The sequence below is a fragment of the Aristolochia californica genome, unplaced genomic scaffold, assembly GCF_029961685.1.
Source record: "Aristolochia californica isolate CCGP_79_NKW_82.1479 unplaced genomic scaffold, dmAriCali1.0.hap1 SCAF_6, whole genome shotgun sequence".
NCBI lineage: Eukaryota > Viridiplantae > Streptophyta > Magnoliopsida > Piperales > Aristolochiaceae > Aristolochia > Aristolochia californica.
The window spans coordinates 38,591,576-38,662,555 of NW_027182257.1; the positions used below are offsets into that span (position 1 = coordinate 38,591,576).

The 70,980-nt window shown below is 38.6% G+C and overlaps 5 protein-coding genes across 7 annotated transcripts; 4 read left to right on the plus strand and 1 right to left on the minus strand.

Moving 5' to 3' along the window:
* Positions 1–627: 627 nt before the first annotated feature.
* Positions 628–29,690, plus strand: LOC137934445 (DNA repair protein RAD51 homolog 3). Of its 2 annotated transcripts, none has more exons than XM_068778777.1 (9): positions 628–789; positions 2,162–2,260; positions 3,505–3,627; positions 3,803–3,836; positions 3,962–4,032; positions 4,120–4,346; positions 13,458–13,589; positions 28,649–28,739; positions 29,183–29,690. In XM_068778777.1, exons 1-9 carry the CDS (start codon positions 678–680, stop codon positions 29,356–29,358), a joined length of 1,065 nt encoding a protein of 354 aa, XP_068634878.1. In that variant the 5' UTR covers positions 628–677; the 3' UTR covers positions 29,359–29,690. The 2 variants fall into 2 exon arrangements, with proteins under 2 accessions (XP_068634878.1, XP_068634879.1); XM_068778778.1 differs by having other exon boundaries at positions 28,673–28,739.
* A 437-nt stretch (positions 29,691–30,127) lies between these two features.
* On the plus strand, positions 30,128–33,566 carry LOC137934067 (transketolase, chloroplastic). Its single transcript, XM_068778274.1, has 7 exons — positions 30,128–30,788; positions 31,189–31,279; positions 31,383–31,488; positions 31,588–31,870; positions 31,959–32,107; positions 32,203–32,356; positions 32,444–33,566. Exons 1-7 carry the CDS (start codon positions 30,291–30,293, stop codon positions 33,401–33,403), a joined length of 2,241 nt encoding a protein of 746 aa, XP_068634375.1. The 5' UTR covers positions 30,128–30,290; the 3' UTR covers positions 33,404–33,566.
* Positions 33,567–41,018: 7,452 nt separating this feature from the next.
* LOC137933916 (3-phosphoshikimate 1-carboxyvinyltransferase 2-like) lies at positions 41,019–52,123 on the plus strand. 2 transcript variants are annotated; one of them, XM_068778026.1, is made up of 9 exons: positions 41,019–41,060; positions 41,174–41,542; positions 46,481–46,725; positions 50,271–50,424; positions 50,577–50,791; positions 50,921–51,038; positions 51,109–51,319; positions 51,438–51,499; positions 51,613–52,123. In XM_068778026.1, the coding sequence occupies exons 2-9, from the start codon at positions 41,213–41,215 to the stop codon at positions 51,829–51,831; spliced, it is 1,554 nt and encodes a 517-aa protein (XP_068634127.1). In that variant the 5' UTR covers positions 41,019–41,060; positions 41,174–41,212; the 3' UTR covers positions 51,832–52,123. The 2 variants fall into 2 exon arrangements, with proteins under 2 accessions (XP_068634127.1, XP_068634126.1); XM_068778025.1 differs by lacking the exon at positions 41,019–41,060 and having other exon boundaries at positions 41,071–41,542.
* A 7,496-nt stretch (positions 52,124–59,619) lies between these two features.
* On the plus strand, positions 59,620–61,538 carry LOC137934712 (UDP-glucuronate 4-epimerase 3-like). The gene has a single exon (XM_068779214.1). The coding sequence runs from the start codon at positions 60,014–60,016 to the stop codon at positions 61,328–61,330; it is 1,317 nt and encodes a 438-aa protein (XP_068635315.1). The 5' UTR covers positions 59,620–60,013; the 3' UTR covers positions 61,331–61,538.
* A 5,433-nt stretch (positions 61,539–66,971) lies between these two features.
* LOC137934368 (small ribosomal subunit protein uS10y) lies at positions 66,972–69,745 on the minus strand. The gene is made up of 4 exons (XM_068778653.1): positions 69,637–69,745; positions 69,395–69,513; positions 69,133–69,246; positions 66,972–67,401 (listed from the first exon to the last, which is right to left on the minus strand). The coding sequence occupies exons 2-4, from the start codon at positions 69,504–69,506 to the stop codon at positions 67,259–67,261; spliced, it is 369 nt and encodes a 122-aa protein (XP_068634754.1). The 5' UTR covers positions 69,507–69,513; positions 69,637–69,745; the 3' UTR covers positions 66,972–67,258.
* Positions 69,746–70,980: the final 1,235 nt, after the last annotated feature.

Below are 70,980 nucleotides of genomic sequence, written 5' to 3' on the forward strand. Positions count from 1 at the left end.
CATTGGCTTAATCTCACAAAACTTGTTAAAATCATTTTGGTCTTCATATGATTGTCAAATAATTACTCGCATTGAGCATACTTCTCAACTTCAATAGCTTGTTAATGAATCTAGTTTATCATATATAGCCCAGTTTTTTATAGGTAAATTCCACACCTAAATTGGGATGTCATTTGACCCATGGCTTTTCCTTTCCACACACATGCATGTATTTGTAAATATTGATTGTTGGAGTTCCATGTATAAGTGCAAATTTTATGAATCTTTGTTAGACTCTAAACTAGGGAAAAATTTTATGGGGGGGGGGGGGGTTAGTCCGAAATGAGCTTGAATTGAGGTGAAGAATGAATTGAATTGAAGTAAAATAAATTAATTCAACTATTCAACTTCAACTCATGTTTGGGTGTTAGTGTAGATATGTCTAACTCATGTTTGGGTGTTAGTCTATATGCGTTCAAGTGGCTGAAAAATAAATTACAGTGTTAGCCGAAGTGGAAGATTTGTTGGTGGATTTATGCTACGTGGACTCGTGAGTCAGAGACAATTATTTTCTGTTCTTAGTTTTGAGTTTTAACGGGAACGCTGGAGTGACTTGTTAGTGTGCGGAGTGGCTCGTTTGGTCCATTTTAGACGGGAAACGTGCAGGACAGCAGGGCAGGGTATCGGAGTAGGAAGAGATGGAAATCACGAGCCTCCCTCTTTCGCCTACTCTGAGGGCGAAGCTCCTTTCTGCAGGCTACACCAGTTTCGCTTCACTTGCTTCTGTTTCTCATTCACAACTCGCGAGAGGTACGACTCTGTGACGTACTCTAGTCAACTCTGTTTCCTTGTCTGCTTATTATTATGCATTACTAGTCAATTGAAGTTTTTCTTACTGGGTTTCCTGTTATCCACATCTGCTGGTGGAAATACTGATGACTCAAGAATTTTAAGATGATGGCCTTCTTTCATCTCATCCTTCATCAATCTGTAACATTCATGGCTATTTCCAAAATCCGGGAAATTCCTTGCGAAAGCAGCAATTGCTGCAGTATTATGGGGTTCGTAGAAGGAGTGAAATAGCAGAACTTTTAATGAAATCTAATGATCACTGGAAGGGCTTACTGAGTCCTTTATTAACTCTATAATCGCCTCTCTCCATTACCGAGCTCCTTTATAAGCAGAAGCTGGCTACTCTTTGCTAATTATAAAGACCATCCCTTGGGAACCACCGCCAGTTGGGAGACTAAAGCTAAATTTTGGTGGAAGTTCAAATGGCAAAACCGAGACAAACAGAGATTGGTGGAGGCATCAAGGACTTCAATGGCTCAGTCCTTGTGCTCTAATCTGGCCCAGCAGGAATTTGTGACCTAGGAGTAGAAGCGACAACATTCCTTCAAGGCATGAGGTTCTATTCCAAAGATTGTCATGCCCACTGGTGATTGAAGGTGACCTTGCCTTAGTCATTAGCTTGCTCTAGCAGAATCCTCTCCTCCCTGTAGGCTTATGCATCTATTTGATGAAATTTTAGAAATTTGCTCCAGGTTAGAAGTATCCAGAAACCCCACTCCAAGAGCTGCAACTTTCCTTGCTGATTCCCTTGCAATATAAGATTTATCTTGTGAAGTTGTAATTGTTGGAAGATCCATTCTTTTGCTTACCATGGGTTAATGGATTTCCTTCCCTCTTCTATTGTTATTCACTATTCTTTAATGCAAAAACTTCATCAATTTTTAAAAAATGCTAGATTTGTAATTCAAGACTAACCTACTGCAAACGTTAGAGATCACTGCTATGAACATTTCACAAAAGATGAACCACTGGATAAGCTCTGGCAAATATATACTTGGGGACAGGGGAATTACAACACATGTAATCAAACCCTTTGGTAGCTTGCTGTATTACCTTCAACTTTGAGCTGCTATTTGATTCCTGTTAGCACTTGAAGCAGTCTGTGAACTGAGACATTTCCCTGACGTAGGCCTTGGTTGACTGTGCAAAAGCAACAGGAACTTCTTCAGATTTTTTTTGTGCAATAGTGAAGTGATTGATTAGTTTTGATACATTTCTAAAAAAAACTTTATCTTGTCATGTTCTCATTGCCCAAGGTGGGTCATCTGTTTCACTTAGATAAAAATTTCAGATTGTTGTGGAAGTAATGGATCCATGTTTCTCATTACAGATTTGAACATTTCTGATCATGATGCTGTTGAGATTTTTAAGGTCACATCACAGTATACCATGTTGGACAGGCTTGATGGAAGCCATTCTATTCTTCCCGGTACATAGCAAGTCTTTTATACAATTGAAGTATCCAATTTGCCACTGCCTGACTTCTAGAAGCATTATGAGACAAATCCTTGTAAAGGACATTTCAATTTCCTTAAGCTGAGATATTTTTTTTTTGTTCTCTTGATAAGAGCAAGATTATTGGATGTTGTAGGAATGCTAGAATCATTTAGGCATGATTATGGCGGTCAAAATAGAGTATCCAGATGTCATATTTTTCTTGCTGACATTTTAATGCTATGCAACCTTTTTTCCTGCAACTGAATTCAATAATGTGTCTATGTTGATTTTTGTATGCCAAAGGTTTTGCTTTTTTATACATGACAATTATCCTGCATTTTGCAGGCTCTTTGATACCATGTAGATTACATTTTATTTTCTTACATTAGAGGAACATGGAAATTTATGGTTTTGATGAAATGATTTGAGTGAAGGTATTATGTTGAACTTGATTTGGCTCTTTTGTCATGTTAAAGTTGAGTCTAAGTCCATTTTAAAATGACTAGGTGAAGTTAAAAAGGGCCTTTTTTCCCAACTAATAACCACAAGATTTTTCCTAACATTTACCTCTATGGAATTATGCCACTAACACTTCCCACCACGTCTAGGCTTAAAGAAATGGACAATGGGCCTCAGACATAGACAACACAACGAGGCTACAAAGTAAATGGGGCACAAAATAGGATCATATGAGCAACATACACCCTACTATATTACCATGTTAAAGTTCCAGGTCAATCCTAAAATGACTTGCAGGACCTATGTAGGATTATTTCCACTTACATGTTATAATTCTTCCATTTTAAAAAATGGTATAATTCTTAGTTCAATGGTAAAATTGTTACTTCACCATTTCTAAATATATACTGTGAGTCTATTTAAAGTATGTTGAGTTTCTGAAACTTCTCAAATTTTCTTTTCGGGGATCAGCCTCCAAGGTGTCCAGAACATGCTGCATTCAATTTTTGCACAAGGATAAGTTGCAGAAACAAAAAAATAAATTGCTTAAGGGCTTTGGTTCATTTATCTAATTTCTATTGTCTTATATTTCATTTTCATGACAGAGAAAAATTATTGAATTAATTGAATGATCTGAATCTAGCCCTTAAAAGAGTTATATATGTCAATAGTATGAATCTTTTCCACTACTGTTTTGAGGAACACCTAGCAATCCAACTATTGTTTGATGTTTTCGACTTGAGTAAAAACGGAGTTTTAAGGATTCTTTTGATGTAGGAGCACGGACTGCTTGGGATAAGCTCCATGAGGAGCAGAACCTGACACACATCACAACATCATGTGAAGATCTGGATGTCGTATTGGGTGGGGGAATAAACTGCAAAGAGATCACTGAAATTGGTTGGTTGTTTCGTTTTATGTGATACACTTTGATCAAACTATGGTGGCTTGTGGACTTATTATAGTGACTTGATGTTTTGTCTTTACTTCATTTGCAAAAGAATATATAGAGCCTTATAACTGTAATAAGTCAAATATCATCTCCTTTACTTGTGTTTGACGTGTAGTTTTTCAGGTGGAGTTCCAGGAATAGGTAAAACACAGCTGGGGTATGAATTGCTTGCTCAAGCTTTCATCCATCCTTTTCAAAAGGAATGAGAGAAACTCTCTTCATTTCTAAAGTAATGATTTTTGTTTTGGTACAAAATCTTACTTCTAACATCCTGTTGTGCAGGATTCAACTTGCGGTTAATGTGCAGATTCCAAATGATTTTGGTGGACTAGGAGGAAAAGCAATTTATATAGGTTCTTGTCTGGGCACTTGGGTTGTTATATCATACATCTTTTGTTCCTAATAACCTTTTGCTTAGATTTCATGTTTCTGTATGGCAGATACAGAAGGCAGCTTCATGGTAGAGCGTGCTTTTCAAATTGCAGAAGCATGTGTACAGGATACTCTTGACAATTTTGTCTTTCACAAAAAAGATTTTGAAGCTTATCAGGAAAAAATGCAGCCTAAAGCTTTTCTGGAAAACATATTTTATTTTCGTATCTGTAGCCATACAGAACAAGTTGCAGTGATCAACTACTTGGACAAATTCATCGAAGAGCACAAAGATGTGAGCAGAAATTTATATAAGCGATGAATACATTTTTTATGTTTTTTCTTTCTAGTTTAAAATTTTAATGTCAGGAAATCATTTTACTGACAAATTTTATCATGTAAACTAGGTTGTTGACAGTATTTTAGAGTGAGCTGGAGACAGCTCCATCTCTCCTTTTACATTATGATCTAATCCAATTTTTTTGATGTTATAGTTGTTAAAGTAAGGCCGGTTCCTCCTCTTCAAAAAAATAAGTACCGTAAGGCTGGTCCTTCCCAAATGACTAGTCAAAATTGTGAGGTCTCATAAAAACTAATAACCATAGATCTTTTTAAACACACTTCAGTCAGGGGTATTTCCCATGCACAACAATTCTCACTTTTAGGCAATTAGCTTGCAACATGGAGGACATGTACAACAATAGACTGGTGGGCTTTTTTCAGCCACCAACCCTCTTCATTGTGTCCAATTTGAAGCCAACAACCTGGCTTAATGAGCCATAGAAAGCAAATGTAGAGTTAGCAAAAAACACATGCATGGGCTTGGGTTGGCTTAAATACCATATTAAAGTTTAATTCAGACCCATCCCAAAATGACTAGCTGAAGTTAGGAGGCCTCTTCCTAACTAATAAAAATAAGACCTCTTCAAACCCAAATCAATATGAGATTTTTTCCATACACAGCCCTTTCTCTCAGACAACTAGCCTGAGATGTGGAGCATGTGTACAACTATAGGCTATAGACTTTTTTTACCCACCCACAATAATATTGTCTTAGGGGTCTTCCAATGTACTTTTAGGAGTACCAAGGAACTCTGTGTCTCTGTTATATTTGCATTTGTTATGACTTTTATACGATTTATGTTCTATTTTGGGAAAATAAAAATAAACTATCTTTAGACAGTCACTTTTTCCTGTTCCAGTAATGTTAACAGTTTATATTTATCACCTAGAGACTGATCAGATCATCCTCTGTGCTCCTATTTCAAAAGAGTGCTTTCTTGATAGCAGGATTGAATATTTCTTAGCACATGAAGATGATTTTGGTTAGCACTATTGCCGTTTTATGAAATTTGGTGTTCCCTCTGGCGTAGTGGAAATGTTGATGATCTTTCCTAAAGGGAGCTCTCTTATTTACTCTCACTCAACCAATTTTCCTCAGGGGTGCTGGCCAGGACCCCTCAGGTACTTTCACCACTTCTTTGGCTTATAGCAGCTGAAATGCCCTCTCTCTAGCCTGGCGTTTCATTGGGCCTCACAGTGTGAAAGTATTCTTATGGATTGCTCTAAAAGGTAAAATCCTAACCAGCAACCAGCTTATGCGAAGAGGCTTCCATCCAAATTTACATGTTGCGAAGATTATGTAACACTGTTGAAGACTTTTTGAATCACTACTCTCCAGTGCACCTTTGCAGCTGAGATTTGGGAGTCTTTTTATTACAGGTTTGGCATCTCTATTTGCTTGCTAGGCAGTCATGTTGATTGGCTTACTGAAATATTAGCCTTTCCACGAAGTTGGGTAAATCGTTATGGAAGATAGTGGGGTAAGCTGTTGTTTGGAGTATTTGGTTGGAGAGAAATGAAAGAGTGTTCATGGAAATGTCTCTTTGAAAGGGGCAGTTTTTGAAAAGACAACGTGTAGAAAATAATATAGGAAAAAGAAAAAAGAGAAAAGAGAAGAGAGTGGTGCACGAGAGATGGAGAATAATGCCCAAGCTAAAGCATTTTTGAGGGGCTGGAAGTTGACCTTTGGTATTATTTACTCATTTAAGTGAAAAGAACATCAAATTATAATAATGCCCTTCTACACATGAACTCTTATTAACTCCCTAAATACAGCTCATAATAAAATAAAAATTGAAACATAAAACTCTAACATGAAGACCATCTTACTACTATCCAACAAGGGGCATGCAACCATAGAAAATGACCAAAATATCCATATATATGTATGTCAACACTCCCCTCAAGTTAGAGTATATATATAAAAAAGCCCCAACTTAGAAGAATTCACTAACTCTCATTTGCCTAAAGCTTGTTTTAAAGATATTGCCAACTTGATCAAACAAATTTGACAAAGGGAATAACCACAACTCTACTCATTACAACATCACGAACAAAGTGGTTATTAACTTCTGTATGTTTAATCCATTCATGGAACATTGGGTTACTAGCAACCTGACTATTAAAGTGCATTTGCATAGCTACTTTATTCCGAAAGCCTAACTTTTGCAACATTGATCTCACCCATTGAAGCTCATCAATTGTGTGAGCCATTGCTCGATATTCAACTTCTACACTAAATCGAGCATCAACATTTTATTTCTTGCTCTTCGAGTTGAGTAGATTTCCAAAAAAAAAATAAAAAAAAATATAATACCCTAAGATAGACTTCCTATCCAAATTAGACCCTGCATAATCAACATCAGAATATCTACTAATCTAGAAGTGACATGAGGCTCATACAACAATCCCTTCCTTGGCGTACCCTTCAAATGTCGCGATATTCTGTGTGCAGCTTCTAAGTGAGTAGTCCTGGGGTGCTCCATAAACTGGCTGATTATACCCAGAATAGATGATATATCTGGTCGACTTACTGTGGCATAAATGAGTTTGTCTACTAACCTTCTATACATGGTCTTGCTTTAAGCTTGGCACTATCATCTTCATGGGCGTTGTGATTTACTTCCATAGGTGTCTCAGTTGACTTAGCTCCTAGCATACCATATTCATGGAGCATATTTGTCACATACTTTCTTTGTCAGAACAATTCCTGCCTTACTCTTTTGCTACCTCAATCCTAAGAAAATACTTGAGTGAACCCAAATCCTTGGTTTGAAAGTGTTTCGAAAAAAAAAAAACTTTTGCTTCACTTGCTGACAAGCTGATATCATCAACATACAAAATCAACACCACAACTCTAGAGGATCTCTTCAAAACAATCAAAAAGTGGTCACATGACTTCTAGCAAATGCCAATGACATGACTATTTGGTTGAATTTGTCAAACCACTCTCTCGAACACTTGCTTAAGCTATAAATAACTTTGTTTAGTTTCCCAGTCTCCCCTTGAGCAACATACCCTGGAGGTTGCTCTATATAAAACTACTTGGTTAAATCTCCATGTAAAAAAACATTTTTAATATCTAATTGGAATAAGGACCAACCCTTGTTAACTACTATAGAAATGAATATTTGAACAGATGATAGTTGTGTGACAGAAGAAAAAGTCTCAAATACATCCACTCCATAGGGTTGAGTATAACCGTTAGCTAAAAATCTGCCTTTATACTTTTCAATCAATCCATTAACATTGTACTTCATTGTGTACAACCAACGACAACCGACTATTAGTAGCATCTAGTGGTGGGTCACATAAAGTCCAGGTACCCCTATCAAGTAAGGCTTCCATCTTCACATCTATGGCTTGTTTTCAATAAGGACAAGGCTTCCTGTACTGAAGAAGGTATAAAACATGATGATAACGACAATGCAAATTTTTTGAAAGAACTAGATGGAGAATCAAAGGAAACAAACTTAGAAATGGTATGTTAAGTACACAGTTAGTACAAGCACAAACACCTTTATAAAGAGAAACATGAAGATGTAAATCACGTACTTTAGAAGTTGTAGACAAAGAGGACATTGGCATGGGTCGCAGAGTGGGTTCTTGCGTCATTGCCTTGGAAGGTGTTCCTTGTATATAAAATTGTAATGGCTTCAGTGTCGATGGATCAACAACTGACAATATGCTAGAGACATCCTCCATAGCATGAGGTACACAACCATCCACTTCAAGCGAGGGAGAAAGAGCAAACTCAACAGAGTGCAAAAAGTACAGAACAATTTTAAAAAAGGTAACATCTGCGAACACTTGTGATTTTCTTATTGATAGACAATAACATTTTTAGCCTTTATGAGTAGGGGAATAGCCAAGGAAGACACATTTGACTGGTCTAGGAGATGTTTATCAAGTGATGGACTAAGAACATAACACAGTGATCCAAACATTCGAGGACAACGGGGAATAAGTCACTTGTTGGTTTGAGAACTTGTAGTGTAATTAATGACATCTTGTTAATGAGAAAGCAAGCAGTGAGAACAATATTACCCTTGTATGATTTAGGAATCTGCATCCAAAAAAGTGTAGAGCATGCAACATCGAGTATGTGGCGATTCTCCTTTCTACTATTCCATTCTGTTGGAATATACAAACTAGAAAATTAATGAATGATGCCATTGGTCCAACAGAATGAATCAAAACTTGTTGTTCAAGAACTCAAAACTATTATCAGTATGCAAAAGACGAAGTGAAGCACCAAACTGAGTTTTTTTTTTTTACTATAAAAGTTCAAGAATATATTAAATACCTTGAATTTCTCCTATAGGAGATACACCCATGTGGATCGACTAAAATCATCTATAAAGGAAAAAACAAAACTTGTGACAAAGACACTAGAAACCCGCCATAGTTACTACACATCTGTATGAACAATTTCTACCAAACTATGACTATGTCTTTGCTGAGACAAAAAAGATGTCGCATGGTGCTTCTCGAGTTGACATGATTCACATTGAAATGATAGAATAGAATGCAAATCTGGAAATAATTGAAGTAGCTTGGTTAGGGAGGGATGTCCTAGTCGCAAGTGCCATTAGAAAGGTGAAACAATTGCCTGAAATGCTGAAGAGGATTGTTGTAGTGAAACTTTCAAGTGGTCGAGTCCCTCTTTCTCACGCTTAGAACCAATTGTCTTGGTCGTCTGGAGGCCCTAAAATACATATTTGAGTAGGAAAGAAGGTTATTGAGCATTGTAATGATTTTGTAAGCTGACTAACAAATAACATGTTAATAGGAAACTTAGGTACAAAGAGGACAAAATCTAAAGACAAGGATGGAGTGGAATTAACCGTCCCCATTCCATTGACAAGAGATGGAGAATTATCAGCAAGTGTGACATGTTTAAATGAGGAAGACTGATCAAAAGATGAAAATAATGTGGACATACCTGACATATTAGTAGAAGCAAAATCAATAACCCGCAAAGAGACTGGAGTCGCATGGAATGCAGACATAGTTGAACTTGGCATGGTGGTGGTGGCTGTGGAAATATTTTTGTTCATGGATGATGAAGATGCAATCAATTGTACCATGTATTGAACCAATTGGTGAAATTTATTTGGAGCACCATGAACAATGCCTACCATGCTAGTTGAAGATGCTCCACATTTAGGAACACTTGAGTTGGCCCAGGCAGGTTTTTTGAATTTATCCCAGCACTTGTCTAAAAAGTGGTTTGTATGCCCACAATGAGTACACTTCCTCTTATTACGATCATCATTACGAACTCTTCCATGACTAGATGTTCCCTACCTCGTCCTTGTCTACCTCGACCTTGTCTACCTCGACCACGCCCATGGGGTGTCTTTGAATGATTTTGAGCAGGCTGAATATTGAAGGCAGCAGCCTCTATCACCTTGTTTTCCTTGTTGCCAGGTGGAACTATGGTTATTTCTGTTGACATTACTTAGTTAAGACTTTTGTGAGTGATGGCTCATCTTCTACTACAAGCATCTGGGCCCCAATTGCATCGATTTAGAACCTAACCATCAAGAAATTTAGCTACATAAACCTGTCATTGTTGTCTTTGAAGTTCAGTCTTCTTAGTAGTAAAGAGACGATAAATCTCAATTTCCTATCAAATACTTTGTAACTCATTGAACTACTCAAAAAACTGATCTATCCCCTCTTTTGAAGCCAAAAAACCTTGCATACAACTCATAAATCCTAGAAAAATTGTTCTTTGATCATATAAAGCTTCTATGGATGTCCAAATTTGAAAGGTCTCACGATTCATAACTTGTCTTCTGAATCTTGAGTCCATGCTATTGAGTAATCATGTAATGACTTGATTATCTTCTGCTTCATAAGCATCAGTCATTGGGTCAAGAGGATTATCCCTCAAGTATCTTATTTTCCTTTTAACTTTAATAAGATATATATTCACACCTTCTTTAAAAAAAAAAACTTTAATAAGATAGATTAGAACAAATCTTGACTAGCTTAGATAATTCTATCCATTCAACTTCTTTGTGGTAATCACAATAGTATTTTTAAAATTGTGAGCGTTAAGAGAAAGACAAAAATAGAAGAAAATAGAGAAAGAAGGAGAAGACAAGAGTGGTTAAGCTGCACTTGATAGGGCAAAAACTCGAGCCCCATTTCTATTAAATGAAAAGTTTAGCAAAGTTACAAAATACACCTCATATCTTAAACTCTCATAACTTACTGAATACTACTCAGAATATTATCAAACTTGAAACTTATATTTCTTACATGACACCTAGCCTACTACAATCTTATGAGGTGCATTCCAGGTTATTGAAATAACTAAAATACCCTCACACGGATTCTCTTTGAATTACTAGACTTCGTGGCTGGTGTAATAATTTCACCAGAATCAACCCTTGTTCACTGCCAAAAGACACCTGTATTTTCACTCCAAGCACGCTGCAGTAACCTAACACACCAAACCAATGTTGTCAAAAAGAACTAAACTGATTGGTTCAACCTGGTTGAATCCGAATCGGACTGAATGGGCTGCTTGAACCAGAACTGGACCCTCTTTCAGTTTTTATTAGGGCAAAAACTGGATTTACTTCAAAATTGGCTAATGCGGCTGGTTGGTTCTGTTTGACCATAAATAGGACCGATTGAGTTGAATCGGTTAGGTAACCAGTATATGAAGAGGCTTAAAATTTTTTTTATTAGAGGGAGGATTCGAAGAGGAGACCGACACTTTCCTCAAAAATCGTTATCAACTGGTGTGAGTAGTCCTCTGCACCTCCTTGGCGGCAATGAGATCTTTTTTATGATATTTGTAATTTAATTTCTCAATTGCAATGTAATTGGAAGTATATTCCTAGATCCGCTAATTGTTTAGCTGATATTCAGGCTAAATTAGGCGTTTCACTCCAACACCTTGTTATGGAGGAAGGTTATTTTTAGCCAGGTATTGTAATCTTCACTCTTTTAATAAACATTTACACCTTTTCTCAGAAAAATAGCATCACACTTTGGTTCAACATCTCGTTGAACCCAGTCTAACCTGGTTAGATCAAAATCAGCTGTCCTACTGGTTTGATGGCTGGTTCAGTTTTAATAACATTGCACCAAACAACACCTAGAAATTGCCAAAAAACACTGTAAATGCATGTATAGATAAAGTGGGATACACATACGATTGAAAAATAGGGCACCAGAAGCACAATTGAAGGCACTATATTGCAACTATTCCATAATTAAAGAAAACAAGCTGAGGGGAAGGTCAAGTTGAGCTGATGTCAGCCCCAGAGATGATGAAGGCAATCTGCAGGTATGGAAAACCTACACAGGAGTAGAATTAGGAAAAACTCTCTATGGGCAAAAAAATTTCATAAGGCTGTTCAGTTGACAACATACACCATTAATCCTAGGGTTACGGCAAAAGAAAGAAAGGGAAAATCTGACCTTGAACTTCAATCAATATAGAATCTTGAAGTTTCCCTTTTCTAGAGAAGTCATAGACTTAGAGGAGGGGAAAGATGCTTGGATCTTGCAGCAACTAGATCAATGTTTTGATACCATATGGAAAGTAATAATAGGAAAGAGAAAGAAAGAGAAAAAAAGAGAAAGGAGAAGAGAGGTGCACGAGAGAGCTGGAGAAGAGTGCCAAAGACAAAACACCTGTTGTGTCACTTAAGTGCAATGAACATCAAATTCCAATAATGCTCCTCTATACGTAAACACTTATAATTCCTTAAATACAACTCATAATAAAATAAAAATTGAAACAAAAAACTCTAACATGAAGACCGACTTATTACTATCCTATGAGGGAGATACAATCATAGCAAATAACCTAAATACCCTGTACATGTATTTCAACACGAGGCATTTCCTCTCTTGGGCTCAGCTTACTGACGACTTCAAAGACTATACTGGTGTCATTTTAAGGCAGAACTGGAGAAGTTTGGCTGTTTACTTCCCACAGATGTTACACTGTAATATGGAGTGATCTGGCCCTCTAGTGGGGCATCTTAAACATAATTTTAATGGGAGTAGTTGGGGCAACTGGGGCCCTGATGGTATTGGGGGTGTTATTTGACTCAATGAGGGTCACATTCTTCTTTCGTTTTAGCAGCCTATTGGCTTGAATGATTCCACCAAAGCTAAGTGTTGCAGCTCTCAAAGGTAATCATCTTTATTGTGAGCATTTGACCCAGCTATTGATCATTGAGGGTGATCCTAAAGTGGCGGTTTCTTGTGGCCGTGGTCTTTGAGTCCCATTGGAGATTTGGTGGTTTGTTCCTTCACATGGAATGTGCTGCATTCTTCAAATTCTCTTGTCAAGGAAGGCATCAATCATCTGCATCTCTTTATCTCTTTGGGGGCATTCCTGATTAATTCATTGCATCATTTATTGTATTTCCTTTTTCTTTTTCCCTTTCTTTTCTCCTTTTGATTTGCAAGAGTTCCCTCCCTCCTCTCCCCCCTCCTCTGTTGCCTCTTTTGGCTTCTTTAAATAATTTTTTTTGCCATTCAGAAAAAAAGCTTAATTGAAGTGGCTTATAAATGGAGATTATCACCTTATTCTACTTTATTGGTGGATAAAAAGTTCCCACCTTTTTTGTGGGTGTGCTAATGTTCGACATCTTAGACCAGTTGTTTGAGATGAGAGTCACCTTTGGATTATAATCCTACATACTTTGAGCATGGAAATGTCACGTGTTTATTAGTTGGAAGAGTCCTAAATTCAGTTGGTCATTTTAAGAGGACCTACCCTACTTTAACATACTTCTATTGAAAGAATTATTTTTTTGAGAACATGTATGTTTTTAATATAAATATACCATTTCTCTGTTTTTCTTATTTTCATTTTGGATACCAAGCCTGTTTTTTATGGTTATGAACCTAGCCATATTAATTCCTTTGCCACTTTCTTATGTCTTAATATGTGTGTGCTTTTAGTAAAATTAAATGAACGCTTAGCTCCAATGCATCAAAAAGAATTTGTTGGCATTGTTGTTACTGTGAAGCTGCACTTATACTGTGCTTTTAATTCTTTACTTTTTTTTTGTAATGACAGGTAAAAATAGTTGTAATTGACAGTATTACTTTTCATTTTCGCCAAGAGTTTGAAGATTTGGCCCTGAGGACTCGTCTACTTGGTGGGATGGCTTTGAAGTTGATGAAACTTGCCCAAAAGTATTGCTTGGCGGTGAGCACAGAAATTTTTCATGGCTTTCTAGGTTCATGAATCTATATTGAACTTACTCATAAACTGTTTAAGCTGTTGCTGGTTCAAGAGGTAGACTGTTGTTTATAGTAGCCACTTTTCTTGAGTTATTAAAATTCTGGGTTCCAGGGGCATTTTAGTCATATAACTTAATTGGATTTCTCTATATGCCTAAGGACATTTCTAAACTTCTAGTTTTACACTCAAAGCTCTTATTCATTCCTTCTGTCCTTCTATTTTCTTTAATGATATGGGGGGAAATCATTCCTATTTAGATTGAAGCCCAAATGTCTCCATTTCCTTTCTTCTGGTGCTTTGGTTACTGGTTTTGATGATACCCATGTTGTACAAATCTCCTTATTAATGAATCTAAGAATGGAAAAGAGATATTATTAAGTGCTCTTGTAATCTGTCCTATTTTTTGTTCCCAACCTACAAAAGGAGGAGCTTGAGCATAAAGGTTGAAAAGTTTTCATTCAGTATAAATGGGTCATAATGTTTGGTTGGAAAGTGATTGAATGCTGTTTCTGTTATAAATATCAGCTGTTTTAAGCATATTCATGACCTTCAAAAGTTGGGAATTAGGATTTTTTATTGGTCTCAGTAAATTGACAATCTTGAAAATGGAGAAGAAAATGGTGCTCATCGGACTGCTACCCTGCTTGGGAATTATGATTTATTATTGGATCTCAGTAAATTGATAATCTTGAAAATGGAGAGGAAAAGGCTGCTGATCAGACTGCTGCCCAGCTTTATCTTGATCCAGTGAATGTTCAAATTCCTTCACTAAACCTGAATGGCCAGGATTGCCTTCTTTGGGCTTATTCAGCTAAGATGTACATAAGAGCTCAAGGCGAACTTCAGATATATTACCAAATCCCTTCTCTCTTGGACATCTAAAGAACGTGACAAGTGGGTATAAGGGAGCATATTGTTATGGTGTGGTTGTTTAACAGTATGGGACCTTAAATCAGAGAAAATGATGGGAGCTTAGGTATGGCAGGAGTTTGGGATGCAGCTGAAGAGATGTCTTTATTTATCAGCATCTCATGTTGGAAATAACAGTCTGAAGAAACAAAGAGAAGAATTTCTAGTGGCCAATTTCTATCTAGATTGGGGCCTGGATTAAGAAGTCTTATGATGACAACCTATGGGCTTTCATTTCTAAGAAATTTGTCTTTTTCAGTTATAAAGGTTTGAGGTTACCACTCCTGTTCTCCTTCCAGTGTATCAGGAGATACCTTTGGAGTGGTTTCTTCTACTTCCTATGCAATTGAGAAAGTCTCACTCAAGTCCCTCTAAATGCCAAACATAAAAAAAAGAAGTCAAAATCAAAATTGAAATGTAAAAACAGAAAAAAAGACTGAGAAGAAGAAAAGCGAAGACAGAATGAGGGTGGAGAACAAGTTCGGAGCGAATGTTGTCACCTATTGAAGAGAGGAATGAGGGAGGAGGAGATTGGTGAGATTAGAGGTGCTGTTGCTTGTGGAGATGAATGATAGTGGAGAAGGAGATCGAGGTTTGGGTTAAACCGTGAGGGAAGGAGATTGGTGAGATTAGAGATGCTGTTACTTGTGGAGATGAATGGCGGGGGAGAAGGAGATCGAAGTTTGGGTGAAGCTGTGAGGGAAGGAGAAAAATCATTGGTGGGAAAAGAGGAAAGAAAGGAGGAAGAAATGAGAGATTAGGGCAAGTTAGTGACAATTTATAGTTTCTCAAGAAATTGCAAAATTACCCTTATATTAATAGGGTAATTGGATAATCGGATATGGAATGGGAAGTTTGCATTTTTGTTTTAATTAATAATCAGTAATTGGGTAATTTTACTCGATTATCGAATATTGATCAAAAGAAAAAATACATTCCATTTAATAAACGACAGATAGAAAATCGGGTAAATAGGTAAGAGTGACAACTCTACCCATGAGATTGTGACAAGTGGCAAGGCTCAGTCCATCTCTCATGGGATTGTGAGATCGTGACAAGTGGTAGGGCTAAGTCCACTTCTCTTCAGATCGTGACATAAAACAAAACTAAGTTCATCTTTCATTGGGATTGTGACACGTGGTGAAGGTAAGTTCACTTCTCATGAGATTGTAACACATGACAAGGCTAAGTCCCTCTCTCATGTGATTGTGACACGTGGCATGGCTAAGTTCATCTCTTTTGCGATTGTGACACATGGCGAGGCTAAGTCCACTTCTCATGAGGTTGTGATGTAAGGCAAGGGATGGGTGAATTCAGATTATGTGACTCTTAATTATATCATATGTTCGATGACATGAAGCTTCATGGCCGTTGCACATGGCATTCCTTTTGGTGCCATGTGTTGCCTATTGGTATGATTTATGACCCACTTTACACCAAAGATAATCTGGACCACTAATCTTTGATCGAAAAGCTCTAAAGGATGATCCACACGTTCGATTTAACTTTGGTCGTGGTCTCATCTTGATCAATTAATTAAGTTGACCTTTGTATTTGCTACCTCAGACTTGCATTGTTGGTCAAAGTTTCAAATTTTGATTGTTGATTGAGTATGAGTTGACCCGTGATCTTGACTTTAAACTTTTATTACAATTGGCCAAAATGTTTGATCTATGGTTGACCATTGGTCAAAGTGTTGACTTTCATCGTTGTTTGATTATTCGTCAAGGTTTTTAGCTTTGACCAATAGTTGACTAAGTCATTTAGCGAAGTTCTTTGCACAATTGGTCAAAACTTAATTTTTAATTGACTTCCAGTTGACTGTATGTTGACTCCGCCAATTCCTTTACTTCGATCTGCCCTATTGGTCAGAATATTTTGCTTTGGCCTGTTATTTATTGTGGTCAAGGTATGTATTTAACTTTAACTATTAGTTGGACTTCAAGATCTCCATCGTTGATCGATATTTCTGATTTGGATTGTCGATCATAGTCATGACTTTGGTGACTAAATTTTCATGTCTAGAAATGGCCCCCTCAAGACTTTGTTCATCATAGAGATGTGCAAGGCTTGACATACTTGCTTGAATTCACACTGCATTTGATTTACATGGGCCTGCTAAACCCAATTTGTTTCTGATCTATTTAGTAAGCCCTAGATTGCTTCTCTTGTTTGTATGAATAGGGCGCCACCCTCTATCTTTCTTCATGCCACATAGTGAGTCTTATCAAGCAACGATCAGTTTTTGAGGTCAATGAGTTATAAACACGGATCCTGAAAGATTAATGCACTGACCTTTGTATCTCCTACTTGGATCTTAAAGGCGAATGGCTGGTGGATTACTGAATCCCTTATCTGATGACAACATTCAAAGATGGAAGCAAATTGGAAGTGGGTCTGAGGCAGCCTTTTATTATTACCCAACTTGCTAATCAATTTAAAATTGAACTCTGAGCTCCCATTCAAACCAAACTTAATAAGCATATGTGTTGCCTCTTGCTATTTTGCTCCAAGAGCCTTGTAAATTGAAATGTGTGGGAGGACCATTGCTGAATTATGAATGGCCTTTAGAACAAACATAATTCTAATGTTTATTAGCTGCACTGATAGACCTGCTCGGCCTTACACAAATTTTGCTCTATCTTGGTAAGAAGACCTGGCAGAAATCATATTTTGATGTTACCGAAGAATTTCATTTGATCTAAGAGAGTGGGCCCTGTTGAAATCACCTTTATATTCACTGGAAATTTGGAGTATAAACAAATACCCAGATCTGCTGGATATTCTCAAATCTTATCGTGTATTCCGAACAAGTATCAGAGGAGCATGCACTGCTTTTTGAATGAAACTTCATTGTGATAGGAACTAATCTCATCCATAAACTAGTCATTTGAGACGGACACTTGTTGACTCCTAACAAGTGAAAACTTTGACTCAAAATCTCTCTTTATCTCCATTTGTTGCTCTTGATGTACATGGGTGTTCTTTAATGGGCCCTTCTACTTAGTAATTTAAATTTAGAAATCTTATGCTTCAAATAGTCTTTTTGATAAGCCAGTTTGGATTAAAGTGTTTGGATTTAGTGAAATTTCTTAGCTTTCCAATGATGACAATGGAAGAGTTGTTTCAACTATGATCAGCTTAAACAAGAAATCTATCTCACAGTTAAGATTAATAACAACATAAGTAAAGCACCTGGATGTGCAAATCCTCGTTTGATAAGCGTGGAATGCAAGCTCAACCAAAAAATTCAAAAATGAACACATTTGAGCTCCCTATTTTCTCTTCAGGTGATCAAGCATGGAGAAGTCAAATACTTATGTACTCACCCTTGCTTTTTCCCTTGATTCACGTTTCCCATCTGATCAACACCCCCTTCCCATCAACTTATATTCTGCAAGTTTCTGGTTGCCAGAACCTTGTGTGTGTGAGTGTAAGCTGGTGCATGTCACCAACTTCCTTTTGTTTTTCTTCCTACTTAACTGCTGCTGTCTATCTTCTGAATGATATCTCTCTTTTGGTTGTTGTTTAATTCATGCTAGTAGACATGAAAGTTTGGTCATCAAATTTAGGACCAAGATCAATGGTCGAGATCATGAAGTCCAACTAATATTTAAAGAAAAAAATACACCTTAATCGACAACAAATAATTGGTCAAAGTCAAATTTTTTTTACTATTGACACGAGTCAAAATCAAGGAGCAAAGGCAGGGTCACATAGTCAATTGGAGGTCAACTAAATCTCAAGTGTTGACCAATAGTGCAAAGAATGACTAAATCAACTATTGGTCAAAGTCAAAACTTTGACCAATAATCAGGTAACAAAGAAAGTCAACACTTTGATCGATAGTCAACCATGGGTTGAACATTTTGACCTATTGTGATGTGAATTTAAAACTACCATCACAACTCAACCTATATTCAATCGACAGTCAAAGTTTGAGACTTTGTTTGACAATGCAAGTTTGATGTAACACCTATAGAGGTCAACATGAAGTGAAAGGTGTTGATTGATCAAGGTGGGGCGATTACCAGAGTTAAAACAAACACGTGGATCATCCTTTGTCAAAGATTAGTTGTCCAGATCATCTTGGTGTAAGGTGACCCATTAATCAAACTCTTAGGCAATAGTGAAGCACCATGTGGTGCGACCATGAAGTTCCATGCCATCTGACTCTTGGCATAGTCAAAAGTCACATGATTTGAACTCACCCATTCTTTGCTATGTATCTCGATCTTATGAGAGGTGGACTTGGGCTTACCACATGTCATGATCCTATGAGAGGTGGGCTTGACCACAACATGTGTCGTGATATTTTTCAGAGATGGACTTGGTCACTCCATGTGTCACAATGCCATGAGAGGTGGACTTGGGCTTGCCGTGTGTAGTGAACCCATGAGAGGTGGACTTGAGCTTGCCATGTGTAGTGGACCCATGAGAGGTGGATGTGGCCTTGTCTTGTGTCAAGATCCCATGAGAAATGGACTCGGCTTTACCATGTGTCACACTCATGAGGAGTGAAATTAGGCTTCACAATGTGTCACACTCATGAGGAGTGGACTTGGCTTTGCCATGTGTCACACTCTCGTGAGATGTAGGTTTGGCAAAAGCAATTAAAGGAGTTAAAGGTGGGGTGGTTGAACCTCCTCCACTATCATATAAATAAATTGCTACTTTAGCCTTTTGGAAAGAGTCTTATGTTGAGAAGTGAATTGCTAGAGGATTGATGAAGCACTCTTAATAGTATCACCATTTTGCTAGAGTCATGCTGAAGAAATTAAGTTTAGAAGTTTTGCTTCAGAGTTGTAAGAAATAGATCATTCTTGTTTGTCACTTTATTGCATCTCAAATCCGCTACACATAAATGTAAGATTCAAATCTGTTTGTCCAACAAGGTACCGGAATCTGGCATCTAGGGGGGGTCTATATGACCCTACTAGGTACTGGGACAGACCTTTGTTTTGGGACGAGCTCCTAAACCTCGTTCAAAACTTGTCGCTGCCATGCCTTCTGGCAGGAGATTTTAACTCCATCAGATTCTGCAATGATAAGCTGCCTCCAGCAAGCACATCTCCTCGTCGATGAGGAATTTTGCTGATTTTATAGGCAGCTGTGCTGGAATAGATTAGTCTCTCCGGCAAATCTTATACCTGGTCTAATGGTCAGCGCCTCCCATCCTATCAAAGCTGGACAAATTCCTAGTCAAGAGCGACTGGCTAAGACTATGAAAACACAGTTGGTAGAGTGCTGGGCCGTGCCACCTCGGACCACTGGCTAATCCTTCTGGACATCCACTTTGGGCAATGGGGTCCATCTCCTTTCAGTTTGGAAAATTAGTGGCTAAGTGACAAGGGCTTTGACACAACCTTCTTTGATGGGTGGCATAATCTTTTTGTGGGAACATCGCTCTGCAAATTCTGCTGAAAGAATCTCCCTCGCTTAGATTGCTGACCTTGACGCGTCTGAAGAGCACAAGTGCCGGTCTTCCATTGAATTCTTTAACCACATTTATCTTCAAAACAGATTTCAATCCTTAACCCACAATCAAAGGATGCATTGGAAACAACATGCTTGATTAAGTGGCTGTCTGAGGGCAACACAAAAACAAAGTTCTTCCATGTTGTCGCCTCGGTAAGTAGGGCTAACCAAGTTACCTCGCTATGTATCAATAACAAGGTAACATCGGATAGAGCCTCCATAACTAATGCTTTGGTGAGTTTATCAGCTTTTTACACTGAAGATTGTGTGAACTGGCCTAAAGTTCAGAACATCAGATTATCCAAGATCTTCCCCACTATTGCAGCATTCCTTGAGCTCCCCTTTTTGACTATGGAGATTGAGAATGCCACTCTTGGCCTCCCCTACAACTGCGCCCCCGGCCAGGATGGCCACAGTAGAGAGTTCTATAGGAGTTGGCCAACCATTAGAGAAGATGTTATTGCCATGGCTCATGAACTGCACCACAAGGGTATAACATATAAAAACATGGGAGCTTCATTCATTGTGCTGATTCCAAAGAAGACTACTGTTGAGGGGCCAACTGATTTCCATTCTATCAGCCTAGTCACAAGCACCTACAAGTTCATCGACTGCCTGATTGCTCACCGCTTAAAAATGGTCCTACCATTGGTGATTCACCGGGACCAATTTGCTTTCATCAAGGGCAGGAACATTCTCGACTCGGCCATGGCAGCCCACGAAATCATTGACTTCTTCAAGAAATCTGGCTTGCCTAGATTTGCTCTCAAGCTAGACTTTGAGAAGGCATTTGATAGAGTCAATTGGGGACACTACTTGATGACCTCCTTGGGAGGATGGGATTGGGTAGAAATGGAGATTTTGGGTTAACTACATTAAAAAAAAAAAAAAAAAACTGCATATCGTTGGCTTCGTACTCCCTTCTCATAAATAGCACAGTTTGCAGCTACTTCAAGGGCACCTACGACATTTGGCAAGGAGACCCCCCTCTCCCCCATGCTATTCAAATTTATCCTTGAGTACCTATCTTCAATTGTTTACTAAGCAAAGGAAGTCGGCTGGATCCATCCTATTGCTTCCCCGACTGAGTTTGACATCCCAATCCTTCAATTTGACGATGATACAATTTTCTTTGGAGAAGGCACCGTGGGTCAAATTTGGAAAATGAGAGCTCTACTTGGCCTATTTGAGTTATCTTCAAGACAAAGGATCAATTGGCACAAGACTGCTCTTCTCGGATATCACATTGACCTATGGACCTCCACTTAGGCTTCCCCTAGTTGATAGCAGGCCCCAGAAAAATCTATGGAGTCCTCTAGTGAAAGGCTTGAGCAGAGGCTTGCTACTAGGGGTGGTATCAAACTGAGCCGGTTTGCAAAATAGTTCGCGCTCGGCTTGGATCCGGCTCAGTTAAAATTGATTCAAAAGCATCTCGAATCGAATTCGAGGAACGGTTCATGCTTGTTTAAGTAACAAAGCCAAACTCAGTTGAGCCGCGGTTCGGTTCACGAACTCTCGAGCCAGTTCGATTACTTGCTAAAAACCCCTTTCTAGTTTCCGCTCATTCTTCTTGTCTTGTGTCGCGAATTTCCTGATTTCCTCCTTTGCTTCGATTTCGGGAGCCTTCTTTCGAAACTTTAGAGTCCATATGCGAAAATCTGCGATGCAGTCTCCCTCTCCTCCAGTCCTCTCCAATCCTCCATTCTTTCTCCAGTCTTCCGTAACTAATCCGATCGATTGATTCGGCTAAATCGAATTTGGACTCCCTCCCAGGCTGCCCTATTTTAAGACTGCGGTGCCCAAATGCTTGAAGACTCACCCTACTCAACTTTTGCATTGTGGGACTTTCAAATTATTACCTATCCTTCATGTCTTGCCCCTCCTCCATTTGCAATTGTGTTGAAGCCATCAAGAAGAGATTCCTTTGGAGAGGTTCAAACGATACCTTTAGGTAGCACCTCATTAATTGGAAAGAGGTTTGCATGCCACGATCTCTTGGTGGGCTTGGTATCTTTCTTACTAAAGATATGAACGGTGCTCTATTGCTGAAATGGTTTTGAAAGTTTAGCAACTACACAAACAATCTGTGGAGACTGATGGTTGCCTCTAAGCTCCAATGGTAGGGTGAATGGTGGATCCGGGGCGGAAGGCATCACAAGTTGTCTGCGCTGTAAGGGTCTTTCACTTCGCTTCTTCTATTCTTTGTTATCAGCGGTGTGCTTCTTTATCAGAAATGGAAGTAGAATTCAACTTTGGAACGACTGGTGTTGTAGAGAGAGGCCCATCAAGGAAATGTATATCACTCTCCTCCAAATCACCCTTCGCTAGGACATTCCTATCGCTGATGTCTGAGACACACCAATGCCTAGAAGCTCCATCTCCAGCGTGGTCTTAATGACGCCGAAGACACTAATATATGTTGCCTCTTGTCTGATCTGGATTCTATCAAAATGACCACATGCTTGACAAGATGGCCTGACTCCCCACAAATAATGGCCACTTCTCAATCTCTTCGGCTTTCTCTCACATTGTGGGATGAACCTCCAACAACACTGATCATGATGCTGCTATCATGTGGAAGTTATCAGTTTCCCACAAAATCAGATTCTACATTTGAACCGCTCTCCTAACAAGATCCTCACCGTGGACAACCTCCACATGCGTGGTAATCTCAGCTCATGCGGTCTTTGTCCCATCTGCAACGAGGATGATGAGACTGTCTGCCACCACCTCCTCCAATGCTCTTATTCCTGGAGAGTATGGATGGCCATTTTCCAGCACATTGGCGTCCAGGTTTGCCTCCATAGCAATCTCATTGGGACCTACCGGCTCCTCCTGGGGACTTCAATCCTCAAAATTGGTAAACTCATCTCCGCCTGCCTCGCCCACACTCCTTGGTGCATTTGGCTTGAGAGAAATAACTTAAGGTTCAACTGCAAATTTGGGAGCGTGGAGGACACGATCAACAACATTGTTGGTCTTGTTTCCTTTTGGCTTCACACCTGGAAAGAATTCACCTCTCTCGCGGATGTCCCCCTCCGAATCAATTGGCATGTCCGCGCCCAAATGTTTGTCCCCCCTGGGCCTCCTACCATAGTAGAATGGACTCCCCCTCCTCCGGGCATCATCAAGCTTAACTTTGACGATAACGCTCTTGGCTGCCCCGTCATTGCCGGTTTTGGTGGCATTTTATGAGACTCAAATAGCACCACCCTCATCACTTACTCGGGTTCCATGGGAATTGCTGACTCTACCTCGGCTGAAGTCTTTGCCCTTTTCCAAGGGCTTATCTTTTCTAGGGACTGCCTCAATGGCTCCCTCCTTATTGAAGGTGATTCTAAAGAGGTTATTGGCTGGTGTTCCAGCTCAATGTTGTCCCCTTGGAGCACTAGAAAGACTTGTAATCTCTTTTTTATATCACTTATTTAATCACTTGTTTTTGGTCTCATCTTCCTACTAGATCAACAAACTCTTTTATTGATAAGAAAGCAGCCCCTCCCCTCCTCTTGTTGTTTTGTTTTGTTGCTCTGAATAAAATCGCTCACCACTTTTGTCCAATCGTCAAACTAAAGGTATTTTAATTCATTTCATTTCTTATTTCATCTACAAAGGTATTCAGAGCTTGCTAGTGGAGATCAAATTAGAGGACTTACAAGAGAGATGACTTCACATCACTTGTATTTTTTTTATTTCTATACTTAAAGGTTGCGCCTACGTGTAGACCAACCACTTTGTACATCCACAATGACCCTAAACTACCTCCATCATCTATAACTTATTGAACAATTTGGCATCCTTCGCTTCTCGAGATGCGCTGATTTTGTTGTTCACAGAGGAATTGATGGAGCTTAATTTACCACTTTTGCTGATTTTTTATGAATTGAGATACTAAGCAACTAGGGTTCTTAGAAGATTGTTCCTTTGCAGTTGTCGCAAAACCAAAGGCAGGTGAAGTTTTTAGTCTCTCTAGTCTTTGAGCTTCTGCTCTCATCTTTCTTTTTATTTAATAATTTATTATTACCAAAGATGGGTTCTCAGACTCAAATTTGAACCTTGGCTTTTCATCAATTCATTCTCATGGCCGACAACCCAATTTACAATAGCATAGGATTGTGGAGTTGCAATACCATAGGATGGAAAACTATTAATGCCCATGGTTTTTCTGGAGGAATTCTGATAACGTGGAATACAAATTTGATTGATTGCATGGATACTATGAAGACATCTTCAACTGGGCTTAAAATCAGAGATGGAAATAATGGACAGATTTGGGAAATTGTAGAAGTCTATGGGTATCGAGAATGCAATGCCATTTGGAATGAATTATGATTTTTTTTCAATTATGGGCTGTTCCTTGGTTCTTTGCTGGTGACTTCAATGCAGCCCGTTTTTGCAATGACAAAAATCCTCTATATACTCACATTACTTCCATCATGTGAGCTTTTGCTGATTTCATTGGAAGTAATGAGTCAGAGGAAATTAATCTTTCTGGAAAGGCATATACGTGGTCAAATGGTCAACAAAATCCAATTATGTCTAAATTGGATCGGTTTATAGCTAATGGAGAATGGTTACAAATATATCAGTAGACATCTGGAAAAGTTCTGAACGGGGTAGGATCTGACCATTGGCCAATCCTTCTTGATACTAGAATTGGTCAAAGGGGCCCAAAACCATTTCTTTTTGAGAACTCATGGATAATGTACAAAGACTTTGATATTCTCATGAAAGAATGGTGGGAGGATTTCCATGTTCAAGGACCGGGAGGATGTCATTTTCCTCTAAAGCTTAAAAATTAAAGTCTAAGCTTAGAACCTGATCTTCAACGAAAATGGCTGCAGATGTTGCTGAGAAAAATTCTATTTTGGCTCAAACTGGTATCCTGGATGATTATGAAGAGCAGCAGGGTCTCTCTCCCTTGGAATTCAATGATAGAATTATGCTTCAAAGTAAATTTCAGGACATCTCTCACAGTGAAAGAGACCATTGGAAGCAATGAGCCAGATTGAAGTAGTTAAAGGAAAGAGATGGAAATACAAAATTTTTCCATGCCGTTGCATCAAGCAAAAGGAGAGCAAATTGAATTACTTCATTATGTATAAATGATGAAGTAACTTCAGACCGAGCTATGATTTCTAACTCCCTGATTAGTTATTTTGGAGGACTATAGACTGAGGAATGTAACAATCAGCCTATGATCTGGCATTTACATTTTAAAAAGATTACTCCTATAGTAGCTAATCTTATTGAGCTCCTTTTTTCTTCCAAGGGGATTGAGATTGTTGTTCTATGAATTTCCAATGATAGAGCTCCAAGGCCTGATAATGGAGAATTTTACAAAAGAAGCTGGCCAATCATTAAGAATGACATTCACTCAATGTTTCATTCGTTTTATCACATGGGAGTCACTTATAGGAGCATTGGCGTTTCGTTTATTGCTCTCATTCCAAAAAAGAAGCTGCTGAACACCCAAGGGACTTTTGTCCTATCAATTTAATGTCTAGTCCTTATAAGGTTAGTGCCCGCCTCCTTGCAAACATACTTAAAATTATCTTGCCAATGGTGATTCATCAGAATCAATCAACCTTTATCAAAGGAAGGAATATTCTGGATTCAGCAATGGCAGCGCACGAATTAATGGATCACTACTAGAAATCAAGAAATCAAAGTTTTATCCTCAAATTGGATCTCGAAAAGGCGTTTGATAGAGTTGACTGGAATCTTTTTGATAACTTATTGAATAAGATGGGATTTGGTTATAAATGGAGATTTTGGATGAGGAGTTGTATTTCTTTGGCATCATATTCTCTACTTGTCAATGGAACAACATATGGATACTTCAAGAGCACAAGAGGAATAAGATAAGGTGATCCTTGAATTGTTAGTCTCTTTCCCACCTCTCGTGTTTTTCTTGGATCATGTGGTTACCAAGAGGTAAATATATTTGCTACTTGATTCTTGGATGAGAATAGGGAATAATATTTTCTTTAGTCAATATTTTTTGGAACAAAATTATAATCAATTTTAGTATTTGTTACTTTGATTCTTTCATGATAAACTGGAATGCTTGGCTCTGTCACAACAAAGAGGCAACTGGTTTATCTATCTAGGCTATAAAGTTAGCCAACAAACTTTTCGCCCAAATCCACTCACATGTGACTTGTACGAGTGTTTGATGCTTTGCTTCAACACTTGATCTTGCAATAACACTTTGTTTCTTACTCTTCCTTGTGACCAAAGTAACCCCAGCCAAAAACACTAGATGTCCTGTTTGATGGTGATCCATCCTAGTCTTCATTAGAAAATGCGGCCACCCAGAATGCCCATGTGATCTGTATAGCAACCCTTGGAGCATTCCTTGCATACTAGTTTTACATCTAACGAGTAGTTCTAGGAGCACTCATAAATCCATTAGCCACTCCAGCACTCATATATGGAAGCAGATATCAGGATTTTGACACATTCAACTCTTTCAAGCAAAAAAGAAGAAAATTTAAATGCAAGACAGTTGTACAGTTCTGAGACAACTTGACTTCTTAACACCTATCGAAAGTTGCAATAATCAATGAGAAAAGACAAAAATGCTAGGGAAGGATTTCTGGCACATTCTGTAATGAGAAAATAGGATGAAGGGTATCTGATAGGATATCCATCTCAGACACATTCTCATGGCTGATATACAAATCACTGACCATTCTTCAGCTCCTAACAACTTTGAACAGTTACATTAGGGACTCTAGGACCGTCTTGAATAGCATGTTAATATCCTAGATTCTCATAATGATGAGAATTTTAGATTGAGAGATCAAATAGGGAGAAGTTGAATGAGAGAAACGATGAAGTTGAAGAGGGTGATCTCAGATGCTTCATCTCATCCTCTCATAGTTTGTTTTATAGTGTTTCATTAAGTTGATCTTGCTTTCCTTGTTTGAGAGAGACTAAATAAAATCTAAAATTTTTTACACAGCAGCTATCCTTTATGGCTCAAACTGTAAGCCTTCTTTTACTCAAACTCTTACTCAGGGGAAAAGCTACCTCTGGAACAGGTGCTCTTAAGTTTTGGTAGCAGCACATGGGACTCAACAGATCAATCACATACAGATTAGTTGTACGTGTGCAAAAGTAAACAACTGACTCCAGTGGCTGGACTTATATTCATATTCAATATTTTCTATTTAAGTTTATACTTAGTTTTCATTAAGTCGTATGAAGATTGAAGCTTAAATCTTAAAAGACAATTTTAACAGGTAGACATAATAGTTTAGACAGGTCTTTTTTTTTTTTAATTGTAAATCATGAAGCAATTCTTGGAGATATGTGCCTTAAATTTTAAGTTTTGTTCCAGGGTGCTCTCCTTATTGAGAGTGATTTAAAATGTAAGATTAATTAGTGCTCTGGGATGAAAGAGCCTCTTTGGCATCACTGGTCCTGTTACTTTGAAATTATGGAGCTATTTAATTCTATTGTTTGTAATTGGAGCCATGTTCCTAGAGCAGCCAACAACTTTTTTTTTTTTTTTTTGAGGAAGATGTGTAAAAATTTATGTGAAGAGAGGAATACAACCTATCATGCAGGGCTGTCCTCCACAACAAGGTGTTGGAGGGAAGAACCCTGTTTGCCAAGTGATTGGCGGATCTGGGGATATGGACACATGTACCATTTAGATTAGAAGTTATACCCGTTTTGCTTGAATGTTTGCGAAGTGATTGGCGGATATGGGGGTATGGATCCATGTACCATTTAGATTAGAAGTTATATTAAAAATTTCGAAATAAATATCCTAGTGCCGCCAGGGTGGGCGAATTTTCTTAGCGCACCAATTGATGATGACCTTGGAATCTCCGTCGATGATGAGTGGCCCAACGAGATGGTCCTAAAAAACCAAGAGGCCTTGAAGCATCCCAACAAGTTCTGTGGTAGTGAGTCGGAAATATCTAGAGCCCCTGCAAACGAGTATAAGAGAGGGGGTTTCCTTCCAATACCTCATTGTTAGGGACTCCCCCTGTTGTACTTTTTGCCTTTGGGCTTAGTGAGATCAAACTTTCCTCAAAAAAAAGAAAAGGGTTTGGTTCATACTTTCTGGTTGGTCATCTTCCATAACGAATGATATTGTGAAAATATGATGTGGCTTTTCTTATTTTCCATATCCGAAGTAATATTATAGTACTAATACTCCACCTCATTTATGTGGAAGAGAGAGTGAGTCCCATGAGGGAATCCCTTTAATATTAGATAACTTCTATTAAGCGAAAAAGGGTATCTTCATAATTTCAGAAAAAAAGTGAGGATACTTGGTGATTTTTGTGGCTATTGAATGCATCTTCTATAATTGAGATTTTGATCTATCACTTGTTTCAATTATGGGTCGTCAGTGAAAGTTGCTGCCGTTTCTCTCAAATCTCTAATTCCATTTAGTTAAAGTTGGATAGGGCATGCTGTAGTAATTCTTTCTAGGTCATATGCCAGTTGAAGTGCAAACTTTCTGGGTTTTATTCTTCTTCAAATCTGAACTGCAAATTGTGGTTTCTTTTCTCCATCATGCTTGGTTTCAGGTTATTCTCAGTTGTGCTTGGTAACTGGTCTTTCAACTAAATGTAATACCTTGAAAATAACAATATCATTGTTCTTCTATTTAGGTCTCCATCTTTTCCTTTGAGCAGGTTGTGTTGTTGAATCAAGTTACGACAAAGATCACCGAAGTTTCATTCCAGTTAACTCTCGCACTAGGTATATCATCACACTGATCTTGCATGCTGGGTGTTAAAGTCTGCCAAAAAATGTAACTGAGTTATTCATGCGATTAAATTGTGTGTCAATTTGCTTAATTTGATGATCTAAAATCAGTTTTCAACCGTGTATAAAATAGCTTTTCTGTTTTCTTTATTTCATGCATTAAAATGCAGGTGTATATTTGAGTAAATCCTTGCAGCTTGTGGCCTGCTTATGACGTTCCTCTTGTTTAGCAGTAGGACAATGTGCAAAGAGTCCAGTCAAGAAATTCTCCTCACGAGTAAATGTTTGAAGTATCATAATTCTGAAATAATAATTCATCTTCTTAAGTGAAATGTTCTGGGTGAAGCACACAAAGATTGAATGGTTCTTATTTGGTTAAATCTTAATTTATTAGACTAGTCTTTTGAGTTTTTTGTTAATTTATGTACTTTGAACAGGTGGCAGTTGGTCTCATGCTTGCACAAATCGGATTATCTTATACTGGAATGGCAATGAACGATATGCACACATCGACAAATCCCCCACTTTGCCTGCAGCATCGGCGCCCTTTTCTGTGACAGGTAAAGGGATTCGCAGTCCAGTCTCAAACTGTAAAAGAATTAAAATGATGTAAACGTTAACTGGACAAAAAAAAAAAAAAAAAACACTTCTCCTTGCTTTGTGTGAGCTGAGACTGGCTTTTGCTGTAAAGATTTCTGGATGAGCCAAAATGATTAGTGAAAGCTATCCTCAATGGAGGGATGAGATGAGTTCTTCCGACTTTAGTAGACCCTTGGAGAGGCCAAAATACAGGTAAAATCTTTGAGGACACTCAACTGGCTCTTGGCTTTCTGACTACTGATTCTTTTATTAATCTTATTTGACGATTAAAGTAGAAAAGAAAAAGCAAAGAAAGCAGCCATGGTATTGTTAGCAATGTAGTGATGTCACCTACTTTAATCTTTAGACAAATTTCAACGTGATATAGTGTGTAAAATATGCACATCCTGTCGCCCTTGTCTCTCTCGGTTGTCTTCTGCAAAGAAGGCTCCTGGTTTGAAATTGGACTCTGCGCTCGCTTCCCACTAACCTCGTTCTTACCGGCAGGTGAGAGATTCTTCGGGTAAAGTTGTAAGAGTAAAAGCCGGCTTTCTTGACCTCAATTAAGCCTTTTTTAAAAAAAAACCTCTTTTGGTAGAAAGGAAATTCCGTATCGGCAAACGAAGACCAGCACTTGACCGGGGAAACCAATGTTGTTGAATCAAGAGCAAGAGCCACTGGAAAATTATTATTTTTTAATAAATGGAAATGATCTAGAAAAACTGCAGGCAGTCGTTTCCTACCCTCGTTGAAGGGCTAGGATGATTCCACCAAGAGCTGACGGTCATGGAGAATTCCCACCTCGCCTGCCGCAGATGATTAAGATCAGTTGGCTGATGGCTCTCTGCTCGTCAGCCAAAAAACCGACCCTCATCTAAAGCGTCTCCAATCAGCCCGTATTCAAATCTGTAGAAGGGAAGCTGCGCCCCTCCTCTCCTTACCAACTCCTCCGTTATCTCCGCAGCCATGGCGGCTTCCTCCTCCCTCACCGTCTCTCATGCGCTCGTTGCCCGTGCCACGGCCCACCATGGTTCCTCCAACCCCAGCGAGCGCGTTACCCTCCCAGGCTTCAACGTCAGTACCTTCGCCGGAAGGGCCGTCAAGTCCTCCTCCTCTTCCTCTGAGTTCTACCGCAAGGGACGCAAGCTGCCGGCTGGTGGTCGCAAGGCGCCGGTCCGCGCCGCCGCCGTGGAGACGCTGCCCAAGGCCGAGACCGCCCTCGTGGAGAAATCAGTCAACACCATCAGATTTCTTGCCATTGATGCCGTCGAGAAGGCGAATTCCGGTCACCCCGGTTTGCCTATGGGATGTGCGCCAATGGGTCACATACTCTACGATGAGGTGATGAGGTACAACCCCAAGAATCCTTATTGGTTCAATCGCGACAGATTCGTGCTTTCGGCCGGCCACGGTTGCATGCTGCAGTATGCTCTTTTACATCTCGCCGGATACGAAAGTGTCAAGGTAACTATGTGTTTTTGTTTTAATGTGAACTCTTTTGAGTTGATCAATCCAAGTACTGAATAGGTCTTCCCGTCGCTAGGGGAAGTTTTGATAGAAATTCATTCCTGAGCAACTGATCTACTTTGGTCCTGATCTCTCTGAAGTCTTTCATTTTTTTTTTTTTAATTTGATATTGAGAGAAACATAAGCAGCAGATCTACGTTTGTTAAGATCTGCAATTTGTGCCAGTTTTGCACGTTTTTACTTTCTTATAGATTATTCGATTTTTGCTGGTGCGACTTTAGAAAAGGAAAAGTTAATGAAAAGAGAAAGAATGAGGGAACTCAGTCTTCTTTGATTTCTTGTTGTGAATGTATGCTTGCCATCTTGTTCATCCAGTCGTCCCATCTTCAATTTGTAGGAAGAGGATTTGAAATCTTTCCGCCAATGGGGAAGCAGAACTCCTGGTCACCCTGAGAATTTTGAGACTCCTGGTATTGAAGTCACCACAGGTTTGTTCTTTTCGTTGAATTGATCATACCTCTTTCTGCTTAAAAGGGTTAAAAGATAGAAAACTTACGTGTTTCCTCTTTCCTTGTGTTTTCTCTTATTTAGGCCCTCTAGGACAGGGAATTGCTAATGCAGTGGGTTTAGCTCTGGCTGAAAAGCATTTAGCTGCCCGTTTCAACAAACCTGACAACGAGATTATTGATCATTATACGTAAATCCTTCTTGCTCTAGATCTTCTATTTCTGACATTTATCTCGATCATGGTAATTCACTTTCAAATGTATTAAGATTTCCCTTCCCTTTATCTTAGGTATGTTATTCTTGGGGACGGGTGTCAAATGGAGGGAATTTCAAATGAAGTTTCCTCTCTTGCTGGACACTGGGGTCTTGGAAAGCTGATTGCATTCTATGACGACAACCATATATCTATTGATGGAGATACTGAGATTGCTTTCACTGAGAGTGTGGACACCCGCTTTGAAGGTCTTGGCTGGCATGTCATTTGGGTGAAGAATGGTAACACGGGTTATGATGAGATCCGTGCTGCCATAGAAGAAGCCAAGGCTGTGAAGGACAAACCCACATTGATCAAGGTGTGGATTCTTCAAACAAATCTTTCAAGAAGTTTGTCAGTTGTAATAAATAGGACACCAGTAAACTGTTAATGTTATTGTAATACAGGTGACAACCACTATTGGTTATGGATCCCCAAACAAGGCCAACTCATACAGTGTGCATGGTAGTGCATTGGGAGCCAAAGAAGTGGATGCCACAAGACAAAATCTTGGATGGCCTCATGAGCCTTTCCATGTGCCTGAAGATGTGAAGAGGTTTGTGCAGCTTTGGAAGGGTTTCTCTCCATCTTATGTAAAGTAAGTTGTTTTTCGTCGGTTTTACTGATGGGTAGTTCCTGATGCTTATGTAGCCACTGGAGCCGCCATGTTGGAGCAGGTGCAGCTCTAGAAGCTGAGTGGAATGCAAAATTGGCAGAGTATGAAAAGAAGTACAAGGAAGAGGCTGCAGAATTAAAGTTAATCATTAATGGTGAATTTCCGGCTGGCTGGGAAAAGGCTCTTCCGGTGAGTACTTTGTGATCATATGACCCGAATGATATTATGAAGTTGTCTAACGTTATCACTTAATTCTTTATATATATTTTTTTACAGACCTACACTCCGGAGAGCCCTGCAGATGCCACCAGAAATCTGTCCCAGCAGTGCCTAAATGCACTTGCAAAGGTTCTACCAGGTCTTCTTGGAGGAAGTGCTGATCTAGCATCTTCTAACATGACTCTACTAAAAATGTTTGGAGACTTCCAGAAGGACACTCCTGCTGAAAGAAATGTTCGCTTTGGTGTTAGGGAGCATGGGATGGGTGCCATCTGCAATGGCATTGCCCTTCACAGTCCCGGGCTCATCCCTTACTGTGCAACCTTTTTTGTCTTCACAGACTACATGAGAGCTGCCATCAGGATCTCAGCATTGTGTGAGGCTAGAGTCATATATGTGATGACCCATGATTCAATTGGGCTTGGGGAGGATGGTCCTACACATCAGCCGATCGAGCACTTGGCAAGCTTCAGAGCCATGCCAAATATTCTGATGCTCCGCCCAGCTGATGGTAATGAGACTGCTGGAGCCTACAAGGTTGCGGTTCTCAACCGGAAAAGGCCATCTATTCTTGCTCTCTCCCGTCAGAAGCTTCCCCAGCTTGCTGGAACTTCAATTGAAGGAGTTGAGAAAGGAGGGTACATCATTTCCGACAACGCTTCTGGAGGCAAACCAGAAGTCATTTTGATTGGTACTGGTTCTGAATTGGAGATTGCTGTTAAAGCTGCGGATGAACTGAGGAAAGAAGGGAAGAAGGTTCGAGTGGTTTCTTTTGTTTCTTGGGAATTATTTGATGAGCAATCGGATGAGTACAAGGAAAGTGTTCTTCCATCTGATGTCCCTGCGCGGGTAAGTATTGAGGCTGGCTCAACATTTGGCTGGGGGAAGATTGTCGGAAGCAAGGGCAAGTCTATTGGCATCGACCGGTTCGGTGCAAGTGCTCCTGCAGGAAAGATATACAAGGAGTACGGAATAACAGCTGAAAGTGTCATTGCTGCTGCCAAGTCAATACTATAAATTACGCTTGATCGTCTTCTTGGTCTCATTCTGTGTTAAAAGACGATGCATTTGGATTTGGATCCCATCTTCCAGACTCGGCAATGGCATTGGAGAAGAAGCCAGTTTAAAGAGAATTTGTCTTTGGCATTTGAACGATAATAAAGCCCCCTTTTTGCCTTTATTTTTGTGTTTTAATTTCATTGGCAAAGCTTCTTCTTGCTCTTATTGAACCAAACTCCTGAGCACGTACTGTTTGGAATCTGTTTCAGTAACTACTTTTTTTTGCTGGGGAAGTGATGAAATCTTTTCATATTTCTATTCAATATCATTCAGTAAAGCCAAGAAAAAAGTGCCGCTCTTCGTCGGCACATAATCAACAAAAGACGAAAATGCTGGTCAGCTGAGAGATTGTGTCGAAGTGACGCAGTACAAATTCATTGAATGATTCGTGTTGTAATTCACCGGATAGCCTATGAATGGACGACGGAAACGGCCTTCAACGGATCAGGCGGAGAATACGGACCACTCAGTAAGGGTAAGGTGAGCCCTCTGGGACGTCAGCTGGATAAAGTATTGGAGGCGAATAAAGCTCATCTTCCCAATCAACGTCCCTGTCTGCCTCTACGCGAGGCCAGCAAATTCTACTAATTGGATCATCTCATGTTTCATCTCTCTGTGCTTTATTCGAAGAGGCAGAGCATATTCCACGGCCCTCTGGAGAGGTGAAAAGCCGGACGGACTCTGGGGTGACAGTGTTTCGCAATTCCCTCGAGGCATATCACCTGGAGAAATTAACAAACAGTAAGTTTTTAAGTATCTGGACGAAAGATGCTCAAGTACTTTAGATCAGGATTGAAGCACGCGATACAAAATTCGAAGTATTTAAATAAGAAGAGGCTCAATAAAAAATTATTCAAACTTCAAGTTCAGTTTGTCCTTTGATGCCCTGGTATCAGGAAATGACAAGATGCTGCGAAAGTTTTGAAGAGCATCTACGATCATGAACCTGCTGAGCTAAAGCAGGGAATGATACCCAGATATACCCGTGGAAGAAGACGCAGATTTTGAGTTTTGAAGAGCAACTACGATCATGAACCTTCTGAGCTGATGCAGGGAATGATACCCAGATATACCCATGGAAGAAGACGCAGATATTGTTTGGACAAGCTAATAACAGTGACACTGCGAAAATGACCAACTAGAAGCCAGATTATGCACTGGCTAAAGAGGCAAATCGCCAACTTTTCGCTCTCAACGCTCAGATCATAGTTGGTTTTTTGTCTTGAAACTGTTAAATCAAACCATGACTACCTAACCCATGTTACAGTTCATGATTATTTGAAACGGTGGCTCTGATTTGCTATCCTTGTAGCAACGAAGAGCATTGGTGTAATTGCTGTTGATTAAACATAGACAAAACCTTTGATCAATGAACGGTTAATTTCGACAGTCTTTATAAACTAGAGGATCTTCCTTATCCACGTTAAATCGCCCTCAGATTTGTTCATCTATGTTCAAGCTTTGATAGATAATCTTTTAACTAGTTTATCATGGTATTGAAGGGAAAGTAATGCTTAATCTCTACTCACAAACAAGCAAAGCTCCATGAAAATTTATCATGAAGCAAAACCTCTAGGGAAAAGATACACCTTGATCCCATAATTGTGTCACATAATAATCCTTGAAGAAGTTAGCAGTTATGAGGAGGAAAGATAGAAATCCAACGAATGTCTACATTTACAGTTTTAGAAGAAAAAAAAAACCCTAATTTTTGTTGTAGTGCTGAAGGTCTACACAACAATAGTGCCAAATAAACAAGAGTACCAATCCTTTGTTTCCAGCCATATCTTCCTCCACGTTGTCTTTTGTTATTATTTCTACATTGGTGCTATTTAAGCTTTATGAAAAAGAAAAAAACTTTAATGACTTGTTGTAATTGGAGTACATGAACCCCTATTTATAATAGAAGAAAGTAGTAAAGTCCAATTACACCCAAAGTCTAACACTTAAAGATAAGTCTTAGCTTAATTAAATGACTCAACATAAATAAAAGACTAACATAACTAAAATACCTTTAAACTGAAACTCTTCTGTGAAACCTCCTTTCATAATAATTTTGGCTCTTTAAGACTTCTTATTGTGAGAGTCATGTAAGACTCTTCCATATTTGCTTTTCAATACTCACCCTCAAGTTAGAGTTTATAACTTCAACTCGCAATGAAAATGATTCTTGGTCTTCAATCTTTTTTTGCTGAAAAAAATTCTTCAAAAATACAATTATTCATATATGCAAAAATTTCGTCTTTTGTGCTTTCCCTTTCTTGAATAGTTTGGTTACCTAAAAATTACCATAACATATGGAATAAAATACCTCTTTCTTGTACTTTTTCTACTTTTCCTCCTCAAGTTGAGAGGTAATGGCAGTGATCTCAGCTTGAAACAAATAACATAGATATAGTAATAATCTCCTCCATCATGGTGTTCCAAGGATAAGTACAAAACTGGACACAAACTCTCAAAAAGTAAAAATGGGTGATAAAACATAAGTTGAAACTAGCATAAAATGATTTCAAACAAAAATAGTGACAATAATCACTAAAGTGGGTAATGCCTGTCATTCACAAGACAGTAATAAAAAACCCAAGTGTACCAATAAAAAGTCTCAATGGACTTAAAAACACCCATACATATAAAAAGGTAAACCAACTGAAGCAACACACAAGAGGTTGGCCCAAAGGGGTATGTGAGAATCAAAAAATGATGGTAGGAGAAAAGTAACCAAAAAAGGGGCGGTAAGTGAGTTTTTTTCCTAATATTGTTGATCACTAACAACAATGGAAAAAGTGACGCAAAAAAATTGACTTAAATTTGGATTTTTTCAATGCAATAGGATACAGCATGACCTTTAATTCTTCCAATGCGAATATATCCTTAAATATAGATCGGATTGACATAAAATTTTCTCCTTAGAAAACTAAACTTAAATACCTTTCATCCAAATATAACTTATCTTCATAAAATATACTTATTTTGAGAAAAATAATCTGATAGATTTCGGTCTCTTTAATGTGACCGAACTAAGAATTCTTTCTTCTTTTACTAGCATGACCATTGACTCTTCCAAGATCAATATCTCCATATAAAACTCTGATTGAGAATTGGTTGAATAAGAAAATAGACTTACAAATCTTTATTGTGTTATATACTTCTCCATATAAAGTCTTACTATTGATAGCATAATATAGCTCAGAAGTTGAAGTTGCAATTTGACCTTTGGTGCTTAACATATCTATTTATACTTTTTAGAAAAAAACTAATTGCAAAAATTCATTTTGCGTTAGAAAGTAGACTCGAATATCTTTTTGCCAATATATAATATGTAATATGAAAACCTCATTAAAGAGGTGAAATCACAAAACAAAAGACTGAAAAGAGAAAAAAAACATACGAACCTAAACTACTAGAGATAATAGATCAGAAAAGGATCACTATTATCAGAAAAGGATCACATTATCTCTGTGGGTTGACCGAGTCAACTCACAGAACTTGATCTGATAAAGAGGTGAAAACACAAAACAAAGGACTAAAAAGAGAAAAAAAAATATACGAACCTAAACTACTAGAGATAATAGATTAGAAAAGGATCACCTATTTCTGTGGGTTGACCGAGTCAACTCACTGAACTTGCTCTGATACCATGTTGAATTCATGAAAAAGAGAAAAACTTTATTGACTTGATGTAATCAGAGTACATGAACCCCTATTTATAATAGAGGAAAGTAGTAGAGTCCAATTACAATTAAACTATTCTTGTCTCAATTACACCCAAACTCTCACACTTAAAAATTAGTCCTAGATTAATTAAATAACTCAACATAACTAAAACGCCTTTAAACTGAAACTCTTTTGTGAGACATCTTTCCATAATAATTTTGGTTTTGTAAGACTTCTTATTGAGAGAGTTATGTAAGACTCTTCCATATTTGTTCTTCAACAAGATGATGTATGTATACTTATGTTTGTTCTTTTACAAAGCTTGTAGCCCTAAGGGCATTTTAGTTATTGTAAACCTTCTTTCACAACTATTAATAGAAGCTCAAGGCAAAGGATAGATCATTAAGTCTCATCTCCCAAACTTTCTCTCTCCATCTCTTTAGCTGAGTTCTCTCTTTTTTTCTCTCTTTTCCTTTCTTCTCCTCCTTTTCTTTCTCTCCTCTTTCACTACCTTGGTCGACGACCTTTTTATGGGATCCTAAATTCAATATGGTATCAGAACAATGGATATAAGATGCCCATGTCAACGATGGTGTTTTAAAGTTCTTAATGATCCAGCCTCACATGAAAGTTCCCTATGAAGCAAGTTTGAAGCTTCGTTGAGATAAGTTGTTCATCTTCGTTATTGTTGCTCTTTAATGACATGGTTGTCAAATTTTTTTATCTCTGAAAGATGATTTAGTGATAATATTTTTCATTTGATCTGGATAGAAGCCTTTAATGTTACATCTCTCATGTTGGAAGGTTCTATTTCAATGGTTATTTTTCACTCGGTTTGCAAGTTTGACTACACTCGATCAAAATCGATTATGTTATGTTCTTTTGCGTGAAAAATGAGATTCTTTGTACTTGAAATTTATTTTTGATCAAGTTCTATCTTTCCATGATTAATATGATCTAAGGCTGTTAATCCATTAGATTTTGTTAAGTTGATTAAATCGGTTAAGTATTGCTCCTCTCCTTGCCTCTCAAAGAGCTCAGTAATTTTTTTTTGAAGATTGTCGTGCACTTCAGTTTTTCTTGATTAAGAAGATGCTTCTTTGATGCTATTTTATCTTCATTCCCCGTTGAGATTAGTGTTCAGATTTCTTCCCAAATGAATCCATAAAAAAAGGAAGTAAAAGTTTTTTTTTTTAGAGATAGTTAGCGCCAAGGTGTAAAAAAATCTTTCATGATTTGATTGATTAATATTTCTTCTTGTATAAGAAAGATATGTGGTGTATCTTTTTTTTTTGTTAGAGATAGTTAGCGCCAAGGTGTAAAAAATTTGATTGATTAATATTTCTTCTTGTATAAGAAAGATATGTGGTGTATCTAATTGATAATGAACAACATAAGGATGTTTATTTGAAGCATGATTGAATGATTTATGGCAAGAGTATGCTTGAGTTCTTCTCATTCTTGCCAAGATTATGTTCGAGTTGATACTTTGGTTCATCTTGATGATATAAGATTGAATTGATTCATCCTTTGGTTTGGATTGTTGCCTTGACTTAGATTGACTTATTTAGTCAATTGAGAAGTGAATTAATACATGGTTAATGAGCTCCCTACTCTATATTGCATAACTAGGGGTGGGGGGGGACGTTATAGAAAAGTTCAAGTGGTTTCCGACCCTTTTTACCATTCATCCAGATGAAGGAATCGCGGGGGTTCGAACCCGCGACATTTTTTTCCCCTCTCTCTCCTCGCACCCCCCTCTCTCTCGCGTCCTCATTTTCATTTTTTCCTCCCTCTCCCGCACCCCCTCTCTCGTCTCCCTGTGCCCCCGATATCTCTGCTCCCTCTCTTCTCTCGGACTCTCCTCTCCGGCCTCCGTCTCTACTCCCTCTCTTCTCCGGCCTCCGTCTCTACTCCCTCTCTTCTCCGGCCTCCGTCTCTCGGTCTTCTCTCGGGCTCGCCCTCTCTCGGTCTTCCGATTTCATTCAATTTCCCCATTTTGATTTCGATTTTCTTCAATTTTGACATTGGTGCATCAATTGCGTAATTTCTACTTCGATTAGGTATCGATTTCCCTATTCAGCAAAGTGCTTCTGATGCTATTGGCGCCGTTGTTGAAGAAGACGATGGCCGCTTTTCTCTGTGATCTCCTACCGAGTTCTCGTTCAGAGAAGACAACCCTACACTGTTCGAAGATGACGACATCTTGCGGAAAAAAAATTTCTGCTCGAGCAGCCTCAACCTAGTCCGAGTTAGCTCGGAATACTGCTTAGGTGAGGGGGAGAAGAGGAAGTTGTTCTCCCGAACTGTTCTGCGCCAGGAAGAGGAAGACGAAGCATTGTTCATCAATTTTTCCTAAGTTAGGAAAAAATTAATTGAGCACCGAGTTTAATTAACTCATTTTTATAATTAATGAAATCAATGGTTTTAAATTTAATGGAAAAATATTTTTAATTAATAATATGTAAAAAATATATAGTGTGTTAATGTTAGTATTTGATAGATTTTGCCTATTTAATCATGACTTTTTTATGTTAAAGAACACCATATATTATAAATAAATTAATAACTTAAATGTATTATATTCGTTTATGTTATTTTTAACGTTATTTTTTTTTATGATTAATCATGTGTATAGTTAATTGACTCACGTAATTACTGTATTAATGTACAATAAACAGTAATCTTTAACTAATATAATATATAATTAAATTAATTAGTACATTAATATATTTTAGTTATACATTAAATTAGTTATTCGTGTAGTAATAATGTTTATTTTACCTGATTTAATGTTTAAGTATTATATTTTAATTAAGTATACTTTACAAGTTACTAATTCTCTTATTTTCTGTGTTTTCTTCATTTAGGGGGCACTAACACTGGAAATTGTTTTCCAGTGGACACAAACTTGTCTACACTAACACCCATTTCGAAGATGAAGATCAGATAGATGCATGAAATGAAAATGAAGATGAAGATCAAATTTTCGTTTTGTTGACTAACCCCCCTAAGAGTATTTCTAGTTTGATATTTGATGGCTGAAGACAATATGGGAAGTAAAAGTGACTTCCTCATGATTACTACTATACCATACCCTTGAGAGGGTTGTCCAATTACCTGAGTTGGCCATAATCGGTTAAGAGGTTTCTAATCACTCAAGACATTTTACGTCACTCAACCAAACCAACTCCACCTATTGATGAAGAAGATAGTTCTTATGTGAAATGATTCAAGAATGATACATTGGTCATTAGTTGGCTAATTAATAGTAAATGGTTCAATCAGTATAACTCTTCATTACCTTGGGGCAAGCTCTTCTATACATTATATACGTTATGCTTATACTTTGTCTATCATTTAGTTATTTGTGATGTATCCATTGTCCCAATCTGTTATTTTATCTCTCGGGTCCTAAATGTGTTTTTTTATGTAAAACTATGACAATGTTAGTATTGTGTAGAAATTTTATGAGAAAAGTTATTCTACTATGTGTGGTTTAATATAGGACTTGGAATATTTAAGGTTATAGTTTTGTTAAGTATCTAGTCAATACTACCCAAAAGACCGGCCTGTTAGGAGCGGAAAGCATAGGTGCTTAACCCCAGGACCGTAACAAATTTTTAACAAGAAGTAATAGAAATATATATGATCTTAAATATATTGTGTTTTGGTATCTATCTCTTTTATATAAAGATGAAACATGCAATAACTAGGTTTCTTGTAGCTCGCGGGCTTTGCTGGTGGGAGTGTTATTATATAGCAACACTAAAACGTGCTCAAAATGGTGTCAGGCTGCAATAGAAGATGCGTCCCCACCTTGTTTAAACGTCATCCTGACCACTTATTCCTCGAAACCGTTAACTGGATATTGTGGATCGACGCCAATGTTGACCAAAGTCCACTGTCGACTCAAGTGACAAACGAGTCGCCGACGAAGTGAGTCGTGTTTAGTAAGAAGGTAGGTGAGACCAACTCCGGCTACCTTCCCTGGTTTTCCGTTTCGCAGTTTGTTGGTAGGAGCAGAAAATATACTTCTTATCTCTCTGTTAAACCATTCTCCCCGATCTCCAGTTGAGGCGGAGGAAGGAATTGATCGAGGGTGTAGAGGCGATGGCACAAGCTGGTATAGCGAATGGCCGGAGGAGTTGCCGCTTCCCGGCCCATGCGAGCAAAACACAGAGACCCAGGAGGCTGGCCTCTCTATGGATGGGATCCGACTGTCAGTTGTCGGCTTTTGGGGGCTTGAAAAGCCACAGACCCGGTTCTGGTTCTATCGCGCCGGTTTTTCTCAGAGTTTCGGCTGCTGTCGTCGCCGCTGAGAAGCCTTCAGCTTTACCGGAGATCGTCTTGCAACCCATAAAAGAGATCACGGGCACAATTAAGCTGCCTGGGTCGAAATCGCTGTCTAATCGAATTTTACTCCTTGCGGCTCTCTCTGAGGTGAATTCATCTGTTCTGACTCTTGGACTAGTTCTACTTCCAACTGGTTATTAACATTTGTCCTGTCGAATCCAGACTGGCTGTGAGCGAAATTGATTTTTATCAATTTTTTCTTCTTTTCGTCAGTTACTGAGTGCTGATTAAGTGTTCATTACACATACAGTGTTTTCTTGTTGTTGGTAGTAAGTTCTAGTAAATGATTCTGTTGATGTATCCCCTTGATTACTTTAGAAGAGGTTCAATTTTAGTAGAAGACAACAAGCTGAGCTTTATGTCGTAATGTTTAGGAACCAAAATAGTTTGATATTTGTTGAGGCTTGGGGTTGGTGGTTGCTTTACAGTTGACTTATATCTAATATTCAGCTATCTGTTTTAGTCCATAGCTCACGTAGGAAAGGTACCACCCGGCTAAAATATCTATATGATACATTGTTTTCAATAATTATATAGGAAGTGGTCAATGTGAAACACATTTTGTATCGATTAAGTTATGATCACTGATGCTAAGGATATCATCTGCCTGCACCTTATTACGGTAGTTGCATGTCCTTCTGCAAACTATGAGTTCCCAGTTATCGACATTGTACCAATTTGGAAAACCTTGGTGAAGCTCTTAAGTCGCTAGGGTAGGTCAAAATTTGTTCTAGTGAATGTTTTACAAAACAGACATATTGTTAATCATATTTATTTTGATATTTTCCTGTTACAAAACCTTGGTGGAGCTCTTAAGTTGCAGATGACACTCTCTGGTTTGGTAACGACATACTTGATCAAGTCAAAAGAATCAAAGCCCTTCTTGGGTTTTTTGAAATCTCGTTTGGGCAGAAGATTAACTAGCGCAAAACCACCGTTATGGGATTCCACACTATGGAGGCTCTCTAGTCCATGGCTGATTGCCTTGGATGTACCACCGCCACTCAACCCACCACATACCTGGGCCTCTCCCTCTTCAACAGTTGCCTTCCTAAAAATTCGTGGGCTCCACTAGTCGAGAAGATAGAAGGCAGACTTGCAACTTGGCGGGGAAGGCTCCTTACCAAGGCCGGGTTTAGGAGCGCTCCAAAGATCAAATTTTTTATTTGGAGCGCTCTACACAACAAAATTTTGACAATTGACAACCTTGGAAAACGTGGCAATATGAGACCTACTATCCGTTGCCCCCTCTGCGGCCTTTGTGAAGAGAGTGTTTCTCACACACTTCTCCACTGACCTTTTGCTTGGAGAGTATGGACTCAACTGTTTAATCTCATTAGTACTCAAGTTTGCTTTCCTAGCGATTTCACTTCCACTTGCCTCTAGCTTCTTGGGAACCCCTTCCTGCTTCTGGGCAAAACCCTCCTTTCGGCTTGCCTGGGTCACATCCCTTGGGGGTTTTGAAGGGAAAAAACAACCGCCGCTTCAACTTCAAGTTTGCCAGTACCGATGAATTGCAACATGCATCATTAGGTAGAAATCTTCTTGGATCCTCACTAGAAAGAAGTTTGTCCATCTGGGCAGCATCCCTATCCATAACAACTAGCATCTTATTGCCTAGATGTCCGCCTTGTCACCTAGCCCACCTGTTCATGAGTGGACCCTTCCACCACCGAGCGTTCTCAAGCTCAACTTCAACAGCAGTTCACTTGGTAATCTGGGTTCAACAGGCTTTGGTGGTGCCATCTGCTGTTCAAAAGGGAAGCACCCTCCTCACTTATTCAGGGCCTTTGGAGACGTGGGATTCAACTATTGCAGAGCTCATGGCCCTCTGTCAGGGCCTCATGTACTGTGATTGGCCAACTCTTTAGCCGATGCCCTTACTAGGAGTGGGATTCCCCTCCAATCTCTTGTTGTTTCAGGATTCCTTCCCTAATTTCTTATTGCTTGTTCTCTTGTGCTTAATAAAGTTCATTAATTTCAAAAAGAAAAGCCAAAAATACCCTCATTAATTTGGAAGATAAACCTGAAAGGATAGTAATGGTCCATGTTTCCTTCTCAACATGGAAGTTTCTTTAGGTTTGTCTTTTTTGGTGATATGATTTTGTTGAATAAGAAGAGATAATGGTTACTGTCCTTTTCTCGTTCCTCCATTTAGTGCAACTGGACGTTTTGATCTCTTAGCTTATCATCTTGGTTATGATTTTAGTTTTCTGCCCCCTTTTTGGTTTACAAATTTGTAGGTTGCTAGCCATTATTAAATCATACGGCTGAAAAGTAATCAGCTAAACCTGCGAAGAAAATTGTATGGTCCAGACAGAAATATAATAATTTGAAATTAGAAATAGAGTTTGGAATGACTAAAAAACCTTTGTGTTGGTAATGATTACTGTGTACAAATTCGATGCACTTTTTGTACTTCAGCATGGACATGACATTGTGTTTGACCACTATACTACTTCATCATTCGTGCTTCACAAGACATTGAGAAAGATAAACAATATAAAGTTTATTTGAACACAGAATCAGGTGATTGCGTTTAAGACAACATGTGAATCGCCTAAAGCAGTAGCTCTTCAGAAATTTAACTAGATTTATGCTGTGTCATATTTAGTTCTAATCAGTGTTAGGGACACAGGGTCAGTAGGAGAGAATTAGGGTCAGAGGTTGTAGGGGGTGCCTGCCAATGTGGGTCCCTCTTCTGAGATAGCATGAGGGGGGTCCACCAAGCATGTCAGATATCAAAACCCAAGCCCAATGTCAACTTCCTCTTTTCTGCATTTTCTTTGTCCAGCTTAGCTCTTGTCTCAAGCTTTTTGAGATTAGGTTCCTAACAGTATGGTATAAGAGCAGTGATGGTCATAGCGTTGCCACTGTGGGGAATAGAGTTGGGCATAAGTATGGGTTAGTAGAAGACATCCTTTGTGGTTTTGTTTTGGAGATTCATGTTAGGGAACCCTAGTCTTGTCATTCTCTGTCTTTTCCCTTTCTCTTGGACATGAGGTTAGTTAGTCTTGCATTACACTAAGGTGGAGATTCGATTCATATCAAATAGTTCTACTAGTTTGATTGAAGACAAAAGTTTTCTGCATTTATACCACGCAGGTTTGAAGTCTCAAGGCAACTCATGACAGGAACCATTACAAATTTCTACTAAAGACGACTTGACAAATAGAGAGAAAATTTACTACCCGCATAGATTGCATTGAGTCTGATTTGGCTGATCATCAATATGCAATCAATTGCTTGGAGTTGACTCAAATAGAAAGTGAAAGTCGGCTCCAATAAACACTTGCTCAAATTCTACAGTAAAAAGGAGGTGATTGATTAAACGAGACAAATTGAAGGATTTGGTAGAGATATGTGTAGGGAGACTGAACCAAGAAAGTTCAAGCTTTTTGAAGACATACCCACTTGAGTGGCAAGAAATGTGACCAGTAACCAAATGATTCTGCCTACAACCAAGGCACTCACAACTAGACTTCCCCAAGTACAAGCTCAATGAATATTTGACCAATTACACATAGCTAAGAAAATTTTCATAGATTGTGGAAGATCAAAAGGTGTTTCTTGCCTCCTTCAACTTGGAAGGATAGGCACTTCCATGGTGCAAGTGGTACTCTAAATCATGTCCTAGCCTCAACTGGGACTCCATTGTTCAAGTCTGATGTGTCTGTTTTAGGCCAACCTAGTACGAGGACTTCAACATAGCACTTCCTAAGCTAGGTGGAACAAGCTTGGTGAATCACAAGACAAGATTGAACAATTAGCAAACCACTTTTGAGTCATTGGAGAAGCTTAAGTCGGTTGCTTTGTGTGCCGGTTTAAGCCAAAAATAGCCACTGATATATGCATCTTCAAGCCAAAGACAATATTGGAGGTCATTAACCTTGTGCACATGCATGCGCACAACCTGATCTTACGAGCTAAAGACAATGCCAGCTAGTAGATATTGGGGCATTGACAATCGAAAACCCTTCATAAAGTTGATGTTAGAGCAACGCAACAATCTCAAGAGTTATGCTTTAGTTCTGATGAAAAGTTTACTCTTGGACTCCGACATAAGAGACTTGCTCTACTTATTTTAAAACTTTGGGGATACATACATGTATGAGGTGTGCATGTTTGTGGATGAAGTGGGATGACATGACATGTTTAGTCGTAGCTGATGCATGTTTGTGGATCAAGTGGGATGACATGAGCCTCTATCGTAACTGAACCTCGAGGACAAGGTTCATTGTTGGAAGGGTGGATTAGGTATCAATATTAGGTATATCTAGTTATTGTACTAGGCACATAGAGTTATTTTGTAGCTTTCTGTAAACAGTACAAAGAATATAGGGGTCTTTTTGTCATAATGAGAAAATCACCAGCCTGCGTGGTTACCACTGCTGTAGCATCAATGAATACAACATAGCACGAGGAAGGGCAACTAGAATTCTCTAGTTCAATTGATTTCTCTCTATTTGTCTGCCAAGCACATTAAATATCTCAACCCAGTGCCAGTTTTCTCTTTCTCCTGCATTTTCTCTCTAGCTCAGGACCTATCTCAAGCTCTTCGAGTGTAGGTTCCTTACATTATGTGCTTGCTTTTATCAATATTTTGGCTGGAATTTTAAGCATTCTTTTCTCATCATTATATAATGAAAAAACTACCATTCATGTACCCCAGAGAGAACATAACAAGATTGATTAATGAACTATCATCCTGACACATGTTTTGCGTGTGATATATGGACATATTTAAATGCATTTATTAGTTGTGCTTTGCATGTTTCCAGTGTTTACCATATTTCTATAGTGCTTTTGGAGATATCATCCCCCACTTGTTGCTGAAAATTGTAGTCTCACTTTCTTGTTCTGACAATGATCTGAGTGTTTTTTGGTCACAGATTTCTGCAACTAATAGCAAATAATAGTCATCTACCTGATGTACTAACTTCATATCTATATCTATCCTTAGTTTGTCCTATTGTTGCTTTTGATACTCTGACATCATATTGAAGGTCTTCTCATATTTACCAGGGAACAACAATTGTAGATAACTTACTAAGTAGCGATGACATCCACTATATGCTTGGAGCTCTGAGGATTCTTGGACTTTCTGTAGAAGATGACAGAGAATTGAGAAGAGCAACTGTGCAAGGTTGTGGCGGGTTGTTCCCTGTGGGCAAAAAATCAACTGATGAAGTGAAGCTTTTCCTAGGAAATGCAGGAACAGCAATGCGTCCATTGACTGCTGCAGTCACAGCTGCTGGTGGAAAAGCAAGGTCTGTTTTGGGATTTTGTTCTGAGGGTTAGTTTGTTGGGAATTGGTCTGGAGTTATAACTTCTAGAATTTTAATTCTGTTTATTTTCAAATTCCATGTATGTCTGGAATTAATGCTCACAAGAATTCCTATGGCCAAAAAATTCTTTAGCTTGTAGAATTCTATTTCCATTCTCTGGCAATGGAAATAAACTCTTGAAAGACAACTTTCATTAACATGCATCTAAAAAAAAACCTTTCTCTCGAAATACATCTTTATTAAAAAAAATGCTTCTTTAAAACAAAAACACAACAAGAACAATGATGACTTTAACCTTTTTCAAACAGATAACTGATAGGAACCTTCTTAGGAAGGACCTATCTTCTTCAATTAAGTGTAGGGAAGAAGTGAATTTGGAGGCTAGGTGGCCGGAAAAAAATAGGTAAGGATAATTGTATGGAAGAAGAGGAAGTAAGAAGAGAGAAAGGGAGAGATTGAGGAAGAGAGGATAGTTAGTGAGAGGATAAGAAAGAAGAGAGAGAGGCTTAGGAGGGTTGAGAATTTAAAAGATTAAAGAAGAGGGAAGAAGGAAAAGAAGATAAGAGAAAGAATTAGGGTTAGGGGATGAGTGAGGAGAGAAAGGGAAAGAGGAGCACTAATTTTGGAGGAAAGGAGAGAGAAAAAATTTTAATCAGGTTTTAGGCATAATTTTGCCCGTGCCTAGCCTAGCCTAGCCTCTTCTATTTATAGAATTCAATTGTATGCAAAATAAAAACTCATAGTTCAACTATGACTTAAACAATAACTAGACTAGGACTCTAAGACTCTAGAACTTTCTAACTTAAGAAATTACATAAGAAAGGGAACTACGTCTCCTAGTTAGGAAAACCACTATGAAAATAGTGAATTTCTCTTCTCTTATGTGGGTCTCCTTGGCAGCACAAATTCGACTACTGCAGAACTTTCTGGCCTTCTGCACGGTCTCAAGGTCTTCACCAGCCATCTCACAGGCCTCCTCTGTATCGAAGGTGATTCAACAGTAGTCATCAATTGGTGTGCAAACCATGGTCAACCTCTGTGGCGACATTGGGATATGTTTAAAGAAATCTGTTATTTTCTTTCTGGGTTAAATTGTATATGGAAACAAATTCCACGCTCTGCTAATCACTTAGCAGACTCTTAGGCTAAAGCGGGTGTGTCTCTCCAACACTGTGTTGTGGAGTCCGCCCCCCAAAGCTAGGTTTGTATTCCTTTCTCTGTTTATCAATATACACACATTCATCAAAAAAAAAATTAGGAAAACCACTTTTTGACTTTGATTTTTTCAAATAAAAAGACCAAACTACCCCTGGAGCTCGACCCTCGATCATTTTATAAGAAAATTTAGTAAAACTTACAGAAATGCCCCTATAACTTAAAAAATTACTTAAACCCTTATATCTCCCTACATACTTGTTTAAATTACATGAAAATAGAACTAGAGACAAAAATGAACATAGGGGAATAAGATAATGTAGCTGCTGGACATTACAATAAGTGTCAAATGATGATGTTACCCTTCAATGGATTTTCTAACATGCTCCAATAAAACTTCCCAGTTGTATGTGATCCAGCCATTGGACATTGTTGGAAATTCGTTCAAACTCAGCTTAGTAGTCCCTAACTAAGCCACTCTGTTGAAGCTTGGTTAGGAGAGAGTCAAAGACTTGCTACAAAGTTGGCCCAAAGCGAATACATAGGGCTTGGACAAACTTTTACCAGGTGAGGAGAAGGTTGGCGTTGTTGTGCCACTGGAACCATCTTCTGGTATCCCCTTCCAAGTCAAAGGATGCTAGCAACACCTTTTGGTCTTCCCCAGTGGCATGAAAAGCAAAGAACTGTCCAGCCATAAAAGTCCAATCAGTTGGGTCGTCTTCTGCTTTGTAGTTGGGGAAGTCAAATTTAGCTATTCTTGGTTGGAGATAATTTGAACGGTAGGGAGGTTGCTCAATGGATGGTGGTCGGGTTGAGTGAGAAGTTGGGTGGTACATTGTGGAAATCTGAGGGTTAGGGTTGAAGTGATGGGTTGAGTGAAGGCTATTTTGTTGTGGAGGGTTAAGGTTAGTGTTGGTGGAATAAGTGTGGTATGGGCTGATTTGGGGGATAGGGTGGTATTGAGAAAGGAGGTTGTCATGGGGGTGGGTGGTTGGGATTGGGTATGTAGTAGAGTGGGGCATGGGCTAGTGGGGAGTTTCTTGGTGGTAGGGATGGGAAGAATGAGGATTGGGGTGGGCTGAGATGGAAGGACTATAGGATGGGGTTTGTTAAAAGACTGAGGAAGAAGCTTGGATTGGTGGCATGGTGGGTTATGGATGGTGTGGGCAACAAGGGTGTGGGGTAGAAGATGTAGAGGCTTGTGCAAGAACTGGTCTTGTCTGTCTCCAGTGGCTGAGTTGATGGTGATGTGGATCTTGAAGCCTTTTTCTCCTCATATGACTCCATCCAAAGAGTGAGTTCATCTAGTTTGGTCATCATGTTGGATACCTGATGCCCAAGAGTCTGAGCTAAAAATCCTGTAAGTCTTCATCACTAGGGCTTGCAAGGCTGCTGCTTCTTGTTATTTTTTCCATGCTTCTAGTATTGACCATGTCTAGAAAAGGTCCAAAGGGACTGCTCTGATACCACTTTATAGGAACCTTCTTAGGAAGGACCTATCTTCTTCAATTAAGTGTAGGGAAGAAGTGACGAAGGGAGAGATTGTGGGACAGAGAGGATAGTCACGTGGGAGGACAAGAGAGAAGAGATAAGAGGGTTAGGAGGATTGAGAATTTAGAAAATTAAAGAAGAGGGAAGAAGGAGAAGAAGAGAAGAGAGAAGAGAAAGAATTAGGGTTAGGGGATGAGTGAGAAGAGAGACGGGGAGAGGAGCACAAATTTTAGAGGAGAGGGAGAGAGAAAAACATAAATATAAATCAGGCTTTAGGCATAATTTTGCCCTATCCTAGCCTCTTCTATTTATAGAATTCAATTACATGCAACGTAGAAACTCCTAGTTCAACTATGACTTAAACAACTAAACTAGGACTAGAAGACTTTAGGACCTTCTAATTTAAGAAATTACATAAAAAAGGGAACTAAGACTCCTAATTATGAAAATCACTTTTTGACTTTGACTTTTTCAAATAAAAAAGACCAAACTACCCCTAAAGGGGCCCTTGCTTCCTCCAAATTGGCACCCAATTTGCAATAATTTTTCCTATTCTACCACTATTAAATACAAATAATACCCTAGGGATCTCTCTAGCTCCCTTTCTATGACAATATTGTGAATTATATCAATAACCTTTTTGAATTGACCATGACTTTAACCTTTTATAGTAATTTAGAGCCACACTAACTCTGGAGTTCTGTATTTTGAAAATATTTATAATAGAAAATTATATTCCATTAATTGAATTCTAGAAGGTATATCCTAGAAATATAATCCTAAACACACTAAGCCACCTTGATGAACATTACTATGCAGCAGATGGAATACTGATGATTTCTATTCTCTAATTTGAGACAGTTCTGCTTGAATATTTTCAGATACATACTTGATGGGGTTCCACGCATGAGGGAGAGACCTATTGGTGACCTTGTTGATGGTCTGAAGCAGCTTGGAGCAGATGTTGAGTGTACGCTGGGTACAAATTGTCCTCCTGTTTCTGTCAATGCAAATGGAGGGTTGCCCGGGGGAAAGGTAGTTTAGGTTTAGTTGGAAGTCTGAGAATAAAATGAAGAAGCTGCATATCTTACTATGTTTCCTATGGATCGTTTCAGTTTAAATTCATTAGGTCTTGTTTTGCCACCACGTGGTGCATGAAGATATAATCTAGACCTGCCTACTTTCAGGTTAAAATCTCTGGATCCATAAGCAGTCAATACCTTACTGCATTGCTTATGTCTGCCCCGTTGGCCCTCAGAGATGTGGAAATTGAGATTGTGGATAAGCTTATTTCTGTTCCATATGTTGAGATGACTTTGAAATTGATGGAACGTTTTGGTGTAACTGTCGAGCATGATGACAACTGGAGCAGTTTCTTGGTTAGGGGAGGTCAAAAGTACAAGTAAGTTTATTGGATCCCACTTTTGGTGAACCTTGATTGTAACTTATTGATTATTCCTGTTATCCAAAAATAAAATAAAAAGTTATTGACAAGTCTAACTGCCTATGCTGGTCCAAATTTAACCAACAGGTCCCCGGGAAAGGCTTATGTTGAGGGCGATGCATCAAGTGCTAGCTATTTTCTCGCGGGTGCAGCAATCACTGGTGGGACTGTTACTGTGGAAGGCTGTGGCACCGCCAGCCTACAGGTATCATCAGTTAGTGCATATTCTGTAACTCATGAGTCTGAATTTGATTGTACCCTGATATTTTCTACAGGGTGATGTCAAATTTGCAGAAGTCCTTGAGCAAATGGGCGCAAAGGTAAGTTGGACTGATACAAGTGTTACAGTAACAGGTCCACCTCTGGATCCGTCCAAGAAGAAGCGGTTAAGTGCAATTGATGTCAACATGAACAAAATGCCTGACGTCGCGATGACCCTTGCAGTGGTTGCACTTTTTGCTGATGGCCCCACCGCCATTCGGGATGGTAGGTTTTTTCCTGATGTCCCCACTAGTTAAGAGGACTACTTATTTTGGGAGGTTTAAGTTTTATATAGGTAAAAATTTTAGTGAACCTGTCTGATCAAGAATTGTTTTTTTCTCAGTTGCATCTTGGAGAGTTAAGGAGACTGAAAGAATGATTGCAATATGTACAGAACTCAGAAAGGTTGGTGCACTGGTTTCCAGCTTTCGTTACACCAGAGAAGCATTTCTTACCCTTTCCTCTCCTTTCCCTGTCAGCATTTTTCTCAGCAATTATTATGGGGGTTTTTTTTCCAGCTAGGAGCAACCGTGGAGGAAGGTCCAGACTACTGCATCATAACTCCACCAGAGAACTTGGACGTGTCATCAATCGACACCTATGATGATCACAGGATGGCCATGGCGTTTTCTTTGGCTGCGTGCGGAGACGTTCATGTCACCATTAAGGACCCAGGATGCACTCGGAAAACCTTCCCAGACTACTTTGAGGTCCTCCAACATTTCACGAAGTACTGAGAAGTTGGCAATGCTTGCAGCGGGAGGTTTTTGAAAGAGCTCGAATGCAGGTTGCTGCAGCGTGGTAAGAGTGGTGTGTAGCATATAATTTGTGATGCGGGGAGGCTATTTATCTTGAACAGGCATGGAACTGTTCTTCCGTTGCTTCAGTATTATCTTGATGTTCTCTCTTTTTTGTCAATCAGAGTAATATTCATGCAGAGATGTTCAATATGATCTTGAGTTGTTTCTGTTGCTGGCACCTCTCTCCCTCTTTTCTGTGGAAGTAAAATATAGCAATTCTGTCCGGTAATTATTAGATTGGTCGGTTCCAATTTCCAAATGGGTAGACCATGTGTGGCAGAAACTCAACTGAACTATGGAAGAAGCATTTACGCTTGGCAGTGCGAATAAAAAAGAAGACAATGGGGGAGATTCTCTGGCTAGTAGTCTTCACAAGAGGGGAGGTTAGACAGGGTTCTCCTGAGATCTTCAGTCGCATCTTCGCCTTGCTCCATGCTTGCATTTGTTTCTGGCAACTTGTATTTTTATAAATGAATTTGATCAGATGGCATGTGATAAAATTTATTTTCTTAGATTGCCCGTAGCCGGTAAGCACATGTAGAAAACTAACACTCCATTAAATGCTCGTGGACTTGATTTCTAAAAGCATTTGTCTTGGGCATAGCGAGCGGATCGGGAATTGTAAAAAAGAGAAAAAAAAACGTAAATGTTTGAGAGAAGTTTTCCAGGTTTAAATCGAAGATATTATTCGATTAACCAAAGGATGAGAGGAGTTACTTTCTGCGTAATGGGCATTGTTAGATCGTTAAAAGTGACGACATCTGCCAAGATAGATCGGCTGAATTGAGTGTAATCCGACCAGAAAAGGGTAAGACCCAGCAGATAATTGCAGTTAAAAGGAGCGGACCCTCCGTCCTGTAGTGTGCCATGGAGGGAGGGCAATTGTAATAGGTGGAGGAGAGAGAGGAGGGGAGACCTTCCCGGCAGTGAACGATGAAAGAGGCTCATAGAGAAGGAGAGGAATAGCCTCCCTCCATCAACTGAGAAAGGTAATTGATAGAAACCCAAGGGGCGTGGGGCATAAGAGCAAAACAGGAAAAATGCCCAAGGGGTGTGGATCTGAGAGTAAAAAGAGACAATACCCAAGGGACATAGGGGCTGAGGGTAAAAAAAGGAAAATACCCTCTATTCCTGATAAGATAAGATTCTACTTAGATTAGATTTATTTTTCATTAATATAATCTTTTAATTCTTAGAATATCTCCTAGATTGAAGTAATCATTTCCTAGAATCTCTCATTGAGTTATGTAATCCTAGTTGATTAAAGAATTTCACAAATAATATTATAAATTGATGTATTGGTTGCAAGAAGAAATCAGTCAATTTTTTTCAAAATCTCTCTGTCCTTCTAGCTCTCTCTTTATCTCCCTCTCTTCCTCTACTCCACTCTTCTTCCCTTCTCTCTTATTCTAGCCCTTTTAACCTCTATCTTTCAACTTTTCTTTTTAATTGCAGAAAAGATACAGACCTCTCATAATTAGGGTTATTTTCATTTGGTATCAGAACAGTCTTTGGGGAGCTACTACGTCTCAACCATTCACTGAATAAAAGATCAATTCAGCTAGATTCTAGATCCGATGCTTAAGCAGATCATCGCCTTCACAAGAAGTATATTTTATGTGATAGTATTATACTTTAATCAAAGTCATTCAAGTCTAGTTTCAAAATAAACAAGTTTCAAGACAAACAGGTCTCTTTATAAAGAGATATATTTATTAGAGTCGGCAAAGGTTCTACTGCTAAACAAAGCAATTCAAACAACTAGAAATAATTCAAGGTGAGAGTTTTACATATTAAATTATACATCAAATTAAATCTTTTCGAGTATACTTTCTGGATCAAAAATAATTTTTATATTCTAATCTATTTTTGGTGAGATATCTCAATCAGAAGCCCTTGAGGCTTCTAACCAAGAAAACTTGTGTGATTAAATCTCAAGTTTGGAAAGACAAGTATAACAATTGACCACCATGTTTTAAGCTTATTAGGAAGAGGATTACAAGACCCTCTTCCCCTTCTTGACAAGCCATTGACCATGAAGTTTCAAGTAAATCTAATGTCGATATGTTATCTTATCCTCCCCGACTAATCCTACCTACACCTTCTCTTCCCAATATTTCCCCTCATCACAAATTTTCTACTCATTCCCATTACATGAACTTGACCATATCCCTTCCTCTTACCCTCAACTACCGCAACCCACTTCCTATCCTCTTGACCTTTCTCATACTACTCAACCCATGGCCCATCGACATTCCACCCCTTCCCCAACGCACCTTCCTTTGACCACCTCTCTCCCCCATGTGACACTATAAATACAAGAGGAGGAACCCACATGGCTCGGATAGATTTTCCCAAATATAAACCTGAAAAGTGACTCGACATAGTGGGTTTATATGACTAAACAAATTTTTTACTTGTCAACAAACTAATGAAAACCAAATGGTGCTTCTAGCCTCCTTTCATCTAGAATGAGATGTGAGACGATGGTTCCAATGGGACAACCGCACTAGCCCTCTCCTTACTTGACAAGGGTTTGTGCAAGCTCTTTGCATACTATTTCGGTCCACTCAGTATCAAGATTTTGATTCTATTCTTCCAAAGCTCATGAAAACTGGCTTTGCCCAAGAGTACCAAATGAAGTTTGAACGCATAGCTAATTAGGTCCATTGGCCGAAACATATTCAAGTTGATAGCTTCATTGGAGGCCTTAAAACTAGAAATAGCAGTTGAGGTAATGGTATTCTATCTTAGAACCCTTATTGAAATAATTTACCAAACTCGAGTACAAGAAGAAAAATTGCCCCTCCTATAGTTTTGACTCAAGGGACCCTCTCCCATCCAATCAAACGACAATTCCATATGTACAAAAGCAACTTTTTTGGGGGGATGGACAAACTCGAAAGCCATTCAAGAGGCTCACTCTTGAAGAAATGGACAAAAAGAGAAGCAAGTGCCTATGTTGCAATTGTGATGAAAAATTCATTCTAGGTCACAGATGCAAAATATTTAATTGTACTTACTTGAGGATGAAGAAGATGACTTAAGTTATTAGTTCGAGATTATAGAGGAAGAGCTCTCAAACTCTGAAGTATCCTTCCATGCCCTCTCTAGAATTCTACAACCTAGAACCATGCAACTTGGTGGACGAATTAAAGGCTAAAATGTATGCCTCTTGGTTGATAGTAGAAATACACAAAATTTTATATGTGAAAAATCTCAAAACACCTTGGGCTTGCTCTATATCAAATTTTGGTATTTTCAATTATGGTGGGAGAAGGAACCAAGATCCAATATTCATCTAAGGTGATGAATATGTCAATTAAGGTCCAAGGATCTCACATTCATGAGGATTTCTTTGTCCTTCCAATAAAAGGAGCGGATTTGATGCTAGGAATGCAACAGTTGCACACTTTAGGGAAAATTATTTTGGATTTAAAAAATATGACCATAGAATTTTCCACAGAAGATGCTCAAATTAATTGGAAAAGCATACCAAGTGATGAACATGAGTTGGTGCAACTAGAATACCTCCAAAAAGTGGCACCACCTCTTGGGTGAAGAATAAAAAAATTTGACTCAAGCTGGATGTTGGGCACACTCCTATACTTTTTAGGTAGTGAATCTATAGGCATTACTCTAATATGATTTTAACAAAAACAAATTGAAGAAGTACTTTGAGGAATTAAGGGTGTGTGTAAAAAAAGATAATTGCTCTTATACTTCAAAAGGAAGGAGGCACACAATGCAGCTCTTCATGCTTCCATGTAAGAATGAGGGGTTGCTAGACCAATAGAAGGATAAAAAAATGACCAGGTTTGACTCAAGAGGGAGATAAAAAAAATAATTCCTCTATTAACATGAAGATCATGGAAACTTAAAAAAATCAATAAGAAATTTTTGAGATGGAACATAATAAAGAAAATTTTCTAAACATAGATTTCTCAAATAAGGTAATTACTTTTTAACACAACTTGACCAATTAACAAATAAAATATTCAAGAGATAATTCTGTAATGAGGGAGATTTAGGACACTTGTTTGGAATCTAGAAATAGGAAACAAAACTTTCTAAATAAAAAATTTCAGACTTTGTAAAAAAGAACACTAAACTCATAATGGAAAAGACTTCTCTTAAGGAAACTAATGTAATATGAGGTCCAATAAAAGAAATTTTTTAAGGAAAAAAAGATTCTCAAATTGGAAAAATCATAACTAGATTTTGAAAACAAATAGGAAACTCAACCAACATTACCAAGTCAAAAAGTGAAGCAAAAAAATTGGCTTAAATTCGGATCTTTACGTGTAAAAGGATACCAACTTGGTATTTAATTCTTCCAATGTAGATATCTTTCTCAAGAAATATCAAATTGAGAAACAGTTTATTGGTATAGAAAGTAGACGCATAGCTTTCTTTTGAGATATAATTCTCAATATAAATCCTCAGTAATATTGATACAAATCTTTTAGGAATTTGAGGCTTTCTGCTACTACTTGAAACTTTTCTGCTGCTTGACCTTTGCTTCTTCAGATGTCAATTTCTTTTTCTATAAAAATTTGATTTCAATTATTCTTTTTGAGTTGGAAACTAGACTCAAAGATATTTCAAACAATATATAATTTTCTATAGGAAACATACAATCAGAGAGTAAAACATCTAATGAAATACTAAAATTGTGAAAGAAAGACTTTAGGAAAAACGATAAACTCCACTTTTTTCTTTTTCTTGTTCTTCTTTTTCTTCTTCTTTCTCCTTTTCTTCTCCATCTTCTTCTCCTTTTTCATCTCAGATCTTTGTCCACTCTGATACCATGTTAATTTCTAAGGACAACACATAAATATAAGAGATCTCAATGGAATGAGAGAAAAGAGGAATTTTAGTTCTGGGAGAGAGGAGAGAAGAAACCAAGGGAGAAGGAAGAAGAAAAGAGAGAGATATGGAGTAATTTGAGCCAAGAGGAAGAGGCTTGAATGCTCTACCCCATACCTTAAGGTTATATTTTTGGTAATGTGAAGGTGTTACAATGTCTACAATGCCCTTGGGGCTAGATCTATATGCTTCTAAAGAAAAAAGACATAAAAGGACATACTCTAGCTTGCATAATTATAATTATATTCCCTTTATCAAATTAATTTCTCTTCATTTACTAGCCATGCCACCCCTACACACGTGGCTATCTTTTAACATATTTTAAAATTATATTAATATGATATTATGTATAGAAAATTAAAATAAAATTTGTATCATAAAATAATAGAATATCATAAATTATATAATATATAATATCATTAAAATACATGGTACAAAATTTTTCATAAACATAAAAAATTTATAATCTAAAATCTTGATTTAAAAATCATATATAAATTTTTAATAATTTATATATTTTTAAATCCTTATTTTTTTATAAATGAAATTTATAATTAAAAATTTAGGTTTCATCTTCCTGCCTAGGCGGGAAGGAGGACATTGGGTAGTTACATAAACATTCCCCAATGGAACCTCTTGATAAAAAAAAAAAAAAAAAAAATGTGTGAATATGTGTGTGTGTGTGTGTGTGTGTGTGTGTGAGAGAGAGAGAAAGTAAAGAAGGGAAATGGTTGAGAAAGTCGTTGTGTCCACACTCTCCCTCCTTGTAGGCTGATGAAGTTGGGGAGAAGAATAAGAGAAGAAGAAAAGAAAAGAAAAAATAGAATGAGAAAGGAAAGTGGGAAATGTTAATTGTTGCTTCCTTTCCGTTTCGGAAGGAGTAGTTGGGAAAGTGGGAAATGTTAACTGTTGCTTCCTTTCCGTTTCGGAAGGAGTAGTTGGTCCAACTTCTCTCGCGGAAAATGTAGAGCAACTTCCGTTTGGGAAGTTATGACCCACATTCCACTCATTGGAAAGTTATAGGAAGTCGATACATACGGCAGTTATAGGAAGCTGAGAAGCTTATAAATACAGTGTTTGGCTTATAAATATAGTGTTTGGTCCCCAATCTCGTCACTCACTCAACCCTTCAGTTTACACCATCACTGAGAGTGATCAGAGAGCGGTAGCGCCAAACAAAAGCAGAGACCGGCAGTGATTTTTATGGAATCTGATCGTATGGAGGGACGTAAGATTTCGGGCTTTAGTTTATATTTATTTAATGAATTTCATGCGGTTAATTAGAAATTCATAGTTAGTTTACAGTTAGTATCAGAGCAGACTTCTGATCCTGCGTGTCGGTTCCATTTGAGCCTTAAGTTTTTGCTCTTTGTTTTTGTTGGGGAGCTCTCTATTTAAAAAAATTATGTGCACTATGCATGCGACAGTCGGGGCTCTCGCATCGGCGAACAGCGTCAGAGAACAACACACAACAGGTTTGTCAGAATCGACATTGTAAGGAAAGTTATCGAGTCTTTGTGTGTAGTGCACTCACCATGCCCGGTGATCAATGGTTATCGCATTGGAAATACGTTGGAGCCGGCGCCAGTGACCATTCTGATACGTTTGCCGGCGTCGACGACGTTTAGGAACGTTGATGGAACGTTGACGAACCAAGTTCTGCACACGGCTGGAGGTTGAAGACGACCTCCAGCGCGCAAAACATGTAATTAAAATCATATGGTTTGTTTGTAAATATGGTCCAAGTTGTTTCAGGTTGAGTCGTTTGTGACTCGCTTTTCCAACTCAGACACCAAGTCGCAAGCCAGAGCGACTCAATGTCAATATAAAAAAAAAGGGTTCGGGTTAAGTAGGCTCGGCGTTCCAACTCACTGAAGCGAATCGCCCGAGAGAGGATCAAGCCGACTCGGTTAAGCTTGATGGATGTTTGGCTTATAAATATAGTGTTTGGTCCCCAATCTCGTTCACTCAACCCTTCAGTTTACACTATCACTGAGAGTAATCAGAGAGCGGAGGCGCCAAATAGAAGCAGAGACCAGTGGTGATTTTTACGGAATTTGATCGTATAGAAGGAGGTAAGATTTCGGGCTTCACTTTATATTTATTCAATGAAATTCATGGTTAACTTACAGGAAATGGAGGTTTATTTCTCTAAATCATCTTCAAAGTCGCCAAGCTAGAAAAGATGGTGGCTTCAATGAAGCTAGGAGAGATGCCATTTATCTAGAAAGGGGGAATTAAGGTTTTATAAATGATCTTATATTAGCATAGTTTTAGCACAAACCAAATAACAAAAGAAAAGGACAAAGTAAAGAGAGAATTTGAGAGAGGAAAGATTAAACCAAAGCAGTAAACAGATAAACTACAAAAAAAAAAATTGAAAAAATTACCAAATTCCCTCCATTGAGTTCTTGGTGGTTTAATTACACTCCTCTAATGACTAGGGAGTGCTGTTATAAAATATAGACCGGATAGCGGTAGCTTGGCTCAATGGGATCTAGTTCTTTGTTGGGGTGATGGGTCTTGTACACTTGGTGAATGACTGTAATCTGTTCGGCGAAGCTCCTCACAAGGAATCCGGTGACCACCCACGATTCTCAAGGGAAAAAGGGTCAAAATCAAGGCAGAAATTTAAGGGTTTTCAAACCTGATCACATCCCGGCTACGTTTCTTACAATTTTTGTGATTACCGAGATAATTAATAAAGTCAAGTCCCCTCTGTAGAGTCTCAGTGAGGAGGGATCGCCTTTCTGGCTTCTGCTTGTACATTCTTAGTTATATTCTATTGAAGAAAAGGTAGAAAAAGTAAAACATAAAAGCAATCAATCTGATCATTTATTACAGCCCTTTTTCACTCTTCGTCTACTTGAAGCCCCCAATTTGCCTCTTCCTTCCCCTTCTTGCGTCCATTTCCTCCTCTCTATCCTATCCTCCGCTGCCTTGGTTTCTCTTATTTCATTCTCTTTCTTCTCTGTTATTTCTACTTTCTCATGCGATAGCTCTTTACTCCGTGTTGCATCTTGGGTGTCTCTGTCTGGAAATTTCAAAAGGGCTCAGGTAGGATAGCAACCCATCCAAGAAACGCAAGGATTCTTGGGTGAAGCGCAAGAAGAAACCCTTGCGTCCTAGACCATTCCCGTTCCTCGCTTCTGCTTTCGGCGAAAAAAAAGGTGGGGAAGGAAAACGGTCCGTTTCAGTTGCTACTCCCAACCCTAATTTCCAGATTTAGGGTTTCTTCTGTTGCCCTTTTATGTCGCAGCTGAAGACGATTTCGCATCTAGATAACATCCCTTCCACTCCGGGTAAATTCAAGATGGACAAATCGCCCTACATTCATCGCCTGCGGTGGCATTCTTCGCTAGCCAGAATCGCCTTCTGGTCTTTTGTATTCTTTGGCTTCATTCTCATTTTCTTCCTACGATCCCCGCCGGCTCCATCTGCAGCAGACCCTGCGCGGCGAATCTTGGGGAACTCCGTCTGGGGTGGGCCTGCCTGGGAGAAGCGAGTGCGGTCCTCGGCACGCGTTCGCACGCAGCACGGGCTTTCCGTGCTTGTCACCGGCGCCGCCGGCTTTGTCGGCACCCACGTCTCTGCCGCGCTGAAGCGCCGGGGCGATGGCGTTCTCGGCATTGACAACTTCAATGACTATTACGAGGTATCCCTCAAGCGGGCACGGCAGGCGCTTCTCGAGCGATCCGGTGTTTTTGTTGTCGAGGGCGACGTTAACGATTCCGCGCTTCTCCGCAAGCTTTTCGATGTGGTGCCATTCACTCATGTCATGCACCTAGCCGCTCAGGCCGGGGTCCGTTACGCCATGAAGAACCCTGGCTCTTATGTCCACAGCAACATTGCTGGCTTCGTCAGTCTTCTCGAAGTCTGCAAATCCTCCAATCCCCAACCTGCTATCGTGTGGGCATCTTCCAGTTCTGTATATGGCCTGAATTCGAAAGTGCCATTCTCAGAAAAGGACCGAACGGATCAGCCTGCTAGTCTCTATGCTGCTACAAAGAAAGCTGGTGAGGAGATCGCCCATACCTATAACCATATCTACGGACTATCCATTACAGGGCTCAGGTTCTTCACGGTATACGGGCCCTGGGGCCGCCCGGATATGGCTTATTTTTTCTTCACGAAGGACATTCTGCGGGGAAAGACCATATCCATCTTTGAGGGGCCAGATCATGGAACTGTGGCCAGAGACTTTACCTACATTGACGATATAGTGAAGGGTTGTTTGGCGTCATTGGATACTGCTGGGAGGAGCACTGGAAGTGGCGGAAAGAAGAAGGGTCCTGCATCTCTCCGTGTTTTTAATTTGGGGAACACGTCGCCTGTACCAGTCACAGAGCTTGTTAGTATATTGGAGAGGCTTCTCAAAGTGAAGGCAAAACGGGTAATACTTAAGATGCCAAGGAACGGGGATGTGATGTTTACTCATGCAAATATTAGTCTTGCACAGAGGGAACTTGGATACAAACCCACCACTGATCTTCAAACGGGCTTGAAGAAATTCGTCCGGTGGTACCTCGACTATTATTCAAGCTCGGGGAAAAAGAGGACTGGCTAAATTTGGTGGTAGAACGCTTGTTACGTATTCTTCTTGATTTTGATTCTAAATTTTTTCCCCTTCTTTTCCCTTTTTCCACTTGCCCTTATTTCATTTCTTCATTGTCATATAAGGAGGAAGTTAGTGACCTGCCATAATGTGTTCATTAGCATATTTTGCAGGGCATTGCTTAATCTGTTTCAAGAAAATGGAAGATTCTCTTCTTTTCCCTTTTTCTTTCTCATGTAGCTTTCTTGTTCTATGTTAGTGGTGGAATGGGTAGTTTCAGCATTGTATAATCCATGAAAAATGATGCTTACGAGCATTCGCCTCATTGATGGACCTTAACTCTTGTAACACAATTCTAATAAAACAGCTGTTGCGACCTCGGATTTGTAGTACTTTGTTATTTGGTCTCTATAGTCATATGCAGTTGGATTTTGCAATGGTGCAGACAATGAAGGCCAGAAGGTCATCTAGTGGTTTATTGTGGTACAGAAGTTAATTTTGTTAATAGTTTATTGTGGTACAGAAGTTAATTTTGTTAATAGTCCAGTTCTATGTTACACTTTCGTGAGGTATATCTTGCCAATTTCTTCTGATCAACTTTTTTTTTTTTTTTTTTTAAGTTTTTTTACATTGGACACTGTATGCTGGTGAGACTTGAACCAAAGACCTCACTCTACAAACCCATGAATGTCACGAGAAACTCCTTTATGTGATCATCGAGCCAAAGCCTTCACATAAGTTTGACAATGCGGCATTATTAAGTTAATGTGGCATAGACAGAAGTTCAACAATTCTTGAAAAGATTATGATGATCATTGCTTGATTAGAAAATGGTCCTATCATATTCAATTTCTTTTATTGATTTTTCTTGTGACATATCCAGTAAGAAGTTGCCTTGCTGAGGGTTTTTGCACTCTTGTTTCTACTGGAGGTTGTTTTCAGCCTCCTGCTTTCTTTTAGAATTTTATGCCTAAAGTCCACAGGGATACTCTATGGTGGGTACCATGTTCTGCTTTATGTTTTCAATGGCTGCAGGTCTGCAGTTATGTTTGCCAATTGTGCCTCTTGTTCCTTGGTTAACTATGAGGCTTCACGATGATTATTGGGCTTTAAGCTGGAATTCATGTTTGTTTAAAAATTATTTGAATTCAGAAGCTCCCTAATTTTTTACATATTTAAAATTTCTCTATTTTTTTATTCTGAAAATGTTTTCACCAATTCTATGAGCCAAAAGTGAGCTGTATTTGTTTCCAAAATTTGTGCTCTGTAGTCTTCTTCTATTTTTGTTTTTTGGTGACTTGTTTTCCATGTGAATAGCAGATATTGTGACATGTTGTGGTGATATGATTGCAAAATCTAAATAATCAGACCTAATGCCGATTGGTCTAGTGGTATTCTCTTTACATCAGGTGCGTCAGGTCGCGAGATCGAATCGTGCCACTCCCCTCTCAAAAAAAAAAAAAAAAAAAATCTAAATGATCAGAAGAGAGGCTACTTTGAAAACTTTGTAGCTTGGATTTATTAGATGACTTGTATCTGACTCTGTTGTTAAGGACTTAATTATCATTCACCGCAGAACAAGAATGGAAATTTATTACTTGGAACTTCTCAGCTGATTTACATATTCTTTACCTCTTTGAGCATAAAAGCATGATTTGTCACTGCATGAAGAAGCATCACTCAAGTTTTATTTTTTATTTATTTGACAGAAGTATGAAACAAGTTGCATTTTAAGAATAAAGTGGACAGGTATAAATTTTAATTTTTAACTAGCAGGCGCAGGATGACTCTTTCAAAAAAAGAAAAAAAGAAAAAAAAAACTAGCAGGCGAAGAGTGGTAGGGGAATCAGTGTTGCCTTTAGGATGAGTTTTTGACTTGAGTTGTATGAAGAGTAATGTTTCATTACCCAGCAATTCTCCATGTAGAACGGAAGAAATGATTAGTGCATATTGATAAAGAGGATAGAATGACTTGAGTCGATATCATACAAGTGTTGCTTTGCATTGTTTTAGTGTCAGATGAGAAAGCTTTAGTTCCTGTCTGGCAGTTGTTGAACGCCATTTGTTTGGCCAATTCGGGTTTTGGCTTCATATTGGGTTGCTGGAACCGGCATGTATAAGATCATGTGGTATTTGGGATGTTGTGTCATTCTCTCATTTCATTGAGAAAAATCGATGTGAATCATGGCAAGTTGTCTTTGTTGTTTCCATCACAAATGGCTGTGAGCCTGATATTACAGGGGGGGCTAATTATGAAGCATCTAATGGTTTTTACCAATTTGTGTTGGTGGAATCAGCTCTTGGTCACTGTGGTTCACTAGCCGCTTTATTAAATTGTCTGGGAATTTTGCCCCAATGTAGTGAAGAAAATGTATCTATTTCAACATTTGAGAGAGATGCACTTCTAACCTAAAGCATTAGTTTCGCAGTTTTAGTTTGACATGTATTTGTGTAGTTTTGACTGATGGGAGTGTTCCTTTAGCGTGGTCACTGAACAGACAATCGAAATATTAGTGGAGCAATCCCTACCTTTTTTTAAGGGATCTTGCACCCAAGCAAACAAATCCTGATGTGTCGGAGCTAAATTGGCGGTCACTCATTTCCCTATTCGTTTCAATTCTTCTATGGAAAGTTTTCACCTCACAGATGTCAACAGAAAGAATCTAACTGTCGATGCTCTTACTTGCACCGAAACTGTGTTATTAGATCAGTTTGCTGAACTTTAAGGAGAGGGTGGGGGTCAATATATCAATTCCCCAACGGACTTTGGCAGCTTTTATTGCTTGTTCAATTTCTGTTTGACATATTGCCTCACAGAAACGCTTCACGACCAGATTGTATTTGCTTTCTTCAGCTAATCGTGGAGTTTGGTTGAGGGTATCTTCAATGATTATGCAGCTGCTGTGATGACGCTTTAAGGCATCCAAAGTGTTAGCGTGTCATTATTACTAATTTGCTTGGATCGTGCTTCACCATTTATTCAAGAAAAGCTCCCTGGTGCATCTTACGTGAGTAACAACCCAGAGAAAAGCTACAGAAAGCTAATATAATATGGCACGCCGTTGCTCTATTTGGTATTTGGGACTGTTCCACTTGAAGCTACTGGGTCTCTTAAGAGCAGACGGTGTGGCAGCGGCGCATGTGGGAGCAATTTAATTAGGTTTGGTGGAGGTCATATTTCAGTCATGTGATTCTTCGTTTCAGAGATGGTAGGAGAGAGAGAGAACCCATCTGTTGATTCTTCCTGGAAGAGGGGTTTGGAATATTTGATGCAGCCTTTGAGGGTAAGCAAGTTTGTTGTCTTTTGTATCTTGCACCTCACCCCTACCACCTAAAGAAGCAGAAGTGAGAAAGCTATGTATCTTACTGACACGATTGACCTGGGAACAGAGAAGAGACAAAAAATGATTTTGTTTTCTTCTAATTCTTAATTGAAAGCTGTAGATTATTAAGAGCTACCCACCAACAAGGAGAGCACGTGGATAACATATGGTAGCCACATTCGGAGTGCTTCAGGGGAATCTCACCAGAAACTAAGTGGGAAACCAGCAACCAGTATCCAGTTCAATTCAGTGGGTGAGTGGTTGTAAAGCTCGCTAGGAATCTTTGTCGACAATTTTGTCTACTTTGAACCTTGTTTTTAGTAGAAATTATCGTTTTTAGTAAAAAATCTGAGGGCTTTGTTGTTTGGCTTCGGGTAGTAAAAATGTAGCTGACATTAACAACATAAAGATATACATTTAGCTCTTCGTGACTCCTTCCTCAGACCAAATTGGTAGTTGGGCAGTCAACTACAGTTCTTCCAGTAATGTTGCCCATTTTATCTTTCTTTAGCAGATATTACTTCATCTAGTTCGCTGATTTTTTCCCTGTTGATGTCATCGATAAGAACTAACCCAAGGCTGGGCTCATTTTCAAAACATGGCAGCTGAGGCGGATCTGTCTATCTAGACTAAGGTTATTTTCAGAACCCGAGCAGTGTCGCATCAAGAGCAGATGAGTGTCAAAGCCACAACCGACTCAAGATGTGTTCAGGTTCATGTGAATTATTGCCAGACGCTAGTAAGAGCTCTGCAAGATCCAAAGAGACGACGAAGGCCATTGCTTTGCAGAAGCTGGACGACTATGACAACTCTCCTAAACTCTACCCTTTTCGTCTACAGACCAGATCAACAATTGGGGGTTCAATTCCTTACTATAAAGCTTAAATGATTAAAACAGTCAAATATCGAATTTTAGGCGACTCCATATATATGTATTGGGTGGCCAGTACCATCTTATCGAATCCTTCCATGGTTATGGTGACTGGAGGGGTTTCGTGATGCAGAGTGGCAATTTGTGTGAGTTACTCTAGCTTGTCTTTAACCTTCAACCGAGGTTTTGCAGTCACTAAAAAGATGGTGACAGAGCGTCGTTTTTCAACTTTTTGTCGCCATAACAATGGCTAAACGGTTTTCTTTCAAATTGAAAGGTTTCGAGAACTCAAAAATATACAGAAATAGAATTGGAACATATAATTGTGATGTCAGATGTGGTTGGGTTATTATATGCTAAACCACTGGAGAAGAAGAAAAGGGAAATTTTCATGAAACGATCCATTTTGAAGTTACAAACGTCTATTTATGATAGGATAAAACGAATTAGACAACCTACTCCTATGACCAGCCTAGGCTTCTATCCATTCTCACCCATGAACCCCGCCTCGTCCCTGTTTGTTCCTCTGGTTGTTCACATTTTTAGAGCAAACTCCGTCCTCATTTACATGTGCCCTTCGTTCTTCGTTTTAATAAGTTTTATAATTAAAAAAAAAGACAGAAATGGAAGGGACTTGAACTAAGTTGACTCAATACCAACTGAGAATCAAGAATTTATAGAGTTATCTCAACGTTGAATCAGGGTTTCTCTTGTGAGGAAGCAAGGCTCAATGGAGAAAAGAGGAAGAACCGGTGGAAGAGAACATGAAAACTAAAACAAAAGAGAGTATCAAGTAAAGCTAGGAATTAAGAGGAACCCACTAAGAGAAGATGAGAGCTTAATAGAACAGGGAATTGACATATCTGGTGACTTGATCTGGTCCTGCTCTGATGATACTTTGTGAATTAGATTAGAGTCCAATGCCAGCCACAAAATAACAAGTGTAAGTATCTTTCCCAACTATTCTTTCACATGACTAATATACTGCCTAGTATTTGCATTATTAAGCAGCATTAGTCAAAGCCGCAAAAAAAGCAATCTGTATGATAAAATGAGACTATTTATAAGCCCATTTAAGATGTTCAGTTCTGAAGGGTGTAAAACCTCAAAATGTATCGAGTAAAAAGTGAAAGAAACAGGATATAATTAAACTTTTTCCAAACAAATTAGCATTTCACAAAAATTAAAAGACTTGTTGCAGATAAGTATTGAACATGAGGCATTTCTTATAACTAAACTCTTCAGTGACACGAAGAACGGTGTTAACAAAACACTAAAGGGAACTCACTCGTTAACAAAATTTCATTCATCATGCCTGGCCATAGAAATTAGGCCTAATACACAACACAGGTGAAAGTTGTTAAAACAAGTAATACCTGCTAAAGGATTAGAGAAAAACAAAACTTTGCCTAAGTTCATTTTTTTCTATTGTACAACTTAGACAAAATGAAACAACTCATAAACAAAGCAACCTGCTTAAGAAAAATATTTGTCACGTCTTACTAGCTCACTCTGTTATAGTTCACATGCAAAAATTTCACCTAAATCACACCAAATACAAATTAGAAACAATTTCACCAGATTTCTCGTATAGCAAAATAGTTCACATGATAAGACATCCTACCTGCAATATAGAAGATATCCAATAAACCCAAATCTGTGAGATCCGTTCTCGAAACAAAAAATTTTATCTCTTGAAACTCTACACTGGAAACAAAACAAATCCCTACAGAAGACTCGAGGTCATCACGGATCTGCAATGGTAACCTCAACCTCCACGCCAGGTTCAATAGTGATAGAGGTAATTTGCTTCACCACTTCAGAGGAACTGACAAGGTCAATTACTCGCTTGTGTACCCGAAGCTCAAACCTATCCCAGGTGTTTGTTCCTGAAACAATTAAAAAAAAAAGTTTTTTTACTAGACAAGTCACACAAATAACTCAGCCACAAACATTCAATAAATAATATCCTTCGTACTCGATCTGAATAAAAAAAAAAAAAATCTTCCCAGCTCGTTAAAGATTAGTAACCAATTTCAATATGTTGCTTCCTCACACAACATGAGAGAAATCAGAACTGGTAGTTGCCCAAGGCACATAAATTTGAACTCAATCAGAATGGTCTATTTGCAAGCTCACCTCTCAGATATGATTAGAGATCCTCAACAAATATTTAAAGTACTACATTACAGGAGATAAGATCAAAATGGACATACAAAAAGACAGCTAACACCCTTTCAACTGAAATAATCCTCCGTCACATCACAACCCATACAATATAACTCGTACAAAGACAGCAAATACAATGTCCACAGTATTCAAAATTAAACACTTCAGTACCACACCAACACTTCCAGAGACGAATATCTCCAGAGATTACTCTAAAAATGCTGACCCAATTTTGTGCCGTTCTTCCAATACAAAATTCACTGCATATGACTATCATGTACATAAAAAATTTGTGTTTATAACTAAGACAAGTGATCAATACATTACAGATCCCACAGAGTATGATATATCAACACACCGAGCTCAAGGAACATCAATCATACAGCTGCATTCAGTAAAGGGAGATAAATATCTCAAGTACACAACCAGCCATGACTTCAAACAAAATTCCAAAAAAATTCTAATAGACATAAAAGGCAATTATATAATTTTTCTACTGCTTATCCAATAAAGAATAAAGATAAAACATAAAAACTCCATCATTAGCAAAGTGGTATTTTGTTGGGAAGACGTTAGCAAACCAGTATTTTTTTTTTTTTTGGAAATGTTATCCATGTAGACAATAGTGTAATTTATAGGACACAAAGGAAAAGACTTCCTTCTAGAATTTCAAGATGATTAAAATCAAAGAAAAACTTCAGGGTTTGCAAGCTAACAAAAGAATTTCATATAGGAGGTTCCAAGAAAAAACTTTTGGGTTTGCATGCACATGAACCAAAGCTAACACAGAGACTGCAAGAACTTGAACAGAAGATTGGAATGTATCCTGTTATACTAATACAGAAGATGGCAGACAAGAGAAAACAGAAAGTTTTACCTAGACAAGAAATTGAAACGAACTCTTTTACAGATAGTTCAACAATTGCAGTATCATTATATGACATTGAACCCCTTACATGACCAAAAAAACTTTTCATCAGAGAACATAATTAGAAATGGATAAAAAAACAAATCAGTAACTAACATCAATAAAAACCTGAAGATAAATGACAGAAAACAGAGATAAACACATCTAAAATAATAGAAAATTATGAAAAAGAGCAAAATAATCAAAGTGAGAATGAATAGGACAACCTATCAGAACAATCCATCAACACACACAAATACTGGAGATTGTTCAAGTAACTCAAGAGTTACAGAAAAACACTTCCACAACAAAATAAAAACTACATTATGAACAAACTCAACTCACATATAAACGCGATTATTCTCATGCTAATGTATTTAAAAAAAAGCCCGCCTTATAGTTAAAAGTAAAGATAATGCGCCTCACACGAGCGGGAGGAAAGAATCAACTTTACAGAAACTCATAAATCCAATTCAACAACTATCAAATATAGCACGAGGATATATAAGCGCAAAAGCTGGAGAAGCTAAAAGGTGAGATATACCTTCTCCACAAGGGGACTTCCGGGTCGTAATGTTAAGAACCTTAGTTGGCATCCTCACAGGTCCTTTAACTCTCAGTCTCTTGTCCTTGGCGCCACGCACTAGATCGGCACAAACTATAAACGAACACCACATAGTTAAGATATAAACAAAAAATAATCGTAATATATATAAAAAAAAAATTAATGGTTAAGACGTATGACTTGGAGAAGTATTGTCTATTGATAAAAACTCATAACACAACGACATAGTAAAGCAACCAACCCTTCTCAAGATTCTTAACATTCTTCGAAGACAGAGTAATCCTAATGCGATGAGCGGGCTCCTGGGACTCCTCAATCCCAGGCTTAGTAGGTTTCATTGCAGCGTATGCCATGATTTCGCTGCACAGAGCACAACAAGGAATCAGATAAACAGCAGAAAAACAAGTGCCCAGAGCAAATATAGAAAAAGGCCGAACAGGTTCGTTCACAGCTGTGATCAGATGATGAAAACGGTGTGGTTACCTATCCGGCGAAGGTGGGCGCGGCTGCTCTCGTCGACCTAGGGCTGTTCTGCGAAGAAATATGATATTAGGGTTTTGGCAGGCTGGCCGTGACGGACTTTATATATGACGAAAGATAGGGTTCACTCTTAATCAAAACTTATATACGACTGTCGACTGTCGAGAGATCAAACAAATTACAAATTAGGGATGATCTAACCCTCCATTGTGCGGTCCCACTCGTAGAAGAAGTTTAATGTTCTATGGCCGGTTGAGCCAATTTATAAGCTTCTTGGTGAAAAGCCATTTTATATTGTCATCCAAAAAGCTGCACAATAGGTTGATCAATCAATCCTTTACCATTATATTTTGATGTTCTTATGGCCTTATGATCCATCAAAGCATCCTTGAAGTAAAATTTTAAGCTTTTGTAGAGGGTTGATCGATTATCTTTCAAGGGTTGATCAATCAAATCTTGTACCAGGTAGCTCTTCGATTGATCGATCATGCCTTACAAAGGTTTATTGGTCATACTTTATAGCTCATGCTTGCAACATAGGGGTTGATTAATCAAGCTTTATAAATCAACCTATTACCACTGGACGATAGATCATGCCTACCGAGGTTAATCAATTGATCAACTTATTTTCCATTGTATAGAATTAACTGCAAAACATGATTTAGAGCAATTCTAAAAGAGAATGAAAAGTTCCAAAATATTCGGATTAACCTTGAATCATGGTTTTAGAAATAGTTTGTATGTCCTAAGTTCCAAAGGCAAATTTGTGTCTAAAGTTCAAAAAGTGGATGGCTAACCTCTTTACATTACTAGGGTTTTTGAGAATTTTTTAATTTACTTGAACTCTAGGTCTTCAAATCTTCATTATTTTCCAAGGTGCTTCTTCAATGTGATTGACTCTTCATTTTAGCTAGAGGTCTTGTGTTGGGTTTGTTGATTCATCCTCGTAGACTTTGCAATCGAGTCACTCAAAGGAAATGCTGAAATGCAAATTTATGAGCTTACTTAGCTTAAGTTTGTTATCATGAAAATTTGGGAATGAATCAACATAGGTCAACAATCTCCCCCTTTTTTATAATAACAAAACCTATCTCGCAAAATATGAAAAATTCTCCCTGTGTGTTGGAATATGCATCGGTTTTAGAGTCTCCCCCTCAATTTGTGCATTTATGAGTAGTTTTTTTTTTTTTTGGAAATTTTCAGTTTAGCTAAAAAATTTCAATTTTGCTCTCATATATAAGGTAAGCTTACTATCTCTCTCCTTTTTTTTTATAATAATTTTAAAAAAATTACAAATTGGCAACACGCAAGCTATGAGGGAGTGAAGGAGTGTTTCCCCCTTGCTTG

Coding starts and splice junctions, on each gene's coding strand:
- LOC137934445 (XM_068778777.1), top strand. CDS start 678: ATGGAAATCACGAGCCTCCCTCTTTCGCCTACTCTGAGGGCGAAGCTC. Junction 790..2,161: donor TCATTCACAACTCGCGAGAG/GTACGACTCTGT, acceptor TTCTCATTACAG/ATTTGAACATTTCTGATCAT. Junction 2,261..3,504: donor AAGCCATTCTATTCTTCCCG/GTACATAGCAAG, acceptor CTTTTGATGTAG/GAGCACGGACTGCTTGGGAT.
- LOC137934067 (XM_068778274.1), top strand. CDS start 30,291: ATGGCGGCTTCCTCCTCCCTCACCGTCTCTCATGCGCTCGTTGCCCGT. Junction 31,871..31,958: donor ACAAACCCACATTGATCAAG/GTGTGGATTCTT, acceptor ATTGTAATACAG/GTGACAACCACTATTGGTTA. Junction 32,357..32,443: donor GCTGGGAAAAGGCTCTTCCG/GTGAGTACTTTG, acceptor ATTTTTTTACAG/ACCTACACTCCGGAGAGCCC.
- LOC137933916 (XM_068778026.1), top strand. CDS start 41,213: ATGGCACAAGCTGGTATAGCGAATGGCCGGAGGAGTTGCCGCTTCCCG. Junction 41,543..46,480: donor TCCTTGCGGCTCTCTCTGAG/GTGAATTCATCT, acceptor CATATTTACCAG/GGAACAACAATTGTAGATAA. Junction 51,500..51,612: donor TATGTACAGAACTCAGAAAG/GTTGGTGCACTG, acceptor TTTTTTTTCCAG/CTAGGAGCAACCGTGGAGGA.
- LOC137934712 (XM_068779214.1), top strand. CDS start 60,014: ATGTCGCAGCTGAAGACGATTTCGCATCTAGATAACATCCCTTCCACT.
- LOC137934368 (XM_068778653.1), bottom strand. CDS start 69,506: ATGGCATACGCTGCAATGAAACCTACTAAGCCTGGGATTGAGGAGTCC. Junction 69,247..69,394: donor TGTTAAGAATCTTGAGAAGG/GTTGGTTGCTTT, acceptor GTTCGTTTATAG/TTTGTGCCGATCTAGTGCGT. Junction 67,402..69,132: donor GAAGTCCCCTTGTGGAGAAG/GTATATCTCACC, acceptor TAATTGTTTCAG/GAACAAACACCTGGGATAGG.